Raw genomic sequence first — 72,089 nt, 5'->3', positions numbered from 1 at the left:
GAATCCCCTATTTCTCTCATATACTTTATGACATAGTAAAATTCTTTTTCTTGCATATCCCAGCTTGTTAGGAAGCTGGTGTCAGGGCTCAGGGTCAGCCCTGATACAGCACCCCTGGAGCAGAGAAGGTTAAGGGCCTTGCTCAAGGGCCATACTGTGGTAGTTTGGCAGTCCTGGGGCTTGAAGCATCAACCTTCTGATTAGTAACCCAGAGCCCATTTAGTCTTAAATCACACAAATCCATCCAAATCCACACAACATCATGATTGATTTGAATTTGCATGAATCTCTTATGACATCAGGATGATTTTAAAAGTAATCTCAAACAAAAGAGATTTCTTTTAACCAGACTAAAATGTCCCGCTCAGTTTTCATTTCAAACATGCTGAATGCATACAAACGCTGAACTCAGTCCCAGCCCTGATGACCTGGAATTGAACGTCATGCCCTAGAGCGATGTTTCTCTCTGTTTCTTTCTCACTTTTGCACTGACTCCTCCCTAGCTAACTTTATAAATGCATTAAAAACACACATACACACGCACACACACAGAAGACAGACAGAAAGTGGCTGAGAATGCTGCAGATTGAGGGTGTTAGACTAACTTGTACAGCTGTCACGAGAAAAGAGAGACAAGTTTGGCAGCATTAGGAAAAAGAAAATCTCTGGGACCTCCATCTTTTGCGTGGGAGAACTTGAGGCCTGTCTGATTACTACTACACTGCTCACCCTGTCTTCCACCTCTCATTTTCTCCCCCACGCCAATTGTTTTTTCTTTGTCACCACAGTCATGTGTGGTATGGAAGCTCATTGACATGAATATCTCGTGCTGAAAAATATCATTCTTCCTTTCAACAGGCAAGTTCGTAAGACGTGGAAAAGTTAGCTGTCAAAAAATCCCATCTTTTCCATGACTGGAAAATTGCTGTAAACCTACACGGATACTCCCCGTTGTCAGGAAAAAAAAGTACTTAATAGCAGTTTGGAGAATAGACACAACATATAGAAGTGATTTACAGAAGTGTGCTTGTCTGAAACTCACCATCAGAGCTTACTGTGTCTCCGTGTCCAGGGTACCCATCTTGCCCCGTGTCTCTGTAATCCACACAGTTAATTCCCTCCAGACTGTCATAGTTGGAGTGTGAGTTATTGTCCACTGGTACCACAGTAAAATGGGGCATGTTTTCATTCGCCCAGTAGCTTTATCAAGGCCTGTCTTGTCTTTTGGGAAAGATAACGCCGGGCTCTCAGCTGAAGCTGAAGCTCACAACTTCCAAGTGCATTCCTCTGCTCTTTGCTCACTTCCTCCCAGTGCACTGCATTACCATAATCCCCTCCCTCATCTCCCCAGGCCCTGCCCCTGTCTGTAAGGACGTTCAATAGAGCTGGCTCTACCCCCGCCACACTGCAGAGTCTCCATTCAGCCATAGCTGTTTTTCCCCTTTTTAAAGGGGCCTCCTAAAACATGATTCAGGCCCGGCAACAGCTTGGGAACAAATGACGTGGCCAGGGTGGCATAATAGGCCTACACACCCCTGCACAGATGCTATGCAAAAGAGAAGAGGACAGACATCTCTAACCTTTACATGTCATCCACTGGTTGCTTGAAAGTTACTTCAAGTAATGTTAAACAAATTGTTTAAGCAACTTCTGGGTTTAAATGCCATTAGAAAAGGCATCAGCCATCTATATCAGTGTTCAAATGCAAATAAAGCCTGCTGTGAAACTGCTGAAATTTACACTTAGTTGAAAATGGGGTTGAACAGGTTTAAGTTCTTTTATGATGCAAAACAAGGGGGAAAAGAATAATTGAAGGGGTAATGCAGGGAGTCTATGCTTAGATTACAGATAAGGAAGCATGCCTTGGCAGTTAAAACACACTGTCATGGAGTAGCAGCTAATTTCTGTGAAAACTGGAGATCTTGATACACTTTGTCTGACTACGTGACCAAAATAAAATAAAATAAAATTAAATTAAAATAAAGTAATAAAATCATTTTTTTTTAAATGTAGGCTGCTGAAATAAAACAATATAAATATATATTAGTGAAAAAAAATTGCTGACATCATAAATGTTAACTAAACACTATATAGGATTGCTGCACTCCATATTTTTCACTTACGTCCAGTATCCTGAATAATGTTGTGTTGTGACTATATAACTAATTAAACACCGCCTCAATTAACTACCAAGTGCTATCTCCATACTATAAAGAGTATGTAAGTTAGTCATTTACCAAATAAGGCAATTTATTCATTATATTAAAGTTTGTTATACATTGAACAGGCATAACATTATGACCACCTGCCTACTATTGTGCTGGTCCCTATTTGTGTTCTGACACCTTTCTATCAGAACCAGCATTAACTTCTTCAGCAATCTGAGCAACAGTAGCTCGTCTGTTGGATCGGATCACACGGGCCAGCCTTTGCTCCCCATGTGCATCAATAAGACTTGGCTGTCCATGACCCTGTCGCCGGTTCACCACTGTTCCTTCCCTGGACCACTTTTGATAGATACTGACCACTGCAGACTGGGAACACCTCACAAGAGCTGCAGTTTTGGAGATGCTCTGATCCAGTCGTCTAGCCATCACAATTTGGCCCTTAGTCAAACTCGCTCAAATCCTTACGCTTGCCCATTTTTCCTGCTTCTAACACATCAACTTTGAGGACAAAATGTTCACTTGCTGCCTAATATATCCCACCCACTAACAGGTGCCATAATGAGGAGATAATCAGTCTTATTCACTTCACCTATCACTACTCATAATGTTGTTATGCTAATAATCGATGTACATGAATATATCATTGCCTAATGCACTACTGAATAATCTATTAAACATGAAATATGTAATAAATCTATTAATATCTTGTGGCTTGTACAAGGTTGTACATTTTAGCAAATGCATTACCTAATGAAGTTAAAGTGTTACTGTTATGTGTTTTGTCTGGTTATGTTTAATGTTTAATGGATGCTTCTCTGAAATTGTCATCACATTTCCTAGACATGGAGCTTTAATTTTTTCACCACCATTCCTTTCTGGGGCAGATTTTCTTTGTTTAGGATATGACGGGATATTTTAAATGATGTGGACCTGGCAATGCTATTTTGAAATAGGAAACCTGTAATTTCGTCACCTAACACGTTATCTTTTTAACGGTATACCAGATGCATTGCGGAAACAAACAATAGATGTGGTTATATGCTATATTAGAATCCGAAATGTAAGCTTAATTAGTATTAGTAGTAGTTATAGTAGTTGCAGTATTAATGGTTGTAATGAAAGGGGGGCTGCAGTTGAGTTTTATATTGAAGTTTATTTATACTACTGAACTTTCTCCTCTTGAGTTAAGGATTAACTTTTTTCCGTAAAGTTAATCGTTTACAGTAAATCCACAAAGAGAAGCACGGGGTTCATTTGAACTGGGTACATTTTAGAAACTGAAAAATAAATGGCCAATGAAAATAGGCCTATATACAGACACCAAACGTTCAGAACTAAGAAGTACACAGCAAACTTGCTCTTGTCATTAGCATATTCTCTCTAAAAGTACAGAGGTATTAAAATAATCTTGAAAAATAAGACAAAAGTGGAAATTATCATTACAGGGACTGGAAAAAACAGGTCATTTGCAGTAACTGTGGATGCTAGATGTAGTCTGTAATTACTGCAGGCTGTTCTATTTTAACACACTTCACCCAGTTCTTGCAGAAAATTGTATTTTTTTCATTCCTACCTAAACCACTTTGGTACTTTTGAACTGGACATGCAGGCACAGAAAAGAATTCTACTATTAGACACTTTATTTTCTAACCTGACCAACACACACTCATTCCTTTTCACATCATCTCATCTTCTAATCATCGTTCTAAACACCACTCTGTCCTGTTTTTTTGTAAAAGCCATAAAACAACTGGATCCCAGAGTCATTCATGTGTAATGTTGTTATTGCCCGCTATTAAGTCTGCTTGCTCTGGCTTAGACTGCTCCTGTCTGATAAAAATTGGTTTCTTGCACAGGGACAGACTGGAAGGATTATGAGCAATGTCTAAGTGCGAATGCCACAGTAATTATCAGATTACCAGACAGTAAACAAGATGTCTACGAATATATAAATGGCTATATTTCCGGAACACTAACATCAAATGTGTGAAGGCCTGCGAAAATCATTTACAGTATGAAATGTTTATACTATAAAATATTATTGTCTTTTGTGTAAATGCAATGTTTTGGATTTTGATTAAAAGCAAATGACAAAGAAACAAACAAAATCAATCTAGAATTGAGGTACAGCAAAAATTTTACTCTTCAATCATTTAAAAGCGACTGCAATGTGTGTGTGTGTGTGTGTGTGTAATAATAAACAGATTAAGAGTCTGTTGCTATTTTACACAGAATTGTTCTGTAATGAGTATTTATGAGTATCAAACAGTTGGTAATTTTCCACTATGCAAAAGTTTTCAGGACTTTGCAGCAATTTGCGGTTTAATTGAGAGAGAGAGAGAGAGAGAGAGAGAGATAGTGTGTTTGTGTGTGTCTGTGTTAGAGAGAGAGAGAGAGAGAGAGAGAGAGAAGGTGAGAGAGATAGTGTGTTTGTGTGTGTCTATGTGTTAGAGAGAGAGAGAGAGAGAGAGAGGGAGAAGGTGAGAAGGTGAGAATGATAGTGTGTTTGTGTGTGTGTCTATGTGTCTATGTGTTAGAGAGAGAGTGTGGGTGTGTGTGTATGTGTGTGTGTGTGTGAGAGAGAGAGAGAGAGAGAGAGAGAGAGACAGAGATAGAGTTAAAGGGAAAATATAGAGCCTGTTACAGGAAACAGAGGAGTGGTCCTTTGAGGTCAGCTCATTTATTGTATCACAGGAAGTGGTGAGTATTTTCTTCTCCTTCTAATTGTAGGTCATGAATATTTAGATCTGCAGTGTGACATTTCCTATCAGGGCGAAGGACATTGACTGAAGCTTACATTATTAATTAGAGACAATTCATTTATTTTATCTATCTATCAATTCATTATTTTGAGTCAGTTCATTTATTTATACATTTTTTTATTAAACTGTAAACTTCCATCCATCTATTCATCCATTTTCTTTATTGCTTATTCTACACAGGGTCACAGGAAACTTTGAATCTGTCCCAGGGGACTTGGGGCACAACTGAACACACATTCACACACTATGGACAATTTAGAGATGCCAGTCGACCCAGAACCTTGATCTTTATACTGGAGGAAGAAACCAGAACACCCAAAGAAAACACCTGCTCACAAAAGGCGGAGGTGTTAAGCAAACAAGCCCCCCCCCAACATCCCCACTTTCAACTTCTACTGAATTATATAAATGTGTGAAATGTCATGTAGGATTGCGAGGGTGTGTACTGTGGGTGGATACAGAAGCAAAATGACACTTCATATTTACAAATGTCTCACATCAAAATCTAAATTTGTCATTTGTGATTAAAGACGTGACAGATAACACTGTGAATGTTAAATGAATATTTAATATAATTTAATAAGCCAACAAAATATATGAAGCCATCAATTAAAATAAATAACATAAAATAAAATTCAACATCAAAATCATATTATTATCATTGAGTGACTTTTTTTTTATTATTAAAAAATGGTTGTAAAACTTATAAAACTATACGGTATAGTACCAGCAAGTGCATGGTACAGCAGGGGTTCTCAAAAAATATTTCATGTTATAATATTATTATTATTACTTAAATGTGCACAATAATATTTGGGCTAAGCTTTGGAGCCGTGAAGAGTTTTTTTTCCATGAATTTTTCACACACAGAACCTGTTTCTAGTAATACTGATTTCATTTTAAACTGAGTTCATTATAAGACTCGGTCTACCTGTAGGCTAATGACTATGAAAACTCAAAAATCAAAGTTACTCATAGCAAAACTCCAAAATAAACAAACAAATACAAAGATCTATTAGAGTACACGGAAGCCACGGTGAGAACCGTGGCTGTATTGAATAGCTAGTGTTTAGAAATAAATAAATAAACAAAAATTATGTTGTACTAATGATCATATAATTATATCATAACTATAATTATATAAATGTTACAGACAAATGTTCTTCCAAATACCACAAGGAGGCAGTATCTGCTTAGGTCTTAGTGTTTGTAGCGTAACAGGATTATATGAAAATGACATGAATACAGGATTACAACAGAAAGCTAAGATTTATGGGATGTTCAGTGTAACTATATATCATAGAAAATGTATCTACATATTCCATTTGGTGCATTTTATATGAACACTAACATTTACGGGGTAATACTTATCCAGAGTGGCCTACAGAAGTGCTTTTCAGGCTACATTAACAAATCCTCATGCTAGTACAAATATCTTAGGGAAGCTTAGTGAAGTCTTCAGTCTTCCGTCATTCAGACAATTAAGGAAAGGTCCACTGGATGTTCCTGTAGGTGTTAGTGCAGAGAAAAGCTTGACTTTCTTGTTTCTTGAGGAATGGCAGGTCAAGCTGTGGTAACGCTTGATGGGAACAGAGTGGAGTTTGATCAAAGCGTTTGAGCAACACTGTGTTTTATCCTACAGTGTTTCTGCTTGGCATTGCTGTTTGCACAGTATGTAGTCATGCTTTCCATTTTCCTTGGGCAAGAACAGACTGTAAGGATTACGAACAAAGTCTAAGTGCAACATCACACTAAATATCAGATTGCCAGATAACAAATAAGCTGTTTGCGTGTATCCGCATGGCCATATTGCCTGAATGGCTAACATACAGATCATGTCTGGGAAAACATTTGACATTTTCCATTAATATGCAATTCTCAGGCGGCACGGTGGCTTAGTGGTTAGCACGTTTGCCTCACACCTCCAGTGTCCTGGGTTCATGTCTTGCTCCCGCTGGAGTTTGCATGTTCTCCCTGTGCTTGGTGGGTTTCCTCCCACAGTCCAAAGACATGCTTCTAGACTCATTGGAGTCTCTAAATTGCCCATAGTGTGTAATTGCGTGAATGAATGAGTGTGTGTGTGCCCTGCGATGAGTTGGCACTCTGTCCAGGGTGTATCCTGCCATGATGCCTGATAGATCAGATAAGTGGTACAGACAATGAAAAATACAATTCTGAAAACAGACCTGAAGTTTGTTTAAATTTATTGTCTTATCAACACAAAGTATTAAAAAAAAAACAAAAAAAAACAAAGCTGAGCTTCCTTTGGCCTATGTAAATTACAAAGGAGTGACCTATAGGCATTAGACTTTATAATCATTCCAAAGCCACTGCAGTCAGTCATTGTGTGTCAAAGTGTCTGAAAGGGGTTGGTGTGTGTTATTATATTGTAATATAAGCTACAAACGGATTGTTTTATTCTGTAAAATGGGCACATATATCACATTTGGCAAATAAGTTTAAGAAAAAAGAATTAAGAGAAATTCAGGTTGTTGGTAATACAATTAAATGTAACTTAGTTTGTACTAATTCAGAATTCTAACACAATTGAAACTGAAACTGAAAAGTTGGTCTTATTCAGTAGAATTTAAGGTGCTTCTTATATTCTGGGCTCAAATTAAAATGCATTAGTTCTTCTAACTTCTAATTCAAATCACTTAAAAAAGGACCAAAAGCCTCAACTGAACTGCTTGATCTCTCTTTGGCCAGTCATGTTTTTGACTCAGTCTTTAGGAATCCAGTGAAGCTCAGATCAATCCGATTACTGAAAGTCTTTCCTCTTGAGAAGTTAGAGCAGAAACAATGGCGGTCCTGTATGAAGATAGAACCATGAAGAACAGGCTTAGTGATACTGTAAAACGAATAAACATGTTGATGACAGTGTTAAGAGAGAAACCCTTAATTAAGGGACCTTGACTTTTCTTTTAATTAAGAATCATTTAAACAAACAAACAAACAAACAAATAATTAAATAAACTGGCAGATATGATTCATAAGATAATTAGGTAATTGTATGTTTGTTAGGCAAACGTAATGTGTGTGGGACTTTTCCAGTGGAACTTTTATTACAAAATAGTGCAATTTAATTTTGATGCCCTGCAATGGACACCTCAGAACAGGGGGTATTATTGATCTGTACTCAATATTCCAGAAGAGGCTCTGGAATTACAATCCGCCCTGACCAGGATAAAGCAATTAATGGTGAATGAAAAAATAAAGCTGGTTTGAAGACACTCTGATGTCTCTATCCTTCCTGATTAAATACACATGCAATTTTCATTCAGTTGAATAAAACAAATATGTCTAAAAATATGAATCAGAAGACAAAACCAGGAGTAAATAATGCACTGTACAATAACTATCACTTCTTTCCTACAAATTCACAAAGTTTGACCTTCAAAGAAATGATCCACACTGACGGCACCTTTCTCATTAGTCCAATGTAATAGTTTTATTACTTAATTACTTAAAATTAATTTAAAACACTAATGCTCCTTATATAACAGAGACTTTGTCAGCCAGTGTAATGGGGTTGGATAATTGACTTTTTGTAGTGTATGATTAGATTTTTTTATTAGTTATAGAGTGCAGTAGGATCACATACAGTTAATCTGATATCAGACAAAAAATTACACCGAGATAGCAATTTATAATCAACATAGCTCATAACTGGTTGCAGTAAAGGTCAACTAAACTTATATCTGTTGCATTAAAGCCTGAATGGTTTTTGGATTTTAAAAATGGAACATATTAAATATAAATCATATTAAAAATTATATTATTAACTAGAGATCTAATGTCTATAGCATAATCTGTATTTATTTTTTTATTTTTCTTATTGTTTGCCAGCTTGGACATCCCAGATTCTACTCTGCCTCTATGTGTTTCCAATTTAGGGTTGACCCTATTAAACACAAAGATAATGAACATTCACAAATGGAGCCACTTCCACATTCGCTTTACGTTTATGTAATGGGATACAGTCTGACTAGTGCAGCCGATGACATTTATTGCAATTACAGCTTTGAAAAATTACATTTACACATGATCTAGTTTTATCAGAATAACAGCACACATTTTATATAGTCACCTTTGGAGAGACACTGACAAAAATGTCTCAGACTAGTCAGAGTATATCCACTACGGACAAGACTAGACCACTGATATTTGAACCCCTTATCATCAAGTCTTAATATTTCCCAATGTAAAACTATAGCTCAGCATTTAAAAGCATTTATAACAGTGAGAACTCAAACTACATGTTTGACTCTTTTGTTCCCAGACTCTTCAGGGGTTTTGGCTTTGATTATACATCACCTGAAAGCTGTTGTGTTGGAATGTTGTGATTTTTATAAAGGTTAAAATACACCAGCACTATCATTCTTTCGTTCAACTACAATTTAGCAGTGCTCTCTTTGCAGGTGTTTCCACTACAGGCCATAGATCATTGAAGGAAGGTGATTATTAATCTTTGTCATACACAGGCTTATTCTCACAATAGGATTAGTTGCTGTTTTGAGGGTAGCACTTGGTGTTCTGCACCAAGTTAAAGCACGTTTAAGCTCATTTTATAATGTTGTAAAATAAATGCTTTAAATTTCTTCAACTGAATTTGTACCAGGTGCACTGAAGCCACTCACAAATGCAAATTCACGTGGACAAAAAGACTATGTTATGGATAGAAATGAGGATTGTTGGAGCTGTATTTCTGCTTGCTGTGGCCCAAACAGCACAGACACAAGAGCGATAAACATTCTAAATGCATTGTACATACAGTAGACAGACCTGCAATCATATGATACACCCACCACCTCCACCAGTACACAATGCAGTCAGACAAGTACCGTTCTCCGGGCAACCACCAAACCCAGACTCGTCCATCAGATTGCCAGATGGAGAAGCGCGATTCGTCACTCCAGAGAACGCGTCTCCACTGCTCTAGAGTCCAGTGGCGGCGTGCTTTACACCACTGCATCCGACGCTTTGCATTGCACTTGGTGATGTATGGCTTGGATGCAGCTGCTCGGCCATGGAAACCCATTCCATGAAGCTCTCTGCGCACTGTTCTTAAGCTAATCTGAAGGCCACATGAAGTTTGGAGGTCTGTAGCGATTGACTCTGCAGAAAGTTGGCGACCTCTTCGCACTATGCGCCTCAGCATCCGCTGACCCCGCTCCGTCAGTTTACGTGGCCTACCACTTCGTGGCTGAGTTGCTGTCGTTCCCAAACACTTCCACGTTCTTATAATACAGCTGACAGTTGACTGTGGAATATTTAGGAGCGAGGAAATTTCACGACTGGATTTGTTGCTCAGGTGGCATCCTATCACAGTTCCATGCTGGAATTCACTGAGCTCCTGAGAGCGACCCATTCTTTCACAAATGTTTGTAAAAACAGTCTGCATGCCTAGGTGCTTGATTTTATACACCTGTGGCCATGGAAGTGATTGGAACACCTGATTCTGATTATTTGGATGGGTGAGCGAATACTTTTGGCAATATAGTGTATATATATGTATATATATATATATATATATATATATATATATATATATATTTATATATGGGGTATTTGTAGCTACATCAACAACCTACACAATGCTCCATATGTGTGGTGGTCCTTTGAACCCAATATTCTTTATTTTCTTTGGCAGTTAAGTGTGTGTTTAAATGGTAGTGCCCAACCTTTCTGATTGAAATAACAAAAGTCTCAAAGTCTCCTGATCATTCAGTGCTTGGTGTATGGTATGATAAAAATAGATAAGGCATAAATGACCCTTTTGCTTTTCATTTGTTCAAATAGTGACCTTAGCCAGTGCTATTTTGTACTTCGTACCTTTTAAGAACATCAAAAAAATACCACAGGAAACTTGGTAACATGCTGCGACTTCATCAGTGATGGGATGGAATTTGTTGATGTTGGAGAGCACTTAGAGAAACACATAAAGAGCTATTTCAACACTCATGACCCAACAACCATCTGCTTATCTATAACCTCAACATGCTTTCTTTTATGAGATGGCACACATCAGCTCTGGAGGCAAAAGTTGATCATCATGGAAAAAAATGTATTGGTCATTCAAAGTTCAAGCTGTTTTTTTCCCCCTGACACTACTAAATAACCAGCTTTGATCCACCTCCTTTTAAATCTCAGACAGAGGTATCCTTGGGAGACGTTTTGATACTCTTAGATTGATATAAATGCCACAATCGCACTGGCTTCTCTGTGAACCCTGAGACACATCAACACACCCTCAGAGCAGACAAAACAAGACATAAAAGTGCAAACACAAAACATCTGCACAGGAAACAGGCACAGGACCGGAATAACCAAGACCCGGTAGAAAAATGAGTACATGCCGTTTTCCAGGACTTACTCAAGCCATGGGTGGGTGAGTGCACTTTTTTACACTGAACTTTCTATTAAAAAGCTATTTCTTCCTTCCAGGCTTCATTTGGCAAATCGAATCAGCATCATTTACATCATCAATTAATACTGTTTGCTCTGTTTTTTTTTGTTTGTTTCTGTTAGTTTAGATTAGTGTATTTTGTTTAAAGCTCACAGTATCATTCATCTTCATTAATTGCTTTATCCTTATCAGGGTTGTGGTAGATCCCTGGAACTCTGGATGTAAGGTGGGATAATTCGTCCTGGATGGGATGAGAACTGAATACACCATGATATTTCTCTGTGCAGATTCTCGTTATTTGATTATATTGATTCACCTTTGCATCTACAAGCTGTGGACTAAACCAAAGCAAAAATGTTGATGTGTGCAGTTTTTCAGTTGTTTAATGGGTGAAAAGACTGCACAGTGGTAAAGTAGCTAACTGTAAGGACAGCAACGAAAATCTAACAAGCATCATTGAGTGCTTATGTTCTGAATTTATTAACCTCATAAAATGCATAGCTCACATTTTGTAAATCTGCTCTTAACATCTCATAAAATTAATGGCTTATATTTATTCTTTGTATATAATACTCTAAGTTGTTACATTATTAACATCAACATTCATGTTCGCAAAAATGCAGAAGTTTTAAATAAATTATAAACTTGTCCTATGAAAATAAAGTTAAAAAAATAAAATCATAATTCTACCTTCAGGCTGTTTATTGCTTGTTTTAGAAAGATTTTTTATTGGCCACAAATTTTTTATATTTACATGTTTATTTTTTTAGTTATTGTTTTATTGTATAGTATGAGTTCATGTGTTTTCGGATGTGGTCTCCTAGTGTGGCTCTAACCATTGTACACTTACCATGGTGATCTTACTACAGCACTCAGATTACATGTCAGATTTTGTGCCAGAGACTGATTACTAAGGATTACCTAGATTTAATGGACTTCTCGAATAATTTCATATTAATGCCCCTGTTTTTGGAAGGATATGTTCAACAAGCACATATGGTTGTGATGCTCATGTGTTCACATACCTTTTTGCTATATAGCGTATTTTCTAAAAGAAGGTGACCTTTTCGTTTGAGAGAAGAGTGTGGTGTGGCTATGTAGAGGTTTGATGCTAAGCTAACGGCATCATGCCTCTTGTGCTGCACTAAAGTTAGCTTCATATGCGGACAATTCTCATATATTTGTATGATTTGAATGCGACATCGAAAAGAGAACCAACTACACCTGTTTCTTTAGGTCAGGAAACACCTGGGGGTTACTGTACTTCACAAACCAAGCTAAAGAAAGTGAGGTTTATTTGGAATAGCCTTGCTTGATTTGCATAACAGGTCAACCCAGGTTCAGTGCATATCACCAATGAAATATGACTAAATAGTATCCGAGGTCAGAATCAGGGTGTAATATGTTGAAATGAGGATCCCAAAAGTACTACAATGGTCTACTACTTCATGTAGAATTTTGAAGTGTGATTTAAAGTAAATTAAAGTATGTAGTATAAATTATATGAGAAATAATCTGTTTAGAAAAGCAGAAATGCAAAGACAAATGCACTGTGGCATCGTGCCAAACTAGCCAATAACGTTCTTTTCCATTACATGAGGTTTGAATGTTTCAGCATACTCTTTTGTTACCAACCAAGTATGCAGTTTTTCTTTGCAAAACTGTACAGATGTTTAGCGCATAGTATAATTAGGTCAGTTGGTTGAATTCAGTATGAGAATCTATGAATCCTTAGGGACCGATGCTAAAGTGCGGCACACAAGAAAAGTGTGAAATGTTTGACAATTGAAATCACATTACCGTCTGATTTCAGTAGGATCGATAATACATGATCTCTCTGTTTTTAAAGTAATTCAGGTACTGGGCTTTGGTTATTATCCAAAAAAGTTTGATCTTGCCTCCCTGACTATTTCTTTGTTTTTTTTCTGTGTGTTTTTGCTGCCATGCTTCTTCTGATTGGAACAGTTGTAATTTATGTTATCTGTACAGGGATTTAATAATGGGTTACCATCTTGTCAAGCCTAGGGTTTCCGTTTTTGTCCAAAAAGTCCACTGAATTTCAATCTCTGTTCTTGACTCACCTTGACACTTGCTTTTGTTTAGACTCAGACCTGCCTTGGTCATGACCCTCTTAAGACTCACAACTAGTCCTGGTCTTAGACTCCACTGGGTGCTATTGACTGTATGTGCGACTGATATTTTCAGTAAAAGAAGATTTGTCTCTACACCTTTTTAATATCTACAACAAAGCATTTCCAGTATGAATGAGGACAGTGTCTGGGCTTAGACCCATGAATGTGTGTTCTGAGATTTTAAAATGTTTTGAGGAGAAAATTCACTTATACAAAGCCAATCATTTGAAGAAGAGTGAGCTATGAATAAAATACCGGAAAGACACACACACACTGCTGTAACTATGAGACTCTAGTTAAAAAGTGTTTCTTGGAACCTTTGACAGATATTGTGCTGATGTTTCAAAGCTTCCAGTGTTTCTGTGTGAAATTATCAAGTATTCTATTTTAAGTAGACTTCCTGTGTATGCCCATTTTGGAGGAGGAAACAGGAAATTTTGACCCACACTGCTTACAGAAGGCAAAATCAAAAGCATAACAATATAATATAAAAGATAACTGAGGTTTTAGGTTCAGTAGTGTTTGGCAGGTATGAGCTAACATGCTGTCTAGTTTGCTAACATTTTAGTCTGAATGTGTTCTTAGTCTCTAAACTCGGTCAAGTCTGCTGGCCATGCTAGTCACTTTCAGCTTGTGTGTTTTGTTTTCTGCTCTGTGTTTCTTTCTTTGCTCTCTTTTTAGTTAACTAGCTAGCTACCACTAGACAGCTAGTGATCATTGGCAGTATAGTTTGCTATCAAACATTAGCACCCATGTGGATAGTTCCAAACTTGGTCACATGTGCCTAGTTTATCATGACAGGTTTTATGTTCTTCACTATGTGTTTTTAGCAACCTAGCGGAATTTTTAACTAGCTAGTTTTAACAGTATTTGTCTAGATGTCTGCAGAATATTTTTCTAGACTACAGAGTTTCATCATCTCTAGTTTCATTCTCAGATTTAACTGCTCCCAGAACGAGTTGATCACAGCGCCAGTTTCAGGCAGCTTTTGTTGTCTGTGTTTGTTCTTTGTTTGGGGGTTTGTATTATCCAATGAGAGAAATCATCAGAATGACATCTGGCAGCTGTTCACATTGAATGACTTAATCTCTTGACATGATGGTGAAAGTGACCTCTTCAGATCACAGGCTCATTTCTTGTGTTGGGATTCTTTGTTTTTTTTAAGCTCATTTCAGCTGGCTAGTCTGCTAGTTGATTTGTTGCTTGCTATGTAGTTACTACATACTTCATACTAATACGTTTTGTACTATCTCTAATACTGTTGTGTATATTGTCTGTATTGCATTTTATTTTACTGTAGTACTCCAGCCATGTATAATATCTGACTATAAAGAAGCATAACATTTCCCTGTATTATGTTTAATCCTGTGTTCACCAACTTGTTTTGCTTTTTATGTTGCCCTATGTAATGGGATAGGATGACCTAAACTCTTCTTGACTCTTGAGTAATAATGTTACACCATAAAAAATGGCCTCTTGAGAGCTATTCAAGATCCAGACTTTCTACAGCTTTTAATGAAATGGCCCACTACAGACAAAAAGAAAGTAAATCACCAGAGTATGCCAATGTTAACAAACCACCAACAGATTTTAATGTTTTTTTTATGACGTTTTTCAATTTGGATAGTCTGAATTTGAACTTACTGTCTAACAGAAATTGGGGTCTGTGCTTATAACGCAGCCAGCTTGAGAATAATTAGTTATAAACACAATCAAAAGGTTCCCCAAGACCCTGTTCTTTCTTCATAACCCATTTCCAGAATGTTTTCCAAAAAAAAGTGTTCTTATCTGAGAAATTGAGTATAAATGTGACCGTCGTGTTTGGCTCAGCTCAGTGGAAAACCCAATGGCACATTAATATACATCAAAAACATGAGTCATGGCAGCCATTATAATCAGTTATCTGCATCCAGCCTTTTAAATCACCATCAGACATGTTTTGGTTCACCTTTGCTTAAGTGTCGTCTGTTGAGAATGTCCATCCTTTATTATTATTATTATTATTATTATTATTATTATTATTATTATTATTATTATTATTATTGTACTCGTTTAAAATTGAAATATTTGTTTACATTTTATGAAGGAATACTTCAGATTATCTCAAACAAACAAGCAAGCAAACATTATTATTATTATTAATTATTATTACCGTTTTGCCATGTGGTGCAGTCCAACAAAAGCACAGAGAGTATTTACAGTACTGAATAAAAACTATTCATGCCTGACTTCCTCGGTCACACCCCAAATACTCTCTGTTTAGAGAGGAAGTGTCCCATGATGACCTCCGCTCTCTAATATTAGACCGATGGTGGAGATACACTCTGACTTCATACAGAGGAGCTTGAGGTACATTAGTCTTGTTGGAAAACAAGAAAGGAATAATAGCTAACACATCAGATTCATACAAACACACTGTTCTCTGTTCTTTGGCCTGTGGCTTCGGACAGGATTAATGGTCAACTTTAACAAGGAATGATCATGGTCATTTTTGAACACCACTGAATATAGAAGAAAAGAAACAAGAAACAAGAAGAATGTATATATATATATATATATATATATATATATATATATATATATATATGTATGTATATATATATATATTTATTGTACATGTTGCCTTATATTATATATATATATATATATATATATATATATATATATATATATATATATATATATACATACATATATATATATATATATATATATATATATATATATATATATATATATATATATATATATATATATATATATATATGTATGTATATATATATATATATATATTGTACATGTTGCCTTATATTATACATATTGTTTTTGCTTCTTGGAGATATATTCAGTATATATATTTAATGAAAGGACAATGTATACGTTTATAATTAGCCATTGCAAAACACTGATATTTTCATTCCTGTAGTCACTTCTATGTATATTTGAATATAGGTTTGGTGTTATTATCTTGAAAGATCCATCCATGGCCTATGGTCTAATTCTTAACTTCCTGTCAGAGGCAAATACATTTTGCGCAAAGATATCCTGGTATGCATGGGAGTGGGGTGATGTGGATGAGGCAGGTAATGAATGCCCTCATTACAGACCTGGCTGTGCCCAGTAGAATTTATTCGTTGATTTATTGATTTATTATGAGTGACCTCAGTTGTGCAGGTCAAAATGTAATCAATAATGTTAATGCCAATCCATTTGTCACCATCATTTATGAGTAATATAAGTCCTACAGTTACAGTGAAATACTTGAATCATTATTATCATTGTTTTCTGGCTACTTGTCACAATTCTCAAAACATCAGGTGGTCTTAATTGGCACATTGCCAATCCATCAATGGTAGGTTTTATTTCTTGGGAACGACTTTTTCTCCAGCCACCATTATAGCCTGGGATGTTATGTTACTTCAGTAATCACATCAGTAATGGTTTGTTTACAAGTGTATGAAAGTATGCCAGTGATGAAAATCTACTAAACCACTTAAAATTCTTTTGAAAAACACAACAGGATACAATTACTACTTTATTTTGATGCTGTTCCCTGCCACTCAGGCCTTTTAATTTGCAGTTTCATCACGGCACTTAAATTAGATCTCTCTTGGATGTATGTCCAATCTGTGGTATAATAGCTCTACATAATACAAATTAATGGCCGCCAGAGTAAACAGCTGCTATTTTCATGAATAATGTTAATTATTGTCAATAATGGACATTGTATTTCGCTCATTTCTAGCTGTTAAATTAATAGTCCCACTACCATCAGCACCCTCTTTCCTTGTGCAGCTTATTTTGTGTCCCAGTCCCATCTATTGACAGAACGAAGATTTTATCAATGTGGTCACATGGATTAATCTTCAGCAATTGGATTATGAGCTGAGGACAAGGCCTTCAGTATGCACCAACTGGTCTAAAAAGTCCTCGAGCTCCTCAATCACATTATGGTTGAACAGGGATTGCAATTAGACCTCTGTCTCTGGAGAGATTAGCTTTTATTTTATTTGTTAAACAAATTTGGTAACTTTGACCTTTTTTGGTGTGTTAGGTTGAGTAACTGCAAAAGGGAGCAAATAAGACAGGAAAGGAGATGTCGAGGAAAACCAGGGAGATGACAGCCTGAGAAATGGCCGGCAGGAGAGAGGTGTAGGAAAGCGGAAATGAGGAGAAGGAGGCAGAAAGAGAAATTCTGCCACTTATCTGTGCTGAAAATCTGCCGATTGGGAACACTGGAAAACAGGAGTCAGTAAGCTTGTCTTGTTTTCCCATCGGCATAGGAAACACATAAAAAAATTTAATAAATCACAAAACAAAAATAAAACGAATTAACAAGATCCTACCATAGACAAGATATGGTGCTCTCATGAAAAAGTGCCTCTTTGCTGCTGCACTCTTCAGTGTAGAGACCTATATAAAGACCTGAGTGCTTTAAAAACTCTGTGCTTGATAGTTTGTTGATATCCACACAGTAAGAAAACAGAATATCGAAGATCAGATCTTACATTTAGAAACTACATCAATAAAGACTGCAGACTTGATAGATAAATGCTTAATGACAATGCTTAAATGATGAAAGATGGTTATGGTTCAATAAAGATAAGTATAAATGTAATGTTGAGTTAATATTAAGAGTGAATAGAGCTACACTATATTGCCAAAGGTTTTGGGACATCCCTCCAAATCATTGAATTCGGGTGCTGTTTTTCAGGGGTTGGGCTTGGCCCCTTAGTTCCAGTGAAAGGAACTCTTAATGCTTCAGCATACCAAGAAATTTTGAACAATTTCATGCTCCCAACTTTGTGGGACCAGTTTGGGGATGACCCCTTCCTGTTCCAACATGACTATACACCAGTGCACAAAGCAAGGTCCATAAAGACATGGATGAGCGAGTTTGGTATGGAGGAACTTCACTGGCTTGCACAGAGTCCTGATAGAGCACCTTTGGGATGAATTTGAGCAGAGACTGTGAGCGGATGGATATGATATGATGATATGGAGTGGGCCCATCCTTTGCAGCTGTAACAACTTCAGCTCTTCTGGGAAGGTTTGCACAAGGTTTAAGAAAGTGCTTTTTGGGAATATTTGATCATTTCTCTAGAAGTACATTTGTGAGGTCAGGCACTGAGGTTGGACGAGAAGGCCTGGCTCGATTCATCCCAAAGTTGTTCTATCGGGTTGAGGCAAGCCAGTCAAGTTCCTCCACACCAAACTTGGTCATCCATGTCTTTATGGACCTTGCTTTGTGCACTGGTGCACAGTCATGTTGGAACAGGAAGGGGTCATCCCCAAACTGTTCCCACAAAGTTGGGAGCATGAAATTGTCCAAAATGTCTTGGTATTGCTGAAGCATTAAGAGTTCATTTCACTGGAACTAAGGGGCCAAGCCCAATCATTGAAAAACACCCGAATTCAATGATTTGGGTGTCCCAAAACTTTTGGGAATATTGTGTATGTCATAGTGGCAAAAATAATGTTTGCATATCTGTTGTGCAAATCACCATGAATGCCACCATATGTGATTCATAGTGTGTGAGTGTTAATGTGCAGAAAGAGGACCACTGTGTAATATCACCCTTACTCCTGTTATGGACTAAATCTTTATTAGACTAGGGATATGTTACCAATTTGAAGTGGCACAAATCTGATTTTTCATAGTACTGTGTATAACCAAAAATCCAATCTTTCCAAATCAGACCTGAGACACTTTTGTATGTGGTCCCAGAATAGATACACACCAGTGTTATCAGAATTCAACTGATTTTTCCCCACTGTGCATGCTCATATCACTTTCCTAATTATCCAGTGTTGGCAGTGTGTCAAATAAACAATGGCAGAGTTAGAAGGAACCTGAAACTGTACACTTAAACAATTGCACAAGAAATCAATGTGCACATTTGGGGAATTTTGGGGGACAAGTGGATTTAGATTATATTTGAGAGAGTTTGCCAGTTTCTGCCAGTTGGGATTATGAAGGTGCCAATAAACTGTAGGAAGAAGCTTGCAGTGTGAAAGTGGCCTATGTGCTGTTTGTGGAACCAGGGCTGCATGTAGTTTGGTAAATCTCAAAAACCTGCACTAAGGTTCCTTAGTTGGGTCTCCAATATTTAACGTCACTGAGACATGCAGGAGACAACCATATACACCCAGAAGTCATGTTGACACATTCAAATCTAGTTCTTCCTGGAAGAGCTGAAAAGCCCACTGGGACAGAATGTACTTGCCCTTGTCTGAACCCAAAATCAACTTACTTCCCATCATCTTTTACTAATTTGTGTCACTTTGTACAGAAATCAGTAACTAGGCCACAAAGTCCTTCTCATTGTCCTAAGATCAGGTCTGATCTTAGTATCCACTGCTGCCTTTGCTTAGGGTTGGAACACCTTGTTGGCTTCTACCCTGTTTAGAACTGCACAGTGGATGGAAAGATCAGGTCACAAGTAAGCTAATAACTTTGGTACAATGAACCTGGACAACCCAGTATTCACTGTCATTTGGAGCCTGCACTTACCCAGAGAGAAAATTCCAGGAATAAAATACTGTTAATACTAAAATGCAGTAATGTGTATTCCACTGGATATAATCTTTTATGGAAATTTGTGATCTCATATGAACTTTCCGTGCCATGTTTATGACATGGTTATGTCAAAGAAGTGTAACCAGATGGCAAATTTTCCAGGATTCTCTGCAAACTCAATGAAAACAAACGAACAAATAAGGTTAGTTTGTTTTCATTCAGTTTGCAGAAGATCCTGGAAAGACTTTTGAACTTCTAAATCTTGATCAGACGTTCAAGCTCACTTTTTTTTATTACAACAGAGACAATTCAGCCAACGTCAGTTGTGTGCCACTGTGGAAGTCTTTTCCACGAGAAAGTATTTTCCGAATTCTTCCACTATCAGTCATGAAGATCGATGTGACTGATGTTTCAAATACTTTCCAGGGTTTTTTTTTGTGCCCAGGTTTCCAGGTTTGTGTTCTGATTCTTTATGCATTTGCACACAATATAACCACATCCACCCATGTCCCCAATCTCACCACTACCTCATATTACCAACATGCCAGGCACACACATATACACAATATAATATAATACAGTATTCCAAGCAGAATATTGAATCAGGGCACCAGTCAACAGCTCCCGGGAGTTTGAAACAACTGTAAGTCTTTACTACACATGAGGTAGCGGTAATGTGGCTTGTATAGTTATAGATCTTTTGTGACTGGAAAGATATGATTTCAAATCCCATAGTTTGGCCACTTACACTGTCCTATGCTTGGATTATGCACATGTTTAAATAATGAATTGATTACACCAACATTTTTATGGAACACAAACAATGCAGATACAGTGATTATTTTCAATGTATTTTGACCTGTGAAATGTTAGAAATAATGTGAAAATATATGAATACATGAATGTTTCTAAACCTGAAATCTCTAACATTACAGGGGCTGAGACAGAGGTAGTTTTTATAACACAATGGCACATGGTCCAGATCAACATCAAAATAACAGACACAGGTGAACCGATCAAGAAATAGCATGAACTACGGCAAGCAAGAGCAAGTCGAGAAAACCAGAAATGAGATCAAAACAGCAGAAGGACAATTAATAAAGACTTTGTAATGTCTGGTAGAATTACACAAATCGTATACTACACAAATCATATACAGCTGCGCTCTGACCCCAACGTCCTCAGCTAGGATATGCGAAGAAAATGATTCCACTGTGCTGTAATATATGTCTGGCGATGATAATAAAGGCTTCTTCTTCTTGTTCTTCTATTTCACGATTTCACTTAGTGTTTGAGTCACTTTTATGGGGGAATACCAGTGAGAGTATGATTGGAAAGAGGTGAACGGAATTTGTTGTGTCCATGTTTGTAGGCAGCAGTGAATCTTGGGAGTTGGAGTTCAAAGCCTCTGATAACCTGGCATTTACATTCTTTTCCTTATGTGCTCCATCTTTTGCCATCAGTAGGGTCCAAAAATGTGTGTATAGGTTTAATTTATCAAGTTTCATTAATTCTTTCCATCATTTACTTATTTATATACAAATGTATGAAAATATGGAGTTTGTCTTACCACAATGAAGTAGGTAATTTATCCTATAACACCAGAGAAGTGTAGCTTATTTCATGGCTACAATATACGGGCAAAAGTTTCTGGACACCTTTTGTAGTCCTCTTTTGCCGTTATAATAAGTTCCGCTCTTTTGGGACGACTGTATACTAGATGTTGGAGCGTGGCTGTGTGAATTTGTGTTCAGTCAGCTACAAGAGCATTAGTAAGATCAGGCTCTAATGTCATGTGAGGAGGTCTGAGGTTCAGTCAGAGTTCTAGTTCATTCCAAAGGTGTTAGTTCTTCCACACTAAACTTGTCAAACTATATCTTCATAGACATTGCTTTGTGCACAGGCACATGGTCATGTTAGAACAGGTTTGGGTTTTTTAGCTGCAGTAAAGGGAAATTTTAATGTTACAGCATGCAGAGACATTCTATACAATTGTGCGCTTCCAAATTTGTTGCAACAGTTTGGGGAAGACAAATGGGTGTGCTAATAAGGTGTCTATAAATGTTGGTGATATAGTGTATTTTGCCATCAGATATGATTTTTCAATTTATTAATGAACCACACGTCACTTTTTTAACTGTATACAGTCACATTTAGTATTATATAACATTTATGCAATGAGTTCCTGTGTCACTTTATAGCAGCTATAGCTATATGTATTATTTTCTTTCTGGAAGTTAATAAGACAAAAAAAAGCTGCTTATGTGGTTAGTGAGAAATCCTGAAAACTTTCCTGTGTTGGAAAACCTGACTGTTACACAGCTCTGACACCTGAGACTCCATCCATAAACGTCCTTAGAGAAAGCTTAATCATATCAATGATAATATCTTTGTTTGGAAACTTGTTAATTAGCAGACTTTAGAAACTATAATGTATTTGAATGAGTGAATAAATATAAACTAATATAAATAATTTGAATTTTAGCCAAAGCTACTATTCGATCCTGCTGTTCTAGAAAATTAACCAACACCTTCTGACCAATCAGATTTGAGAACTCAACAGTGCAATTTCAAAAGACAGGGAAAAAAACTCCCCCACATGTTTATTGTTGTGTGGAAACCTCTTTATTGTAATAATGTGCGCATTTTAACTTCATCATAGATATCTATCAGCTATGAACAGGACATTTCAATTTGTACTCGATCTGTAAACATTGCTCAGAAACACCAGGCTGATCAGTTTACCTTCTCGTGGAAGAACCACCCCAGTTACATAGAACATATTCATATATATTTATATATATATATATATATATATATATATATATATATATATATATATATATATATATATATATATATTTTTACAGTATCACCTTTACTTACATTGAACACATAATATTACAGTAGACATTCTACATTTAAAATACTTTACATTCACGTTTCATTATAAAGAATCTGATAAATACAAGATTATATATAACAAAAGAATATATTTATATATAGGAATATATTTATTAATTAATATATCTAGACACCACAACCGTGGCTTGATCCCAACCAGTTACCATGTTTACAGTGTAATGTATATATCTGAATGCATTTCCACTCAAATATAGAAAATACAAGAATTTTGGCACTTCCAACACTTTTTGTTTCTTCCAAGTAAATTATAAGGAAATAGGTGTTTTTATTTATTTATTTATTTATTTTTTCTAAACTAGGGATGCAACACAAAGTTGACCTGAGAGAAATTCTCAAAAAATTAGTAACCCCAACACACACGAACACACACACACACACTCACACACACACACTATCATCAGGGAGAGCTTATGATATGGACATGACAGTTGTACGTGTGTAATATATGATACTCTGTATACATTTACTTACATTTATCTCATTTACACAACTAAGCAGTTGAGGGTTAAGGGTCTTGCTCCAGGGTGGTCGAGCATTTGCAACTAAGCAGTGCACGGATTGACAACCTTAAGTAGTCCAACGTCTTAACCACTAAACTACTTCTTCAATGTGTTCAGTCTTTTCAAGCGCAAAATAGAAATAAACAGCAAAACGTATCTGTGCCAAAAATAACAGTTTAAGTCTCTCTTTTTTTGCCTGTCTTAGAAATAATTGCTTATAATTGATAATTGCTTATATTTGATGGTCTCTACTCTTAAATCACCCAGTCATTAACAAGCTTTAACAACTCTGATAGATTCATTTAACAAAACATGCCAAGGTTTATTTTTTATTTAAAAAAAAAATCTAAGATGTATATAAAGGAAAACTTTAAGCTGTATAGAATCTAATTGGCTCCATTTGGTGTACATCTCACATTTGTAGATGATAAAATATTTACCAGGAACTTTATAGCAATATTAAACATGAGAAATATTGAATATGACAGAGTCTTTTGGCATAGTGCAAATTTAAAGATATATATCCAAGATTTTGTCCTAAAACGCAAAAATCTCTGGATTGATTTTATTAATTTTCTTATAATTATGGAAATCTTCTGGTGTTTTTTAGGGAATCTATGTTATCTAGTAAATCCCTAAAAATTTTTTAGTATCCTTGGCATCGGTGTCTGTAAAGGTTCCTACTAATTTTAAGATTGTGGTCATAGTAAAGACCCATTTTTGGTCTTATTTAAATGGATTAAAAAATCTCAGTAAGTGACCAGTAAATTCTTGATAAGGCACTGACACAGTGGTGTGTGTCTAGAAAGCAAAAATGGTGCCAGGATACACCATGGCAGAAAAGGGTTTTACTGCTGCTATGGGACGCAGAAGAATGCCTTGGATCCTTATGCTGTTAAAGCTGGGAAATGTGCCTGCCCAAAATGATTGGACAAATGGAAAAAAAATATTATAGCAGAAAGAACTATGTGTTAGTTACTGTTCATGCCCTCATACACACATGCCCATACACACACACCACCCACACAGACACTGAGATAAAATAAGCGACATGTGACTTGGTGTATTTTTATCTTTGGAAACTAAATGTTCTGCAGGTTGAGATGATTTAGATAAGAAAAATATATAATACAATTAATTAAAATGGTCATATTTTTTTAAAAAATGAGGTTTTCTAGGTGTAATGTTTAAAAAAACATACCATTATAATAAAAAAAGACAAAATACAGACATAAAAACATTTTTTTTCTCCACCAATGAATTAAAGAGACCCACATGACAGAAGCAGAATTGTGCAGACAATAGGGTACGTGGTTGAGACACACAGAAGTCATCGCTTCGCTTTGTCCACTTCCCTGGAGGTACATTTCTCTCAGGGTCCGGTCCACACATGGCACATCAGCCGCCTGGGATTTTCGTTGGCATTCCAGCAACAGTGGTCACATCAGATGGCAAGCCAATGTTTGAGCTGTGAAAGCAGGGGGAGAAGAATACTTCAGGGAGACACTGACCAGATCTATGGCTATTAAACAGCAGTGAAGCATCATGTGAGAGTCAACTGTAACTGTTTGCACATGAAGAGATGAATTCTTTCGTCCTAATTTTTAATTCAGTTATTAGTCAAAGTACAATATCCCTTAATTACTATGTAACTACAGTGAAACTAATAACAAAGGTACCGATTGAAGTTGAGTGAGTGGGGGAGCAGTCTATCTATCTATCTATCTATCTATCTATCTATCTATCTATCTATCTATCTATCTATCTATCTATCCATCCATCCATCCATCCATCCATCTATCCATCCATCCATCCATCCATCTATCTTTAGGATATAACTACAGAATATCATGGATTTTGTCAGAGCTGATGCAACCCCTTATCAGCCTCCTGTCAGGTTGACATATGCAGTGCAGCCTTACATTTTTAAATGTTAAATCATAACATTTTTAAATAACCAGCACCAAATTTTCGCAGATGATTCCTATATCTTCGGTCATGCTGGATGCGATAAATCTGACGAAAGATCACCAGAAGAAAGAACTCCAGAAGACTCATTTCAGATGCACACAGTTAAAAGATGAATATATGGCAAGGGAATGGCTACTGTATTCCCCTTTACCTTGGCTCTGTGTTATGCTTTGCTTGCCATTTCCTTGGTGATGAACACTGTTGGCAGTATTGACTGGATAGCTATATTGATGGGTCATACTGGTAGTTATAACAATCCATCTAGAGTAGTGTGTAGAGAGTGGGCTATATAAAGATGTGTTGAGACTAAGGCATAGTTTCTCTTTTGTGCTCTGGATACTTGATCAAAATTGTTGCAGTTGAAACCTGATTTTTTTATTTATTTTTTTGACTTGCTAATCAACAGTAGATTTTATTAGTCTTTCTAATACATACACTATTTCTGTTCTTTAGTCAGTGTGCACAAGTGTTGGTATTGATTCTCTCTGGTTCTCCATGTTTAGTGACGACTCTCTATTTTGTGTTATTGTAGTTTTGCTTTTTTTCAGGTCGGAAATGATAAAAAACTAAAAAGCTAAAAAGCAAACAAAAAATAAAAAAACACCAGAAAAAGTTCCTACCTTGAACTGCCTGACGTTTCCCTCTGCCACCAGGTGATGTTCATGCTCTGGTGTAATACAGTATGCTATCCTCTGTAATGGAAATGATTGAAAAGATAAATAATGAGCTATTAATGAGTGAAATAAAAGGAAGAAGAATAGAGCAGAGATTATTACATGAATTATCAAGCAAAATGACCCATTTTGAGAACGTATAGTGCAAGAATAGAGGCTGTATAGTGTTGAGTAACTGGGAAGCTGGTAATATTAAAGAAATAATGCTAACCTGCTTGAAGGTGCCTGGTAAACTGAGGAACTTGTAGATGGCATAGAGTGGTACAAAGATCATAGAGGAAAGGGCGATTCCCCAGCCCACCACAGTAGCCCAGGTAGGAAAGATGTAGCCTTCATATTCCATATTGTTGGCAGTGACAATGCTGGCAATCACCACAACCTAAAAGAAAAGGCCATGCCATGAGAGATCCAATTGTTCAGTAGGGTGTGAGTGAGCTGAGACATTAATAATATTGTTATTGCTCCTATCACGTTTTACTGCAGCTTTCTGTGCTTATTTCAAACAGAATACCGAAGGCATAAATATCCAGAAGATGCGTGGTTTGGTGTGTATATTAAATATAGTATATATTATAGTATATAATGTAGTATAATGTGTAATATTATACTACAGTCCTTCATGGTCTGTTAGGGCCTCACTGATTCTTTATTGCTTAACAGGTGTCATATAAGACCAATCTTGTCCCTTCATTCTTTCCTAAAGTTCACAGAGTTGTTAAGAACAAAGGAAAGAATCTTGCCTCGATCCAGGTGGAATAATGTTTTACTCAGACACGGCCATATGCTTCTTATAATCCTGTTTATGGGTGCCTTTTAACACAAACATCTGCGTTTGATAAATAATTATTAGCCCCAGAAAGAGACCCTGAACTTAGACGTATCTTGTCAGGATTGGATGTGATATATTATACTTTTTTTTTTCTTACTCTGTATAAAACAAGAAAAAAATGTAGTGCAATCTAATCCCTGTCACTAAACCCATTACCAGGCACCAAGATCATTAATGTTGATAATGTGACTAGACTGTGATAATTGCACTAATTCAATTTAGGTTTGCTTCACAAAAGGTCAGAGCCACTTTATACAGTTCCAGGATCATACTGCAATTTGAGAGGGGAAAAAATCTGCAGCTGAAATATGATAAAGGAAGGGAACAAAAGCTCAGAAGGGGAGCATCTTTCTCTGGCAAGCACTAGGTATTTCCTCAACATGATTTAGTGTGATTAAGCAAGCCAGAAGTCATAGTAGATAATGAATGTGTAATTTTAATCCACATACTTGTTTTACTTTCAGCATGGTTTAATATGGTATGTAATAGTATTCTACAAACGACAACACAGTACAAATCAAGTGGAGATTTTCTTTCCCTAAACATAATTATATAAAATGATTTAGTTGAAAATGTAGCTAAAAGAATAGTTAGGCAGTTCCATAGACCAAAGGTTCAAATAGATTTGTCTGGTTTGAACAAAAAATCTGGCTAACAGGAAGCGTTCTGTTTACCATGCTTTCTATTTAGAAGGCATGATTGCAGACTTGAAGCATTTGACTCAAAAAAAGCTTTTACAAATGGTTTTAGCTTCATCTTTCACTGGGTGTGTTATGTTAGTGCAAAAAAAAAAAAAAAGCCTATTATATATCATCACTTCTCACCAGCAGAAACACAGGACTGACAAACTTCCAGCAAAGTCTCCAGTAGATTCCTGGCTTGAAGCCCATCATTCGTTCAATGTCTTCACTGAATCTGTCCACCCCTGAGACATACGCACATGCACACACATGCACACACACACACACAGACCACACACAGTGAGGGAATACACTGATACACCTTATCAGCCAGCATCTGCACTCTCAGCTTGACCAGAAATCTGACCTTATAAATTATGCAGTGAAATTATAATAATAGATATGGAAGTGAGACAGTCAAGGCTGAGGAAGCAAAAATGAAAGATGACAAGTGATATGTGATATTGTCAATGAGTAATGCTGTTAAATGTCACACAAATCTAAATTAAATTATTATTCTATGAGTAACCCTGTTACTTTTTAATTTTTAACAATAACGTGTAAGAAATTTAGCATACAGTACGTCCTGGCTATGGCTTGGATTCGTAAATGTCTTGTTTTCACACAGACATTCAAGCTTTAAACCTCCTCAGTTAAGCCAGTGGAGGATTTATTATGAAGTGAGGCCTTCCGATTTCAGTAATCGTTCTTCGGCTCTTCACGGTTTCCATTACGGACATCTAATGTATGTATACATATGACATAATCCTATTTGATATGCAGTATATTTCAGAGAAGTCTATTTATTACATTACTTAGGAAGCATATGGTTTGCATTTGTGCTGTAAAAAATAATATTACCAAGCCATGTTGTGCCTGAAATTCCAATAGGAAAAAGAGAGGGAATGATATGACATAACCTAGTCTGAAAAATATCAGTGCGTCACAGTATTAATCAACCATATAAAAATTAAAATAATATTAGTTTTTTGTACTAAAGTCTCTTGTCTTTTCACATGCTTTTATATATAACAAAAAACCATCTAATTTTACTTCCTTAGAAGCTTTTTTGAGAATGATTTTTCCATATAATGGGCCTCATTGGGCCTCATTTATAAATCTGGTAAAAACCTGCTTTTCTTTAAATCATATAACTTGCATGAATTATGATGGATTATAAATTGCAATTATATTTTATAAACCAATTATACTGGATTATGGATTATTGGATTATGAATAAGGTTAAGTTGGTGCACTGAGGTGCTGCTTAGCCACAAACCTGACCTGACTGTCCTGAATCACCTACCATAGAACCAGGACACTCCTATGGCCTCCACAAGAACCCCAAACAGAATGGACGTCCCTGCAGCATAGTGATCCAATAAAGTGAAGACATAGATCCCTCCCTATGGACAATGATATCAGAGAAAAAGAAAAAAAAAAACTATTATGTATATTTTTTAAACTTCAGCGATGAACTATCATAAATTCAAGTGTCAATTCATGTAGTAACTTAGTTTAGCATTAATTCATCTGATAAATGTATAATCATTAAAGTCAATAATTATCTGAAATCTCATAATGACCATTGACCACATGCACAAAAAGCCATGTGAGCTCAGATACAAAAGCTCGCTGTATCTGACAGCCTACAGTTAAATTCTATGTAATGTTCATTTGTTCAATTGTTTTATATAAGCATGCAGAAAGCTGATATATCTTCAATATTTATTATCCTGCTTTTTCATAAGGCATGACATAGCTAAGTAAGTAATGCATGTCAAGCTCAGAACATATTTTGGAAATGTAACATTTTTTCATATGAGACATATGTAATCTCATATGAACTGTTCACTGCCTCAAAACATTCCCACTATCTTACTTCCACTGTTATATAATGACATGATTCATACTTTCGTTATGCACAGTAAAGCAACCAGGAAGGTCCCAAATGCAGTGATAAAGGTGAACAATTTCCTGTTTCTCCTTAGGATCTTGAAGTCATCTGTGAGTCCAGTGATGACTGCTTCCATGCCACCCATCTGAACACAGAGGACACAGTGTAGACGTCAGCGGAGGTTTAAATGTGAGTTTTTTGTACGATGTGTTTACTTTGCTTATCTGTTGACTGTTTTTGTTTCCGTTTTATCAGGATTTCCATTATGTGTTCCTGTCAACAAGATATTTTCCTCACAAGTTTGTTGGTGAGATCTTAGTGACAAAACAAGTGCTACAACATCATGTTTTGGGCATTTGTCTAAAATATATTCTTAAAAAGAGCAAATTGTGTGAAAAGATCTGTGGACAAAATGGTAAGTTTTTCTGTCATACTGTCAAGCAACAACAAATAAATGTTGTAGGTTTTGTTATTTGGACTGAAGTTTCCCGAATAGTCTGGGCACATGCACGTATCGATTTGAAGACTAATTTTATAACATTATTTTATCTTTATATATGCTGTTAAGTCTTCTTATGTTAGCATACTAATTAGCTTTAACAGTAAACATTTGCTGTGCAACTTAAAAATCCTCTCTGAATTTCTGTTAGATTAGCAGCTTGAAGTGAAGATATAAACATTTATCAATTTGGCCCTAAAGTTCTCTCAGAATTCCTGTCAGCTTAGCTAAAAACTCAGCTGCATGAATATCATTTAATAATCCTCTCAGCAACCCTGTTACATTAGCACGTTAGCTTGATGCCTAGCGTCAACAATAACGATATGGAACATTTATAAATCATACATCAAGCTAGCATAAAAATATCAAGATTTTATAGTTTTGACTTATCTTCACAGAAATCATGTCATTATCCTGCTCATAAAAGCTAATTGGCTAATAAAAAATCTGAAAAATAAAATGCTTGGACAAACAGTACTTGACATTAATGACATCCTTCTGTTTACTTTCATATTTGGACACAACTACATGCTACCATGCCCATCTTAAAAGCATGCCCACCCAGAAAATCCCATGTGTGGACTGTTTGGCACACATTAATTTCCATATATATCATCAAAAGGAGCCAGCATCTTGAAAAATTGATGTTTGCTGATTTGAGATTAAGATTTTATTTATTCCTCAGAAGGCTACTCACAGAGCTGTCAATGCCTAGGGTTAGAAGCATGATGAAGAAGAATATGGCAAAGAAAGTGGAACCAGGGAGAGTGGAAATGGCCTCCGGGTAAATAATGAATACAAGTCCAGGTCCTGCATTCAAACACACATCAGAAATAGATGGAGTAATACAGGGTGATATACCCAGGAATAACAAAACAACATACAGAGAACAGCAAGAACTTTATAAGAAATAGCACAATATTAATAATAAACAAAATATTACAGCTCAAACAAACACTACTGAAATACTCCACTCAGTGGACCGGTATTCATTACATTCATAGATTTTTGGATGTCAGTGATTCTATTAAATCATGTGGCGTGAGTTTCGTGTTAAAACTAATTTACTAAGCTGATTAAGAGCTGATAAAGAGATGTGACATACACACCATCTGTGGCCACTTCCTTAATGTTGACGCCATGCTTATCAGCCATGTAACCCAGCACTGAGAAGATGGCAAACCCTGAGAAGAAACTGGTGACGCAGTTTATGGTGCTGGTCAGGATGGCATCCCTGCAAGAGCACAATGCATCACATGTTTACATCAGTTAGGATTATAATATTGCTGTCTTGGATTGTTTCTTTGTCTTGGATTGCACCTTAACCCTCAATTGCTCAGCTGTATAAAATGAAATAAATTGTAAGTTGCTCTGGATTAGGGTGTCTGCCAAATGCTGGAAATGTAAATGATTTGGCATAATCCAAAAATTATTTTCATCAGCGTTTATCCTTTAAACTCTCCATTGCCCCAAACAGGGCAAGGTTGGATATACTGTATTGGCCTTAACTTTGGAGTTGTTTGTCACAGAATTATCACTCCAATTTTCTATCCAATCTTCTATCCCATTTAGTGTGTATTCCTGCATTGCATCCAGTGTTCCACTCCAGATCTGTGACCCTGACGAGGGTACTAAAGTTGAATGAATGTAATGTTTTAGGTCAATCCAAGTCATAAGGTTATGACTACAGCTAAAGGTTTTTTAAATCCATTACACATATCACAGATTCATCCAAATGGAAATTTTTATGCGATCCAACCTATGCAATGGCCAGTGGCAAATGCTGAAGCTATTTGCTAACTTGAAAAATATGTATATTTAAAATAATGTAAAGCTTGCAACTACTATCTATGATCTCTTCAATGAGTCAGTATGTGTTGTCACATCAACATGGACTCTTTCACAGGGTTTCTGCTATCTCCTAAACAAAATAAATCTCAGTTGACATTTTACTGGAACCATGTCTTGGCTCTGAGCAACTATTTTGTCATTTAATCCAAAGATAAGAGAGCCTTGGTTCCCCACTAGCATGAAACCAAGCTATTGTCCGTTGAAAGAGGGAAAAATAAGGTTAATGATAAATGGGACCTGTGTGAGATCTCATGTTTAATTACCTCATCGAGCTATCATCGGCCTGGTTAGCATGAGCACAGGCTTTAAACACAGCTCAACAAATGACTGCAGAGTAGTTGTTGGAGTGTGGTCCAGTGATTTTTGGTCTTTGTGTCAGAAATGTGGACAAATGTGGCCAATTTTGTAGTCTCCATTCATAGAAGTACAATTACAGTGTATGTGGAAAGCTTAGTACAGTGTCTCCTCAGAATGTAATACTTATTATGATATACAATTCTTGGCCTGGAATCCAAAACAGTAAAATTGGCAATGGTGTCTAAAGTGGGAAGGATGGCTTTCCTCTCTACTAAGTTAATCACAGTAACCATTCGTAGGTATCTGTGTGCCCCTGTATGTGGAAGAGAACAGTTAGTGCTTTACTCTGAAAAGCCATACTGTGACATTACATGAGCAACATATTGCAAAGATGCAGTGGTTTCACATGTCTCAAAAGAAACCACGTGCTAGTCCTAACCCTCTTTGCTCAGTTGCTGTCGTGTGATAGGGCAGAGCTAGGCAGCAAGTGGGAAATGGCTAATGAGAGGAAAATAGGGTAAAATCCCCCCTCCCAAGAAGGCATTGGCTTCTGCATCAAATTTAAATGAGCTCTTCTAATACTGTATGTGAAGCCAGTGGATTTAGGCAATAAATATGTTTTTGGTTGATTTCAGTGAGTTGTGTATCAGTTTATTTGGAAAAAGTAAAATAATATAATTTTATATAAATGAACTCACAAGAAAGGGGTAAATGTTAATCCTCATTACTAAAACTACAGTAACATTAACATTGGTCATGTGATTTGTTACAAACAATTTTCTATTGATGTGTCTCCCTCTGCTATCAGTTTCCTTGAATCTAAGCAGATTTAGATTTTTTGATCATTCATTATATTTCTCTATATTTAAAAAGGGCTTTACTGAGATATACACATGCACACCTAGCAACAACACAAAAACTCTTATCAGTAAGGCTTAACCTCTTCTATCTTCTATACTGTCCTTTGGACAGTGACACAAACCAGATATGACATGCTAAGAGCACAAATCTGACACTGGACACAGCTCTTATTTAATTAACCAACGGCTCCAAGGAGAAAGATGGAGATAACCATCATTTACCTGGACCACTGTCTATTTAATGACACTGAAAGATGGAAACGAAATGCACAGAGCTGCAGCGTACATGCTATAGTGCTGATGATGGGGGCCGTGATATCCAATCCCAACAGATCACATCAATCACTGTGTCTTACCTATAGCAGTTGTTGTCAAATTTATTGTAGCTGGCAAAGGCGATAAGCACACCAAAACCAGCCCCCAGAGAGTAGAAAATCTGAGTGGCAGCTTCAATCCAAACCTGCAACATACAAAAGACACCAATACATTCAGAGGCTGAGGCATGACATGTATAGATAACACTGTAAATGACAATATTGTACATTGATCAGAAGATTGTAGCTAGTCCCAAGAATAGTACATAATGTTAGAAGAATATGCTTTAGTGCTAATAGTTGTAAATAATATTTCAAATAACAACATAGTAATATAGTATTGATACGTTTTTCGGTAGTTCCAAATTCTAACTGAAGATGAGGCTTACTTGAGGATTGTTGAGCTTATTGAGGTCAATGTGGAGGTACGCACGAATTCCGTTCATAGCACCAGGTAGTGTGATGCCTCGGAAGAGCAGCACCAGAAGTACAATGTAGGGCATGGTGGCAGTGATATACACCACCTAGACATGATTAATCAAAATGTTTAATAAAAGTGTTCAATAAAGATATAAAGATTAGATTAAAAATACAATTACACATTTGTTTCCCACAAAATGTGAGAAAGTGAGAAATGCCTCCAAACACTTTCATATTTACTGACCACACTCATATATGACATATAACACTCTATAACTATAACTAGGCTCTCATGATCATCCCATGTAGTTACACTACATATTATTCATAGCATTGCCACCATGTCTGTGATGTATGAACCAACTTGCAGACAAACTTTAAATAAAATATTATGCAAAGCAATAGTGTGTATTATACTTCGCATAGTGTATTATACTGTCATTTCATTTTAAAAAATACGCCCAGGCTATTTAGTACCTTTCCAGATGACTTTACACCCTTCCAGAGACTGAAGTAGAGAATAAAGATGACCACCACGAGGCAAAGTATCAGCTCCCAGCGAGGTTCTCCCAGGTCACTGATGCCTTCACTCTCATGGATGCGCAGTACCTCTCGTCTAAGCAAAGAACAGAATTCCTGTATTTTATAATAATAATAATAATAATATTATAATAAGTCTGACAAATTTAAGATGTATTTCATATTATTATTATTTAATAAGTAATGTTTTAAAACTATGTTAATGTTTTTTTTCTGGGTTAGCAAGAAGTCTGTGATTTACACAGAATTTGTTGTTACTGAAATTAAAATGGTGTTCATGCTGTAGCTCATCTTTATCAAAGGAGGCAGAAGTCACAAAGCGTAAAGGAATGTCTCATTCGCTATTCAAAGAGCTGACCATCGGAACTACACACATATTCAGAACACACCACTCACATAAGCATCAGTGGGTTAATCAGAGGACGGACGACCGGAGAACGTTTTGTCCTGGCGGAGTCTATTTTATCAAATTAAGTTCAAACAAGCATGCATTTCAATGCTTTCAGGAACTCTTCAAAGCTGAAATCTTCTGACAGGCTTTGGGTTCTTATCAAACAAGACCGTGGCGTGAGTTAGTCATAGGGCTTGTGAAGTTATTGTATGAAACCAAACCTTATAGTAAAAAAAAAATGTAATAAAATTGGTGATGGAATACACACAAGTGAAAATGCTATGCATACTAGTTTCCAATTTTTGTGTCATGTGCCTGAATTTTGTTATTGCTCTTACGTTACCATATTTGTTGTTGTGTTTCCAAATGCGTTGTCATGTATTTGCTATTATGTTTCCAAATTTGCTGTCATGGTTCTGAATTTTCCCTCACGTTTCTGAATTTGCTTTCTGTTCCTGAATTTGCTATAATCTTTCTGAATTTGATATATTATGTTGCCAAATTTGATGTTGTGTCGCCGAATTTGTTGTGTTTCTAAATTTGCCTTTGGGTTTCCTTATTCGCTTGTGTTTCTAAATTTGCTATAAAGTTTCTGAATTTGATGTTGTGTTCCTGAATGTGCTGTCATGTTCCTGAATGTGCTGTCATGTTTCCAAATTTGTCTCTGGGTTTCCAAATTTTCTGATATTTCTCTAAATTTGATGTAATGTTTCCAAAAATTTGCCATTGTTTTTCGCTAAATGTTCCGTGTTTCTGAATTTGTTCTCGCGTTTTTAGTTTCGTAGTTGTGTTTGTTTTTTTTTATGTGCAGTTGTGATATTGGTTTGTTAATGCTTTGCGTTGACAGGCTACCACAGATGTATCCACCACTGTAGTGGAGTTCTGTGTCATATGGGTTGCATAGGATCATCAATGCATTAAATTATTTTCATGGAGTTGCCATGACACATCTGTGTTGCATTCCATATGGTCTGCAGGTTTTGTTGCTTATTACATTATCACCAGAATCTGAAGTCTTTACAATCTGATCTCAAACATAGCCAGGTCTTGCTCCTACCATAAATATAGTCAGTTATGTGGTCAGTTCTTTTAGCTAAACACATACACACCCCTGTGGGACTTTTCTCCTCCATCGGATCCAATTCCTGCTCAGTGGGTTTCCAAAGGTTTCATAATTTTATGGCTGCATAACTATGAAAAGATGAAAAGTACCACCCGTACACGGGGCCTCACCTCAGAAGAGATAAATATTATTCATGCTGTATTTCTCTTTCTACGTGTCAGGGCAAAATATTAGCTCCGCACATTCTGAGAAAAAAGCAATTATGATCCAGATGCCCAGAAGTTCAGAAAGGAAAAGAATTTAAGACCATTGTTCTTAAATGCTAAACAAACCCATATAGGAACCTACTGTTTTGTGCTTTTCCTTCCGAAATAAAAACTCTCATGAAGAACTTATTGTTTCCTGTTCATTTCATTCTTGTTCATTTCACACTACTTTTAGGTTGAAAACAAAAAATGGTGAACAAGCTTTAAGTTTGCCCTTCAGAACCCTTTGTGAGAATTTCTGTATATTCTCGTTGCCGTTTAAAAGTGATGCTGGAATAGTTGTCTCTGTGAAACATGGGAAAATATTTCTTTTATAATCTGAAGCAGATCTCATCTGTCTCTACTAAACCTTCCACAGACAAGGTTGAAAATTCTAACATCCTGCTTCCAATCTGAATTGACAGCTTTCTTTTATGGCAAAGTCCAGTGGTCTGAGTCCACCATGAAAATACAATCATCAAATAATACTTCTTAAATGATTCTTGCTGGTCAGAAAGTACTAAGCAATCAGCCTCCAATCAGCCTAGTAGCATGTCTTTGGACTGTGGGAGGAAACCGGAGCACCCGGAGGAAACCCACCAAACAGGGAGAACATGCAAACTCCACACACACAGTTTTTATAGCCTACTATAAAACATAAATAATAATAATAATAATAATAATAATAATAATAATAATAATAATAATGTATTATTTTCCTAATCACTACCTACTGACCTTCTTACTGGAAAGTTAACACACAATGCTGAGTCAATATCATATTATAGCTTTTAAGAGATTACTACACTTGGGAATGGTTAGGAGGAAACAGCTAACATGAATGAAATAAACATTTACCATTTAACAGATATATTTAGGATGTTTAAATATATGAATATCACATCATGAATTGCCTGAGAAAATTTTATACCTGTCTGTTTTTTATCATTATGTAAGAAATAGCACACAACAGACAGTCTTATACCCAGGTGATCTGGCAGCATGTTGCTCGTTTTGAATGTTTATGGTTACCATATCTAATGAAACACTAATGGAGACAAATTAGACTCTATTATTGCTTACATTAGAAAACTGTGTTTGCCATACAGGCCTCTTTAGGTGAGCAGCTACTATAGAAACAATCCCTATCATTAAACAAAAACAAAAAAAAAGCAGAAGTGCTAATGTGAGAAATTTTTGTGATACAAAAGAATCAGCAATGGCTATATGCAGTTTTGAAGGAGAATGCAGCTTCTTCTTTTACTTCCTTTTCTTTGCTGCTTCATCAACATGGAAGAAGCACCCTTATGCCTGAGATACAAAACAGACATGATCTTTGACCCTCCATAACATCCGCAAAGTCAAAAACAAACAATCTGTAATATACAGAATCTCCCCAATATCCAGACAGGATACTGAGTCTGATATTCTTTCTCCTTTACAGTCATTATTAGAAACTCCATGTAACATCTATTCTAAAATCAGAAAATGCCTTTTTCTCATGGTCAACTAAATTTAGATTTTCAATGGAGAATCCTTACTGACAAAATAATTATTTCAAAACTAGGTTTAATCTGTGTCTGGAAGAATTTTTTGACAACTACTATTACTTCCCACCCACCAGAGACAGAGATTGACTGGTAAAACAATGCACTGAAATGAAATGTGGGTGGTAAACTGGCTGATGAAACTTCCTCTTCTTGACATTGTCACACTTTCTATTCTGTAGAAGTCATAATTGATTGTCTACTGTAGAAAGACAGAGTGTTGACAGGTGACATAAATAAATCAGTGAACAACTTCCTTAATGCTGGGGTTGCCAGAGCTATCTATTGTTTTCTGTTACTTTAAATTGACTATATGGTGAAATGTCTTGAAAAGTGCAAAGCGAATCAGTGAAGACTTGCCAAACATAATCCAACAACAGAGCTGAAGAATCAATTCAGATTATGTTCATCTGGGAATGTTGCTTTCTTTCTGTGTAACTGCTGACCACAAGTTCTCCTAAGTGGGTCCATCCAATTGATATCCAATGTGTAAGATCATGGTTCTCACCCAGGGTTCTGTGAAGCATAGCTAGATGATCTGCATTTTAATGATACAGTTATCTAAAATATCTATTATTAAAGCTATATTATCGGTATTGCCTGGTGATCCAGCAGCAGTACTTCGTGCTCTTACAGGGTACTAACCCAGCCACTGAGGTATTAACTCTCAATGCTGGTCCCAACCCAAAAAAAACATGGGAAGGTTGCATCATGAAGGGCATATGGTATAAAACCTGTGCCAGTATCAAAATATATACAAATCAGATAATTTGCTGGATCTGCTGGAAGAACAACAACATGCCCTAATTGACTGGTTGGTCACTTGAACGGGTGCAATCCAAATCTTACTCATTCACTTTCATTAACTGCACTATGGGATTCCAGTTCAGCACCATGCATAGGTTCACATTCACAATACACCTAAGATCAATTTTTTCACAAAGCCACCTATTGGCATGTTTTTAGGAGATAGGAGGAAACTGGAGAACCCAGGGAAAACCCACATGGACACAGGAAGTACATAAACAGAAACTCCACAAACAGTAACACCATCTTGTAAGGCAGCGAGGCAGTGAGGAAGACACTACCTGCTGTGCTACTACACCACTGTAATCCAAACCTCATTAACTCAACAACAAGAAGTCTTGAAATTGCTTTGACATTGAAAATAATGATGGTATGAGGATGGTGGAAGGTTTGAAAATGACTAGAGTTACAATATATAGGTAAATATTTAGCCGCATGAGCATTAAATATTCAAAATCATTGGAGTATGATGATTAAATAAAATCTGTAGAAGTTTTAGTTTGTTCTTCCCTTAAGGGTGTCTGGTGTAAGAAAAGCACTGGTGTAAGACTCCAGCTGGATACACTAATGAGACTAATGATAGAGTCCTGCGCTTGTTTATTAGACTCAATGTCAGGCTTAGTGCAGGCCAATGACAGCTGAGGAAACCATGCATCATTAAGTAAGAGACCACAAGGAGAAAGGTGGCCATGTAAGAAACACAAGAGAAAGGCAAACTGTAATATAAAGATGAAAAGTACACAGACAGGGAGAAATTAAAGACCATATGATATGAAGATTATGTTAACTGCATTAAACTTCAAAGAGGATGTGTTTTATTGCCTGCAAGTTCAGGGTAGAATAATCAGCTTAAAAGCCTTGAGTTTATCTCTTGTAGCTTTCACTACCTTTCGCATATAGTATTAAACAGTTTTATGGCGAGTCTTTTGAATTTCACTTTAACAAAGACATCAAACACCAGCTTTCCGTGTTTAGATAAAACTATATTTATAAGGGGGAAGACCTCTGCCCAGTGCTTTGAGGTTTTCCAATTACAGTACTTCTCGCACTCAGGAATGCTAAACTACACATGTTTCCAAGAAGTCAACTCCTCTGCACTTTCTGCATTTATTTCCCTCTGTGTCTCAATGGAATTCCTCTGGTTTGTCTGGTAGCCTTCCACCGTACAAAGACATGGCAGTAGGTGGTAGCTATTATAAATTGCCCCAGGTTTAAATGAGTGTGCCATGTGATGGACTGGAATCCCAAACATGGCGTATGCTATGTTGCAGGATAGGCTGGATTCCCAGTGACCCTGACCAACAGTTGCATGAATGAATGAATGAATGAATGAATGAATGAAATCATTCTCATTAATAGTTATGCTGTTGATCCCAGTTTTTTGGAGATACAAAAGAAAGTTTATGCATTTTGACCAACTTTTAACATTCAGATATCATGATATATCATACAAGCAGCTGAATCAAAATGCTGCTAATCCATTGTGATTGGTCAGAAGGTGTTGATTAAGTTTCTTTTTAAAAGAGACTGGATCAGTAGTACAGACTGCAAGTTGTACTAAAATAGTTCTAAAAATCAAAAAGTTTATATTAATGCATTGGTTTAAATTCATTACACTTGGATATGTATTGCAGGTGCTCCTCATGAACTGATTAAAAAACATTACTAGTGATCTACTAGGGATCGTTTTTGGAAAGAGTCTCCAATGTCTTCTTTAATATTAAAACCACTTATAGCTTTTCATTGTTAGCTGACTGAAAATTCTCAAAGTCAGAACCCTTTAAAAGAATACTAGACCCTTAATGTGTGTTGCTGTGCATACATTAAATACCTTTCCTGCAAAGCACATGAAAACCCACTCAGTCAGACATCACTATAAATAAAGAGCACTAATATTCGTCTAGCCTGGTTGAACTGAAATAAAGCTCTTGCTAACGTATTCATTTTCCATAGAAAACCACAATTTCTAAAAGTAAGCAAAACATAGCTCAGATGCCTCAGCGTCCTGAGTACGAGGAATTCAAATTGTCTGGATTATGAGTGAACATCTGTAATATTGTTTTCACTTTAGTCGATCCTCACTTTATAATCATGGAGTCATGAATCACTGTTCGGAAATAAAAAACCTCTTTGTTTAAACCCTTGGGCTTTAGCAGCAGATTTCCAGGAACTTTCTTCTAGGGTTTGTCTTATTACAAGTGCACATGACTCACAAGGATGCAAATATGTATTGGCTAATAAATGTAATATAAAGGTGCAAATTATAATGAGACACGTACAAATACGTACAAATACGTACGACAAATACGTACAAAAATGAAAAATAAACTATTCTATTTATCTGACAACTGATATGAGCAGGTGCTCAATGTCAATGCAAAAACTTGCTAAATCAAACTAATCATTAAAAATGAACTGATTCAAAAAAACAGAATCTTTTGACTGGAAATGCATTCATTCAAAATCAGATCCAGCAATCTGGTCCCATAATGATACACCATAGTATTTATAATTAGGAGGTTTATTTTTAAGAGAGCTCCAAAAACATTCTGAATGCCTCGCACATTATTCTTCCTGCTGGACAGAAAATTTTCCATTCTAAGTTTCACTCCATATACAACACAGAAGATTGTTGGAATGCAAACTGCTCTACTTTAAAACAGCCACCCAATGCCCATATGCCCCACTGCTTTCAGCTAGACCAAATCAATTATGGCACCTTCCACGCTCTACTACTGTTAACGATTAATGCCGGAAACCATTCAACACATGCCATCAGCAGGGGGATCCAATTTAAAGCAAGGTTTTTCCAGCTATTCCTACTTAATCTAAAGAAACACATCTTAAGCTGCCAACCGATGGTTTATGGAAACGCTGCTAACACAGAAAAACTGTGGTGGCAAAGAGATGGAAAATAGAAAAAAAAAAAAAAAAGTTTATCATAGCCGCCATGAAAACACTATTAATACACTATTGGTAGTTCAGTGGATAAGGAATTGGGCTACTGATTGGATGGTAGTGAGTTCAATCTTAGGACTAATATTAAAATGAAAATTTCTAGTCATTACACACTGTACTTTGGGTTTAGATTGATTTTTAGAACAAATCTGAAAAACTGCATGGCAGTGTTAATGGAGACTTAATGGAGGCTAAGAGTGAATGCACTTAATCTATCCAGAGTGGAAAAATGAAAAGTGAAAGACGATACTGTTGTCCTCAAAAAAAAAAAAAATACATTTGGCTCAGCAACTCACTGATGCAATGCTAGGAAACATTTGCTAAGCACAAATAAAATATAAGATGTGACATTAGGAACGGTTAAACTCACTCATAGAACTCAGCAGCAGGCGTTCGCTTGTACTTGGCGTAGGAGCCATTGCCCAAGAGAAACGAGCCATTGATGAGCTTGGGGTCTTTGCACAAGTGGCTGTTCCAGGTGTTGTTACAGTGCTGCCAAGGCAGCTCACTCGTGAATGAGGAGAACAGGTAGTACAGAGACCATGCTATAATAACATTGTAGTAGAAGCCCACATACAAAGCTATGATGATCACGGTATAACCAACACCTGTGGACAGATGGGATAAATGATTTAGTGCATTTTTAAAAAAAAAATTAAAATGGACATGCTTTTAGCTTTTTTAGATCAAGTTCCTATAGTGTGTTTAGATCATGTCGGAATTGCAGGGAATTACAACATGGTTTACGATGGAAAATAAAAAAGTGACATTTATACAAAAATTCAAAGTATGTTTGAGAGGGACTTTGAGAGGGTCATTTTTAAAATCTAAAAGCTCATAATTACCATCATTCTACCACAACATCAACATTTCTACATTTCTATAGAGGTTTTTATTTGAAAACATTTCTGGATGAGAAATTGCCTGTTCTAGGATTCTACATAAAATCTCTAAGGGTTCCCCCTGAAAGAAAAAAATAAATAAACAAAGGCTCATTTTTACAGCAGTGAAGGGTTTCAATCTCCCAAGTTGATAGCAAATCTAACAGTTCTACTAGATCCAGATGTGTGCTGCAATTAAAGGAAAACTGTGATAGTAAGGTTTTGGGCCATGTTGACACACAAGAACAGTGTCAGTGCTGAAGGAATATCAATTTTTCCAAAAGAAATTCCCTCACTTGGTGTTTTGGTGTAGAGAGCTGTCTAACATGTGACTAATAAATCTCCCATAGGTGTCTAATTGAGCTGAAAGCCAATGACTGTGAAGGCTAGTGCATGTAACATCAGCACTTTCATCCTGATCAAACTATTCAGTGAGCTCTTGTGCCCTGTGGAGCCATCCTGGAAGAGACCACGCCCATCAGAATAGAACATTTTTAAAGACTTGTAATAAAAGAAAGAGATTTTAAAAACGCACCTTTGAAAACAGGACAGATCTTCCATACAGTGGCTGCCCCTTCTCTGTTATACTGACCCAAAGCCAGCTCCATGTAAAACAGCGGCATTCCCGCAATGAACAGGAACGTGATGTACGGGATCAGAAAGGCCCCTGAAGAAAGGATTTGCATGAAGGAAACATAACGAAAAAAAGATCGAAAGAAACTGAGAGGATTATCTAAATACTGTAGTTTATCCTCTAAATACGAGAGGATATACTAAAACTTGGTGGTGCAATACATAAACAATTATCTATATTCTATCTAAAGCTAGGTGATGATCAGTGATCACACTGTATACTGACAGCAAAACAACAAAACCCTGTGTTTTATATTTGTATTTGATATCTTCTTTTTATATTGTACAACTCTAATTTCATTGCAGAGGCTTACAAAGTAGGCACTAGAGCACTAGTTGATACGGGGTATAGGATAATCTTTGATTTCAGACCCAGATCTCATGCTCATATGTCTTTTTATAGAAAGCAGATGCCACATACAGATGAGCCACAGTGTTTGATCAGAAAATATCAAGGCTTCATATCGTCCTTGTTTTATGGAGGCATGCAGGAAAACTTTTGATACTCTAACCTAAATGAACTGATCTGAAAATGTCAACACAGAAAAGATACTATATTTACACTGATAGTACCTTTTAAACATCAACACTTGTACTCCTTCTCTAAGGAAACAGCACAGCGCTGGACTGTCAGTATCCTAGCTAACATTTGTCACTTTCCCATCGGTTAAAATCTGAAAGTGGGAGGAGATTCTTTCGAGGTTACTGGATGATGAATTTGGGAAGCATAATTAGTAAAATTTATCATTTGAACCAGGACACCAGGCTTACCTCAGTCGATGTTACGCTCTCTTATAGAGTGAGTTAAATGAAGTGAGCTTGTATTGATGACAGCACATAAAGACAATAATTTAATGCAAATGTTTCACAGCTGCATACTCTCTGAAACACAGCCAAGGGTGCCAATACTTTTGAAATACATTGCAAACTGTACCAGATAAAACAAATTGGCTCAAAAAAAAGAGTGAATATGAAGCTATGTTGTATTTATCCCAACTGGAAGACTGCAGATTTCGTTTGGATCACAGAATAGAAAAGTGGTTAAGTAAATAAAAACCAAATCTGAATCAATGGATTCCTGTTAAATGTCTGGCTTCTTAAATCTGCCACAAAAAAATTTCGAGGAGAGTGAGTGAGTAACTTTGGCAGACACTGCACTAACCTAAATTTTGATTTTATGTTGTTAGTGAAGCAATTCCAGCCAGAGACATTAATCAGGGCATCTGTGCTAGATGATCAACTGATAATCGAAAAATTAATGACTTTTTTTAAGCTCTGCTCATACATCTACGTTTGCATGGTACCTGTACAATAAGGGTAACCAAATGCTGCAACGGTACTTAACTTCTTCAAGGATTGGCAGTGGAAATAACTACAATGTGGAGGATTATGTGTATTTTTCTGATTCAAGCAGCACTACTCCATTCAGTGGAAAAGCTTTTAAGTGTGTTAAAGTTAGCACCAAAAAATAAAATACTCAGAAAAGCACCTGTCAGAAAAGTACCTGCTCCAAATAGACTGTGTTTTAGTTCATTTAATAGATGGAACAATTACATACTGCATACTAACAAAATATTAAAAAATACTCAAACACACTAAATAGTAAAACATGAAGTTTGTATCTAAACTCGTTTTCTTTTGGAGTTTGTTGTTTTTACTTAGCTTGCAATTTTTCAGTAAATTTGCATTTACAGACTGAACACATGCCACATCTGTATTATGTGCAAGTTAAAAGTGCTAGAAAGTAAACCTCTAATAGCATAACAAAAACTAACGGTATGCTAAAATCTTGTCTATTATTACTTCATTTGGTCACGTGATCTAATCAACGCAACCTCCTGTCTTCCAGCACCACTGAAGCTAAAATTTGTCATCCACAATACAAAGTCTGCTCAGATCACTTCAATACGCTGTCTATCTTTTTTCAGCCTGTGTTCTTTTTAAGGACTGATTTCTGTGCTCTTCCATCCCTACATCCATGTTCATTCTCCCATGTCCTGGCCTCATCATTGTCCCTTATAATGCATGTTCTTTAGTTTCTTAACACCTAAACATTGTGCCACACTACTTCAAGAATCTCTAGGACCTCTCTTCTATCTCCTCTTTTAACGGCGACCTGAAAAAGTTTCTCAGCACTTTCGTCTGCCTTCCTCCACTAGCTTGTTCTAACAAATCCAAGGTTTTGAGATGTACTTTCTGTTGTGAAGCAACCACGGGTTTGAGAAAGGTGCTAGATAAATGAGACTTACTGTTTTTACTATAGTTATAAGTCGTAATAGTAGTATCCACTCTACTATGACATATCATGCAGACAACACTAATAAACTCTTCTATGTGCGGTGAATAATGTAGGAGGAAATGCCTCTCATCTTCTATTCTTCGATTGAACTGTTGATAAGTGTGTAACTGCTTGAGGGCGATCTAAAATGGTCTGCAATCTTCTGCTATTTTTGTTTCTCTGAGGATGACATGGAAGATTTCAGCACATGTTGGACCCCATCTAGTCTAGAATCTCCACTGGATCATATGTTTTAAAGGGTTTGCTTACAGTTGTATGACTTTCTTGTATTATTGTTGTATGAACTCCCCATTTCTACTGTACACATAAATACTCCTGTCAGTTTGGTTTGGAACTCGTCAGGTTTGTAGAACAGCATGCAAACACTTCTTAAACCGGTCTGATAAATGGTAGAGGTCATCTGTGCAATAATTTTGAAAAATTACATTCTGCACACTTGACCTAGCACTTCAATTACATGAGCATTTCGGTGCACGCGCTGCGCTGTTGTTAGTTAGTTAGTAACACAGGCATCACGTTTCTTTTCGAGTACTCACCTCCGCCGTTTTTGTAGCACAGATAAGGGAACCTCCACACGTTGGCCAGGTCCACAGCGAAGCCGATGACGGAGAGCAGGAAGTCCAGTTTCTTGCCCCATGTCTCGCGCTCTGGCGTCTCAGTGCACGTGTGCGTGCGGGACCTCGTGTACTGCAAGCCGTTGCGCTCTTTGACCAGGATGAGCTCCACATCCTTCTTCTCCACGGCGTACGGTTTGAGCGGGGCCACCGACGCCAGCTTGTGCTCGGGCATCACCTGCACGTTCATGATGGCCGCTGATGTGCATGCGCTGCCTGGAGAAAGGCGGGATGGGTGGCCGGCGCTCGATTCGATACTGGCGAGGATGATGATGTTGATGATGCTGGGAAGGAGGACTTTGAGTAAGAGCAGGGTGATAAGGACGAGTTTTAGTATTGGCTAGCCTGCTCCTCTGCTTCATCAGCTGTAAAAGAGAGACAGAGGAAGGGATGAGGAGAAAAAAGTTACTGAACTGATAAACCGAAACGCACGAGAGTGCTTTGTTTTTTTTTTTAATGGATTCTCAAGATATTAAGTTATACAGTTACAAAGTTGTAAGCTTATTAGTTAAAAAAGGCAAACATTCAATAATCAATACCTAAAGATGTTAAGGAATGTACAGCTGTTAATTATTCGCTGGCGCGTTAACAGCAAGTTCTCGCGCGTACCTCTGTACAGGAGTCATTAAAACTAATCCATGCATTATAGATTAACTGTTGTGGTATGAATCGAGGCGCTGTTAAATTAAAGTTAACTTCCGTCTGTCGAGTAACGCATTTAAAGTCGAGTTTAAAGTCCGTACTTGTGAGTCGGAGGTTGTTGGTCCATGTCCGGCTGCTCGTGCGCTCCGGACACGAATGAGAAGCTGCTGCCCATTCTCACAGGAGCTAGAAGTGTCCCCTCCCTTAGAGTACAGGACTATTTAAATTGGCATCCTCCTATTTTTCCACGTGGTATTTTATATCTCAGCGTGCTTCTTATACGTTTATTTATTTCATTTCCATTAGTTATGTTGCTTTTTTTTTGGAGTGCAAAAAAAGAATAAATGAATAAGTCAAATAAAATATAAGTAATACTAAATAAATAAATAAATTGTAACCAGTTCGAGTAAATTGTTATAGCAGCCCAAAATTTGTTAACTCGTCGTCATTAGTAAGCGCACACAGTGTAACACTGGCCATCAAGCCAAAAAGATATTGCCTACATAATGTCTAGAAAATTTGATTTGATAAATCTTACACCCTTTTCCGGTTGCCGCTCTGTCTTAACAGGCATTGTGGAAAATTCGACAAAATGAATCTCGACTCCATGTGATTGTACCTAAGTGACTCCGTGTGATTGTACACTTCACAACAAATTCTACCTCAAACAAATCAGAATAGTCTTGCGATGCTTTCCAACACATGCCAGGTAAGCAAACCAGCTTATTTATATCCCATTCAGATATTTACTGAAATGAGCCAACTTTGCATCTCAGGTGTTTTATAATGGTGGAAAGTTTAGGGAACATGGACGTGAATAAGAAAAAATATTTGGGTGAACCCACACGGTTAACCTTGGTTCCCAGTTCCTACATTCTCACCAAAAGTTTTGCAAAAAAAAGAAGATAAAAACCAAGACCTTCTTAAAAAGTTATAATCTTCAGTTTAATTGTATGTTTCTCTTCTCTTCTTCTTCATAGATTCAATTACCTGTTTTCTAAGAAGCAGTAAAAGCATCATGTTCCATGTGTAATCGAATCCTGCACGGCTTTAGCCAAAGGCTACGATTTCTATTAGATATGGGTGATCAGTTCATCCCATTAAAGTCAATGAATGTCCATTTAAAGCTTTCCAGTGCTTCTTTTATGAAACCTTTACGGGCCTGTTTTGGGGTGTTTTTTGTTGATACTCTGGCAAAGATTAAATAACATAAGGAATCTGGTTACGTAGACTGATTTATGCACTCATTAAGCTCATTTTCTCTCTATGGGAACAGGAATTTGTTCATACCACTTCAGTGCCATACAGATGGGAGATGGCGACCCCAGCAAAGAACAAACAAACAAGATGTTCTCGCACTGTGGCATACCCCAAACATGGATCCTCCATCATCATCGATCCTGTGAGAACTATCCGTTTCCACGAAATCTGTTCTAATGGAGTGATGAAAACTCATGACTGTTTTTATAAGACAACAACAACAACATTTCTGTATGTTTGCTCCTTTGTAAATTTCAGAAACATGACATGTAGTGGATATGGTATGGTAGTCGTTTAACCTTTTGACCTTTGAATGAGAAATACCCAAAGAATAAGGTGTTTATAGCAAGGGTTGCCACTGAACTTTCCAGTGTGATCTCATGCTTGTAAAAGAGTAACATCTAATTGTAAGATAGTTATGTTACCTATGGAGGTTTGGATTTGGGTTAGTTAATGATTTGCATTTGTTCTTATAACTGATCAAAACATCATCCTACTTCGTCATGACAGAGATGGTGAACATCAAAATTGAGCGAACATACATTTTATGACTTTTCAAATACAAAGTTTATAGAGATTACATATTGCCTTTTGCCTATGTTTGATAGGTGGGATGTATCTAATATATATATGCCTTAAGGAGCCTGTAGTGTACATGCAACTAAACATTTTGGTAAATGTTAGCTTGTTAAGAACATTGTCAAGTTTATCTCATGTTTCTTCTATGTATCGTCCAACCACAGAATTATAGAAAAGGCAGGTTTAATGATAAAAGCTAAGCATGGCCAAAATAAAGACAAGAGGAGGTTTGTGAGAAGTTTCTGTTTTTCAGGAGATAAAATGCTATAAAATCCTTGACACTGGTTCAGTGAGAGGATACATGGCAGGTGTTGGAGAGCCTTGGGGCACTGTGTGAAAGGTTGATCATTAGGCTAAACAAAGAGCAGACCTGTGTTTGTTTTTCTTTCTTTAAATTACATTACTTTCAGAGGCCTTTCAGATCAAAATCGCAGGTTTGCCGAATCAGCCAAAGAAACAGGAAACAGTAAACAGTGTATATTATTACTGTACCATGCCAGAACAAACTCAAGTTGAATGAAAAGATACATAGCTTGAGGTTAAGCGAAGTTAAGCAAGGGATTCCCTTCCGTACATTTTCCTAGAGCTTCACTGATATGGAATTAAATTGAAATCTTGTAAATCTGATTGTTTAAGACATACAGTATATGCAGATTTCTAATGGGATAAAATTGACGACACAATCCAACAGTATTTCTTCTAGGCTAAAGTCTTCACATATTTTCTGAAACAATATTAAGTTCGAAATATCTTTGTTGCTCCGATTAAGTACCTCTTTATTTTTCTTTTTTTTTACATTTTAATAGCTTTTCCAGTTTAGTGAATGGTCTAAACACCTCTCTAAAAGGTAAATCTGTGCTACACTTTGCTTTAGTTCATCAGACACATCACACCATCATTCAGCCATGTCATACTGCCAATCAAATCATCTGCAGGTTTTGTTTAAACTGATCAGTGTTACCCTGATACAACACACGTGTGGTCCGAAGCATAAACAGTGCATATTTGAATGGATATGTGAAAACCACACGATCAAATCCCGACGTTCAAGTAAAATCATCAGTAATTAAAAGCAATAAACATTACAGTTAATGACATGTATTTCTGAAAAACAAAAAATCCAGGAAAAATAAAGATGCCTTTCGTTTGCCTTGAGAACATACTGAACTCTTCACCTTACATACAAACAGCGTCTCATTGTCCAAACCAAGTTTATTTGGATGTTTCAGATTATATAAATGGCCTACAAAATTAGATTATTATCATTAGTTACTTCATTATGGTTAAATACACATTTTTAAAAAAATCTAATTAAATGACAATGTCATAATGATAACACGTATTACACTGTATGACAGAATGACATCAGTGTGCTTATAGTATAGTGTATATGTTGGCAATTATCTCATTTCAATCCTACACATGATACAGGGTAGGGAATTGATGTGATTATGTGAATTAAAGAGAAAAGAGAGCTCAGAAGGCTATTCAGAAGGGAATTAGTATTGTAGGTTACACAAATACCGTTCTTTTCCTTGACTACCAACATACAAAGCTGCAAAAACACTGCTCGATATGTACGTCATTGTTAATTCATCCACGTGTCTCTGCTTGCACAAACATGATCTGCAAAAGACAAGAGAAAGACAGACCCAACAAAAGGTCCCCTGTAGGTTTATTAGCAGGAAACTAGGTGTGATTTGATATATATATATATTTTTCCATCAGTATATTTTTAATCTAGTGATTCTACATCGAAGGTTAAAGTCATTTAATACTATTCATATATTTCTTCAAATTAGAGTTATTCTGTTTCTTATTACAGTTTCCCGTATCAAAAGATTTTATTTCATTGCATTATTGTCCTTTATAATCATATAATCCCAAAGTTGTCATATTGATAAGTACATTTAAGTAATGAGTAAAAGATGATGGCACATGCTGATAACGTCAAAGGAGAAAAAACAGCAACAACAAAAGGCTTGACACAGACTTTTTTAACAGCAGCCTCTTCCAAATGATTATATTCCTCTTAAACAAATTTATCATTCTTCTTATACAAAGATATTTACGAAGAATTACATCGGCATTGCGTATTTTACACAATATCTTTTTAGATATAACTAGTGACTGAAACAAATTAGTTCCTATTTTCACTTATGTTATAAACATCTATAAGCTAGCTCTATATAGCTGTTACTATAGAAACAACCATGCACCAGAACTGTGGTAATATTAACCTGAGATTGGTTTGGCCATAGTGCTGGCTGCAAGACAAGTCTGATTCGAGAATTTAATGTGCATTAACTGAAAAAATGACTAAACAATGAGTATGCACAGCTAGTGTTAAGTTTAACCCTGTGCCTGGCTTTATGAGTCTTGGTATCACGTTAAGTTCCCGATTTGAGAAGTGAATCATCATCAGATGACAGAGCTAAAGGAGAAGGAAAGCTGACCTCTCTACTGACCTTATATTTGTACTTTAAAAGATATAGCTATTTTACCTTTGCTTTGAATATTGTCATAGAGAATAACTTATGTACCTGCATATGTATGACCCTGCATCACTGAGAGACTTTTGAAGGTTAAGGTTGGGCTGAACACATGAATACATGTGTACAGAATCCTCATGAGGTCAGGATTGGAGAAAGAAAAGTACAGAGCTTTCGCTAAAACATTTTATTACCACTTTACTCCTTATTGCTGGTTATTCTCTCCTACTCTGGAATATCTTAAAATTCATCCAAGTAATGTCTCTGTATAGTGCATTTTTGTACAACAAATTGGAAATGTAATTAAATTAAGAAATCACAGAAAATACTTCTCTGGATCTCTCTGAAAATATTGGAGACAAAGACGCAAGTAGAAAACCGCAAACATGAACAATGACCTTTTCAACTCTTTTGCAGGCTAGCTTGCTCTTCTGTGTCTGGGAGTTGCTTCGATTTCAGCCACGATTGCATAAATATTTCCTTGCTCTTTCCTTAGAAGAAAAGGTCTGTAAGAATCAGCACGGTGTCGTCCAGAGTTTTCGAGGAAGGGCTGTCCTGTGTTTGTGTTTCACCCTCCGGGAGGTACCGTTATTGTCCCTTTTGCCCAAGGCCAAGACTTTTTCCTCAGATCAAAGAGTGCTACAAGTTGTGCTTACTCAAGAGGGCTGGGGTTGGGGAAGCTGTGGGTGGCTGGGGTATGGCAGCCATACAGTACAGTATAGAAAATACACACCCACTGAAACACACAGAAATGTGACACATTGCTGCGAGAATTCATAGTGTTGCAAACAGTGATGCTCAAAGTACTGAACTAATATGTGGTGTGTTACACATTTACTTACCACCACCTTATATTGCATTTATGCTTTTAGTTAACACAACACTGTCGAGCATATGCATTATATAAAATAGGGATTATAAATAAACACAAATACATCATTCAGATTGAGCAGGAAATGTTTTCTAAAAAAAAAAAATCCAAATCTGAATAGGAGGTGACAGTATTAGGTGACTTACAGCATATATTTACATACATTTAAATACAGCGTGTATTTAGATCAATTGAACACAATATTAAATAATTCCAATTCCACAATTGCAATGGACCAAAATTTAAAACCTTTCAGAATACATAATGGATGCTTCACATAAAAATACAATCACTGACATAGATAGATAGATAGATAGATAGATAGATAGATAGATAGATAGATAGATAGATAGATAGATAGATAGATAGATAGATAGATAGATAGATAGATAGATAGATAGATAGATACTTTATTGATCCTGAAGGAAATTCCAGATATCCAGCAGCAATAGAGACAGTAACACAAAGACAGGTTGTAGACTGCACACTGTATATCTTACATATAGTCAGTATACACAGGGTAATGATAACTGACCAGAAGTTGCTAGTGCAATGCTAAGAACAAAAACTACAAGATATATAAGAAGAATATATCTGAATCACGTTTTAAAACGGAAGGGTGGAAAACACAAATAAGAGAAATGAGGTTAATTGCAGTGCAGCCCTTGATGTGCAATTTCATATGTAACAAAGTGACAGTGCAAATAGTATTAATTGTTCAAATACGGCATGAGCAGCATGAAAGTGTCAATGAAATTGAGTCTGATTGTAATGGCAAGATATGCAATAATGAGAGTAACTGAGCAGACCCTGTATCTAACAGATGAGAGAGTTATACATATAACACTGTGATGTATATAGCAGACAAGGCTTAGCCTAGATCTCCAAGACCAAGTTACCATGTCCCTGCAGAGAGGTGTTGAAGAACCAAATGGCTCTTGGAACAAAGGATTTCCTAAGTCTGTCTGTTGAGCAGCTTTGCGACAGAAGTCTTCCACTGAACACACTCCTCTGTTTGCAGAAAACTATGTGCAGTGGGTGGTCGGGGTTGGCCATGATGGACAGCATTTTGTTTAGTGTCCTCCTCTCCACTACTTCCTCGAGAGAGTCCAGCTCCACACCAACCACCGAACCAGGTCTCAACTGACCAACTGGTGATGGTGATTTTGTGATGTTGTAATGATGTGATGTGTTTGTGTAATATTTTTAAAGGAGTGTCCAACTTTCCAAAACAGAAAATCACATTTTTATCACATTAATTTCAAGAGAGAAATAAAATGACAATGGATGCTGTGGCTAGTTTAAGTGACAGGAAATAATTAGTTTGGACATTCCACAACATTAAATTTATAATAATTGGATAAAAATAATAATTCATTCTTGGATTCCCAACTGAACACAAATAAATGAGAAAGCAATGGAAGCATGCAACATCTCCTGTACTTGCAGGGTGAATATGATTAACTGGCTACTATTTGGCAACTTGTCAATTAACTGCCTTCTTGATGGCGTTGACCTTTCTTTAGAAGAGCATCGGATCAGTCTCCACTACATCTGTATACACAGACACCAGCTTGTCCAGACCCCTTTATCCAATCCTCATTTGGTTGGTGCAAATCAAACCTAATTAGTGACATTGATTGTTTACGATTTGACTAGACAGCTTTAACCTGAGGCTGCTCCAAAATGGGTCCAGCAATATAAAGGGAAAGCGCTGAGAAATAGAGGGGAAGGTGGGAGAAAGAGGCAACAATGTTATTTAATTGATTATATGCCATCTCATCAATTGTGGTTACAATGAAATGGGGTTTTTTTTGTCTGAAAAGGTTACAACAAATTGACGGTGGAAATCACAGCTGGTGATCACAGTGTACCGAACAGCAGGGATTTAATGAAGTGAGCTGCGTGCCATCATTCATCCAGCAGGGCCTTACAAGGGAGAGCATCAGTCTTCTGTAGGACACCGCCATCATCATTATTGACCCAGGAAATTAATATTGTACATGAGATAATTTTGAGAAAATCATTTATTATACATATACTACATGCTCAATCACTATCTTTCTTTCAATCATTATCTTTCGTGTTATTCTGATGGACAGTACGGCATGGTAACAAATTGACTGTCCAGCCTTTTGTCGTTATCTCCAAATACCTCTATTTATTTTGGCTACCCAAATCAGTGTAATATAAAAATTTTATCACACAATTTAATGATTCAGATTTGATTTAACCTGTGATAGACTTGTAATAGGTGACACGGTGGCTTAGTGGTTAGCACTTTTCCCTTACACCACATTTAGGATTTCCAAATCTGCCGAATGTGTTTGTGTGGAGTTTGCAAGTTCTTCTCATGCTTCTGGGGCTTCCTCTGGCTGATTTGCATCTCTAAATTGTCTGTAATATTTGAATATGTGTGTGAGTGTGCCTTGTGATAGGTTGGCACCCTGCTAGCACTCCCTGAGTCCTTTGGGATAGGCTCCAAGTTCCTCAAAACCCTGTGTGGGATAAGTGGTACAGAAAATGGATAGACCGATGGATTCCTTGTAGAATTTGTGCTATGCTCAATCGCCGTGGTCAGTTTTGTGTTTGCGTCTCTGTCACTGAACATTTTATGGCTTAAGCAGAAAGGAATTTATGTTAAAATTTCAATGAATTCAGAAATCATGCTGATACTAATGCATATATTTTGCCCCTGGTAATAAAGCTCCAATTCCACTTGATTAAATACAGTTGCAGAAAGTGACACACTCTCCAGTGTCACCTAGATGAGGAGGAGTTCCCTGTTGAGTCTGGTTCCTCTCAAGGTTTCTTCCTTATATCGTCTTAGAGAGTTTTTCCTTTCCATAAATGCCTCTGACTTGCTCGTTAGGAGCTTCTGACTCATGAAAAATATTCACATATTCAATTAACTTCATTGAACATTTATTTCCAACAGATGTCAGAACTTTTTATATTGCAGAATTTTTCATTCTAAGAGCAATATTTGTAAATAACACAGAAACATATCATTTCCCAATCTCAGGATATGTACCTCTTAGTTTTCTCCTAGTGAAGTGAATGCACTGTATATGTTACAATAAAAACAAGCCACAGAAAACAGAAGATAACATCATTTAACTATCATCAAGTTTGTCCTCAAAAAGTTAAGTATTTGTATACGTTTTCATTATTACGACTTTTCCGGATTTTCCTCATGTTTGTTTAAGTATTACATGCTTAATCTAAACTCTAAACCAGTCTACAGAAGGAAACAGAGGATGATTTACACATTTTCTGATTCACAACACGTTTTTATCTTCCAAAACATCTCATTATCCACCATAAAACATTCTCTATACTTTTGACCTACCATTCAACCAGAGAGAAGTTTCAACATGTACATAAAGATAAATACTTTTGGTTTTTATAGGCTCTGGATAAATTACAGCCACGTGACATGCTCGCTTTGCTTTGTAACCTTTTTCAACATATTGCCTTTGTAAATGACTTTGAAAGATTGATGATGACACACACACACACACGTGCACAAATACACAGACGACCCAAAGACAAAAGGTGTGTGTACATACACATGTAAAATGGGTTTCTGGTGTCACCTGGTGGAGGACTGCAGAATAAACACATTAAATATTTTTAGCCTCCACCAGATTTCCACAAAATCTTCTATTTATGTTTCAATCTGTTTGTCTGGTACATCTGAAGACAAATGAAATCATTATAACTGGTGTTATTGTCTATAATCTAGTTTTATTGTAACATAAGCGGTGTGATTAAAAAAAAAGTAACTGTAACTAGTAACCTCTTACAAGCTTATAAACTGGCCTATTTTAACCACGGGGAGTGAGACTTTAAGAGAATGGAGAATGCTAACTCTTTTTAATATGAATGCAAGTACAAATTTTCCACACCAAGGCCCCTAAGCAGTAAGAGAGGCAGAGGGTAAAAAGGAGGGAGGGAAAAAAGACATTAGGTAGAACACATGGTCATTTAGATACTGTGATGAAGTCAGAAGGTGTAGAATCCATTTGCACAGTTTAATAAGCAGAGAAAACAATCCAAAACAAAATGAAAAAATCACAAAAAAAGTACCAAAACACAATCCAAAAGATGAGCAATCCAACAAACAAAGAACAGGGTCGAAAAACAGATAAGCAATGGCAGAGAAACAAAGAACAGCTCTGTAGAGTAGAGTAAACTAACAAAACTTTGTGTAGAACGAATGAAGATGCTAGTTTAAATGTCCCTAATGACCGGAAGTGATCCGAAAATTGTTCAATACCCACCAGAGGGCTCCCTCTGGTGGGTTGCAGGGGGACTTGGTGATGGAGTTCTTACGGAACCCCTCCTATAAACACCTTCCGATGGTGTTCTCCTTCTGGGGTGACCTTGGGGTTGTAGGGTGGGTTGTTCAGGATGGTGTCTATGGAAGTAAGGGAGGTGTAGGTGACTAAGGCTGAAATGGAGGGGTCTAGCATATCATTAGCATTGACCCAGGACCTCTCTCCTGCACCATACCCCTCCCAACCTACCAGATATTGGAGGTGCCCTCTTCTCCGGGAGTCCAGAATTTCATGTACTCGATCTCCTGTGTTGGTGGAGGCATGGTGTCAGGGTTCTTTGAGCGAGTGGAGGCGTGGGCAGGTTTGAGGAGGGAGGTGTGGAAGGAGGGAGAGATGCCATAGTCTGGGGGAAGTTGCAGGCGATATGTAACAGGGTTGATTTGTCACACAATTTTAAAAGGTCCAATGTATCTCCTGAGTTGTATGCATGGTAATTTTAACTTAAGGTTTTTGGTGGATGATCAAAAACTAGTATGCTGGATGTGGACGTCTATGGAAATTGGCTTGTAACCTTTGTATACAAATAGACTGTTGGAGGCGAACATGCATCTCTGCTCTTTTGGAACCAGTCATCAACAGCCAGGACGTCAGAGGGCTCACCGGACCAGGGGAACAAAGAGGGTTAAAAGAACAACACAATGAAAGCTGTGAGGCCTGTGGACGAGTGAGTGAGGGAGTTCTGAATGTATACGGCCCATGGGAGGAACTCACTCCACCTGAGTTGTTCCTGATTGCACTAAACTCTGAGATAACGGCCTAATTCTTGATTTAGCCTCTCCACCTGACCATTGGATTCGGGATGATAGCCAAGGCTCACATTTATTCCAAGACATTCGTAGAAGGCCTTTCATATCCTTGACACAGTCTGACACAATGTGTTCTGGAAGGCCGTAATTTCTAAAAACATGAATAAGAAGTCCCTGGCCGTGGGAAGATTCTTTTGGATGTAAGGTTATCCCAACAGAGGTAAAAATGCCTCACACTGAAACAAACATTGTCCTGACTAATTTTATGGAAGAGCAGTGTACAGGTAAGAAGGGTTAACTCTCAGAATTGGAGCTCACTTCTCACTGTGTGTGTGTGACACACTGCACTAATACCACTATTAAGACTTTTTTCTAGACTCACAAGATTTATTATCTACTGCCAGTTTGCCTATGTGTACTGTAATGTAAGTGTTGATGTAAATATGGTTAAATCCACAACTGTGTTTCATATCTGCACGGCTATCTATCTACTAATTCACCTTAATGCATATTTATCAGGTATTTATTAATGATTAATTATTTAGTAACTACAGTAAAACTCAGTGTACAAGAGTAAGGAATGAAGGACTAAAGTTTCATTAATCTTCTCAACTGAGTGCAAAACATACAAGAAGAAATAAACATAGAACATATCAAAATTCATTGCATGAAATTGCCCAAATCTATTTCATATAAAAGTGATATTAAAATTTTATCAGTCAGTGTTAATATATTCAACAAGATCAAAAGATGATATATTTTTCACCTGTGAAACATAAAGTAAATATATTGTTGCTGTGAATAAAATGTCTTTATCAGGTAAGTCATTATCAGACATTAGCAGTGTTCAAAGAACAAGTTGTAAACTTTGTACCATTAAAGTTTTCTTTATGTAATGAGAAATAACTGTGCAGCTCTGGATCACAAAAAGTCTAAGTTTTGTAATCAAGCAGCAAGATGCATAAACTCACCGTTTTTTGTGTGTTTTTAATAACAGTTAAGCAGAAAGTAACATAAAAATGATGAAAGCAAATATGTATATATATTAATTCAAACCAAATCCATTGTAATTTCTTTGGATGCTGCGGAGGCACATAAGAGGGAGTTAACACACAGGAGTTAAACCTGAACAGTGGCTGTTTTTCAAATTCCCTCCCCCAAAAAAGGCCAGCAGAAATCTGATTTGCCTGTGAAAGATAGTACTTAGTCATCTTTCTTGTCTGGGTTACATTCATCCTGTTGCTCACTGGAAGGAAGTGTAGAGGAGGAAGTGAGGCTAGAGATGGGTCCTTCTCCCATTTCCACTCCGCACTGGTAACGCTGGAGCTCAATGTATGTTGTGAAGAGTTTAGCATACTCGGGGTGGGTGTAAGCGAAGGCGAGGAACTCATCTAATGAAAAGATGACGAAAGAAAAATCTTTGTTATAGCATGTTAAATATACAATATACATTATATACACTACCACTGATTTTCTTAAGGTTTATGACACTTTGATCACTGGTATTGCAGCAAAACATACAAAATGATGCAAAGCAGAAGTTAAATGAAGGAAGCTAAGTGTCTGTGGGTTTTGGTCATTCTCAGATCCTCAAGAGACTTGGTATTTTTCAAACAGTATTTTTTAATATTTTTTATGTTTTCTAATTAGATAAGATTATATCTAGATTGTTAAAATAAATCTTTTCAAATATTTATTAATTCACTAGATATTAATTTAATGTAAATAAATTAACATACATTTTTTCTGCAATGCACTTGTATGCATTAAAATAAAGGCTCTCTTTCTTTTTGTAAGATTTAGACTGTATGTTGTAAAAGATTATCAGTTTTTGACAAATTGTAAATGTAAAGAGTTAGTCCCCCATTTTGAACAGAGGGAAATTACAGAGTTTAGAAATACAGACCTAAAAATAAAAAAGCCAATGAGGGTGCAAACTTTTGCACTATATAAACCATATACTCACCGTATGTGATGTGATCTGATCCATCGATATCAATCTCATTAAAGAGGTTGGTGACGTCAAGGTCGCAGACCCCGAGAGTGGAGCGCAGCAGACTGGCAAACTCATCTCGAGTGATGCTGTTGTCATCATCTACATCAAAAAGCTGAGGCCAAACACCACACAGAGTTACTGTACTGAGAAAACATCAGATATCCATCTTCTTTAACTTTACACTAATCTAATTGGTATTTCAAACGTACAAAGTCTGATGGTTACCCAGTGACAACAAACCTGGGAAGTTTTGTCTAACCAAATTTTTGATCAAATACATGTAAGGAGTGGGCATGTACCTTAAATGCTGTCTGGATGACTTCTTCTGTGTTCGCTGGTCGACACAACACTGTCATACCAATGACATATTCTCTAAAATCAACGGTGCCGTCTCCATCCTGTGGTGTAACATGATAAGTCTTAGTAAAGTATTTCTGTCTCAGTGAACAGATTCAGTATTGTCAATACTTTCGAGATATATATGATATATACAATTTTGCAATTTAAGATGTAACTGGATGATAGTACTTATATTTATAAAGTAAACACACACACACACACACACAGAAACATACTCTGTCAAAAAGTGCAAAGAGCTCCTGAAGCACAGGGCTGATGGGCATCTTGAGAAAACCAGCAAACTCCTCTATGCTGATTCGACCTCCTTTGCACGATTTAGCGATGGTAGCAAAATTCTCCAGTTCCTTATGCATGTTGTCCCATTTCAGACTGAGGGAAGTTAAAAGAATTAAAACAAAATGTATTTACTTTTGGACTCATGGAAATAATCTCAATGTATAATAAACAGTACAGTACTCATTCCCCTCAAATGTCCTGTCAGATTAGCTCCCATTAGCAAGTTGGCTAGTGTCAGCAGTATATTATATGAACAGTGATGTACATGGCCCTTCAGTCCCCTTAGGAATCCTGTCAAATTACCCCGATTTAGCTTGCTGGCTAGAGTTAGCAATGAAAATATTCAGTGTACTGTATAAACAGGGGTGTACGAGGGTTTACAGTCCCTTCAGAAATCCTGTCAGATTAGCTCCCATTAGCTAGTTTGTTAGCATTAGGAGTAGAGTGTATATACATATTAGCTAATGCTAACTAGCAAGCTGATTAAATCTGTAAAATATATAGTGTATGTATATACTGTGTTCACTTTACAATGGACAATTAATTCTTTCTTTAAATGTTAAAGATTAAAGATGTCCTCTGTGGGTTCTGGTTTTCTTTGTATTTGTCTCATTTAAGAGATAATCAGGAAATTAAAAAAACAAATAAAAGAAGGTTGTACTAGTAGCTGTGTAGCTATTTATTGTTTATTTATTTCTCTGTTTATTAGGAAATGAATAAGTGCTTATGGTATTTTACCTACAGAATGCTGGTTTCTGTTTAGTGATGATCATAACTTGTGCATGGTTATAGAGGTCCTGACTTAACATTAATGCTTTGTTTGGGGTAATACCCATGTATAAATTCAGTATATTCACTTAAATGTGTCCCAATTTTATATTAACCCAAGGCATTATAATGCCAAATTATATCCAATTTTAAGTGGTACAGAGAAAGCAGTAAATACTGTGCTATACTTAAGCTTCCTGCTAATCTTGGTGAACTCCACTAGCCCCGCCTCCATGGGTAGAGTCAACTGCCCCGCTGTGATCATTAGTCGACAGTCCTCAAACGTGTGATCTGTTTCAGGTACACCCAGAGCCCTGTCAAACCAAAGAAATTCATCAGTACTGTCTTAATCCTGTGGAGATACCAATAGTACAGTACAGATCCATGGATCCAGTGCAAACTTGTACTTTATATTGTTGCTTACTTTGCCATTTGACTCCTCACAGACTGTGCAAATTTTATGGGGTTATTTTTCTCTTCCTCATTGGGAATATATGGAGCAAGGAACTAAAAGACAAAAACATAAGCATACTTATAAGTGATCATACATGCTGTACACAGAACATTCACATGTTTACATGAAACTTACTCAACTTTCATTAAACAGTCAACATTCAACAATATATTCAATATAAATTTTAGATAAATTAAAATGTACAATGACCCTATATGTGTACTGATTAGTCTTTTTCTAGCTAGCTATCTTTGAAGAAATCTTCAATTAGTATAAATTTTAGTTGAATATATGTGTTCTGATAAGGTTTGCACAAAGCTTTAATAGAAAGCAGATCTGCAACAGAAGCTAAAACAGAAAGTAGACTCAAAGATGTATAACCTCAATTTCCACCGTTGTATACAACTGACACAGGGTGAGGAGAACCAGGGTCCGGCTGAAACAGGAAGCAGTGATGATGTTACTACTCTTCCTTAAGAAGGAATTAAAACCAAACTATATATTCAACATTAAACACAAATATTGACTCAATAGTTTTCAGTTTGAGTTTTCCCAGGAAGTCTGTAGTGATGTATGGATTTCAAGCAGGTATGGGCATAACCTGGACAAAAAATAACTTTTGAGGAAATTATCTCAAAATAAAAGCTTTGAAATTATTGTTTTAAGGAAAAACCGAAAAACAGTGGTTCACATACGCGTACTGAACCGTGGAGGTTGTACCGAACGGTTCAATATTATATTGAGTATTGTGGCATCCCTACTTTGAATACGTCATTTTTCCAGGTCTGTATTTATACATACCAGAAACACACAAAATAGGAAAATGCTTGTGTTGCCTGTCCAGTGAGAATTATTCCCTGGACATTAGGACCGGAAAGTTATGCTCAGAGCTCATTAGAGGGCCGAAATACATCCCAGTTATGGCAACACTTTGAGAGGATATTTTTTTATGCCTAGAGCTGAGCAGTAGGGCATATTATGTTAAGACAGGTCTTGAAGTTACACTTACAATGCAGGACCTTGCCATGTCCATGTTACTGTGTCCTAAAGAGCAGAAGAACAGACTGGTATTAAACATGACATTTATTCTGTGTAATTTCCCCCTAATTTTTAATTATTAGCAATGTTAGTGTTCACATTCTATTTGGGCCTAGATCATATTTGCAATGGCATTGTAACTGTTCAAAGTGAAATTTAGGAAACATCACAGGAAAAATATTCCATATCCAGATCTCCTAGCTGAAATTGCTCGGCTTATAGATTTTTTAGATCAAGCTTGCAAACATGATGTGCTACATTGGAAACTCGTTCATTTCTCTTCGTCTGTATTAACGTTCTTAACTAGCTGACTAAATCACCATACACTGCTCATACACATTATGCTCATTGTAACGTATATAATATGTGATAACTTAGTGGTTAAGGTGTTGGGCTACTGATAGGAAGGTTGTCAGCTTGAATCCCAGGTCCACCAAGCTGCCACTGATGGGTCCCTGAGCCCTCAATTGCTCAGTTGTATAAAATGAAATAAATTGACTTTCGCTCTAGATAAGAGCGTCTGCCAATTGCCAGAAATGTAAATGATACTTCAGGAACTGGGCAGTATGGAACAGCGAAGCACATGTGTGACAGTTAATTAATTTATGATTTATCAATAAACAGACTTCTTTACGTCATAACAAGAACACTGCTTTTTTTTCTCAAAGCATGGGCTTTTGAATGTGGTATGTAGTCTGAACATCTTGAGTGGAATCATCAGGACAGTAAACGCATGAACCTTACCAGTTTATTGGGGTATCTGATAAGCACTGGTTGAACAGGGACTCCTGGTAAGAAAGCACCTGAAAACAAAAAGAAAACTAAGTCTCTCTCTCTTTTGCTCTCTCTCTCTCTCTGCACACATCCACACTCGATCCACAACCCCCTGTTTATATAAAAGTGTACAAAAACACACCATAGCTAACCCTGTCATTACTGCTGTGTCATCATTGGATAAAATGATAAAATTCTATGTTGCTCTGGTAAATGTGTGCCAGCAGTATGTATTGATCAGACTGTGCTCTACATTACGGTGTCCTATTTATCCTGCAGTGTAGCATGATCTCATTTAATCAATCACAATTCTGTAGTTGATATGGCCCCAGACTAAATTCAATCATTCAAAGCATTTTGAACTGACTATCTGCAATGCTGAAGAAATCTAAAAGAGGATTAACTTCAACTATAGTTGTGTAAGCTGGCCCTTTTTTTAAAAGTAAATTTAATTAATTAAACATAAATTGATTACATTAAAATGTATGCGAGTATGTATTTATTATTTTATTTATTTTGTATATTTATTAATTTTATTTAATTTAATTTAATCAGAGTATATTAAAATTGAATTTTATTTATTTGTTTACACATACTTGTACTTATAGACATACTTAAGAATGACTTGCAAAAATTTATAAATAAGAAAATAGTGTGTTTTCTTACCTTGTTTGAAAGTAATGAGACAAGATCTGTTTGTGCAAGTTCCTTCCGGGAAAATCAGCAACTGAAAAACATTGTAGATAAAGTTTGTGTGGAATTAGAAATATGATTTATGTACTAAAACTTTGCTTACTTTTTTTATCAGAATCATTCCATTTTAATTTGCTAAATCCACACACAATGCATATTTTCATACTAACAATTCATTTAGTTATTTAATTACAACCGTCACTTATGCTGTTTTATAACATGGAAAAGCCAAGCATTCTTTATTCTTATAGAGGAAGTAAAACTCTCCAAGGTATTTCTCAGCAACTTCCTGCTTACATAACACACAGACTCAACTTTGAAATGCCCATTTAAAAACAGGCTATGAAATCAGTTACCTCATATTCCTCACATATATAAAAAAATACTTATAGTATTTAGTATTTATTCTGACCTGTGGCCAGCGGCCTTCTGATCTGGCCCGCTCGGTGATGTGTATGATTGTGTTTTTGCGTGAGTCTGGATCTTCCCGTGAGACGACAACAGGCTGCAGGCAGCGCAGAAATCCTAAATGCATGCACATACATAAACACATGTACAAACTCCTAACTGCATGAACATGCAAAAATCTTGTGCATAAATTCTGTATAAAATCAAACCCTAACACAGCTCAAACGATCAAACCCTAACACAACCTTCCACCACTTCAACTTCAAAACAGTTATTCTCACTCTCACTCTTTTTCTGGCTTTAAGTCAGGTATATAAGGAATAAAACTTTGCTGCTTATTACTCGGAGTGATGCTATCAGACGTGAAGTGGCACCACTCAGAGCTGCAGAAGTGTTTTCCACTGGCATTTAATTAATTAATTAAAATATTGGTGGTTCTATAGTGCTGATACTGCAGACTTCTCCCAAAAATGCTGCTAAATAAATGTCTTGTTAGAGAAAACTTTAATGATCAATGAATCACTGATTATGCATGAGTTTTTGTTATTATAGAAATGATGACCTATTAGAACAAGCTCATTAATATAAACCTGTAATCTGTTGCTGTTAAAGAAAATGATTACCATGCAACTAGTCAGATTGAGCATTCAACAGCACTGTGGTAAAAAAAATACACATAAATAATATGTACCCCATTTGACGGGTAACGTTACGATGTTTAAGCAAATTATTTAATATATTTTCTGTAGTGAAAGATCAGTTACTCGGAAAACAGTTCTGGTCCCTGAAGCATTGTTTAACCAGGCTAGACATGTACATTTCCTGAAGAAAATGTGAATGGTGCTTGCCGTGGCAAAACTCGTCCGTGACGCATTTCCCCACATTGTGCTGAGTGTTTTGATATGTGTATGTCGCAGACATTTTTCGATTACCCATAATTTTGCTATTTCCCATAATTCCCAGGGGGGTGTCACGTGATTTTTGGGGCGTTCGATCGGGAATATTGGGAATAATGTAATTCCGATCGCTTATAAAATTCATAGCACATCTTTCCCGAACAATTTGAACGATTTGATACCTCATTCATTGGTCTACGACAAACGGTGCGGGACTAGTTAGCGGACAAAATTTTGTACGGAAGTATGAGGAATAGTAATAGTGATGCTTTGCATAGCAATCACCACTAATTACATTTCAATTAGATCCCAAATGTGACGGGTAAAGAAATCAGATTTATAATCCCATTCATGATGTAGGCTTTGTGTGCTAACAGATTTAGGTTTATAAATAGCTTTATTCCATATTCAAAGTACGGACATGAGAAACAAATACTTACGTCCGAACATGGGAGGAAGTAGATTCTCAGTGCGGGATACCACAGAAGGCATGCCTGATACGATGCAGGTAATAGAGTCAAAGAATGAAGAATGAGGAGCCACAGCCAGAATCGGAGCATCTTTGCTAGTTGCTTGTTTCCCCTTGACTATGACACGAAAGCCCATGGCAAAGAAACACAGCTGGCCCAGAACCGCCATCACTCTGTGACACATAAATCTACACAAACACACACAAGGTCATGCACATTTACAGCATTTGGCAGACACCTTTATTCAGAGCAACATTTATCTCATTAACACAACTAAGCAATTGAGGGTTAAGGGCCATGCTCAAGGGCCCAATAGTGGCAATAGCTTAGTTACTTTGGGACTGGAACTCACAACCTTCCAATCACCTTAAGCACTTTCACTCACCTTAAGCACTATACATGCAATCATACACACAAGTGGACTGAATTATATCAAATATTAAAAAGAATAAACATATTTAAAGAATAAATATCTGAGAGTAGAAACCTTCATAACGTGTAAAATGTGAGCTTCTAAACTAACTGCACTGTCAGACACTACTAGCACTAACCATTCTGTCTTGCAAAATCTTTCACATTCCTGTGTCTGTATTTCTGAGTATAAAATGTTGATCTTGGTTTTAATTGGATGGATCTGGTTTTGTTTAGTTGCTTGTGATTTCTGTCATTTCACTGAATTCTATATTTATGTCTGATTCTCACCTACTCACTTTCAATCTGCCTGCAACTCACTGGCCAAATTTGTTTGCTAGACAAAAAGTCAAAGACAGAGCTTCACCCCACCGGGCATCATTTGATTAATCATATCATATCAAAAGGAAACGCATTACTTCCTCTGCTTGTACAATGCACTGCATTCACATAAGCAGCAGTCGGTTCAACTGTAGATCAGTAGGTTGATATTGCTATTAGAGAAAATGCCCCTTAAACTTATACATTTTTATTTTTTTTTATTGTGTGCTTAGAGTTTGGGAACTTCACAAACACAGATCCTTATTTTGATATACGTCATAATATAGAGATGCTAATCAGAGGATTAGGCTGTTCACAAGGATAGTCATTGTATTAGCTGCATAATCAAAAACTTTTTTGGAATAAATTATAAGCAGCAAAACTCTCTGACTGCCAAAACTCACACCACCTCATGGACTACTTTGGAAATAATATGCCAAGAATGTGGGAGCAGTACTTACACATTTCGATGAAATGACACCCTTCCACGAATAACCCCTTTCGACACACATCATGGTTTTCAGAATGTATGTTTGTTAGTTGAACTTTGTTTCCCTTCCCTTTCTTCATGTATTATGCATTAGTGCATTAGGCACTATGTCTCATTTCTAGTCAGTCACACTGTGTATACAGTATATTTACAGTTTGTGTTCCTAGTTCTTGCTTATTCTTTTTTGTTTTATGTTTCTCTGCATACAGTTGCATCCTCTGTACTTTCCTGGGTACTTTCATGATTTGAGTCAATACGTATACAGGCTGTTCACGGACATTGTAAAAGTTGCATTTAAAGCTCTATTCATTAATTTCAATATCAGATATGGAAAAAACACTGTTCAGATCTGACAATTAATATTCACAAGAATGATTGAAGTACACTTGGAATTACATCCTCTGTCTTTTTGGGCAATTCCATTCTGGATACACATACTGTATATGTGGGAATACTTTTCACACAGCAAAACAATGCTTTTTTTCCTGTCTATCTCTTACTATCTTTATGCAGTGCTTTCTTTCCTGTCCAACAATATCCCCTTGACTGGACGACTATCTTATGGAAATAGCATTTACATATTTTAAACAAAAAAGGCTTTTATTTATTATATACAGTACAAACACTTCCATAATAACCTTAATAACCTTTACTGCTGTCACATGATCAGTGCTTGTACAATGACACTTACCTCCTCCATCCTGTAAAAGGTTCCAATTCTCCTTTGAGAGGACGCTTGAACGTGATTAGGGAGGAAACGAGCCATGCTACCATAAGAACCAGGAAGAGGAAGACACAGCGCAGCGGCACGAGGATGATTCCCAGAAGAAAACACTGAACACATGAATACACAAAATACGAAACAAATAAGGCAGTCTGTTGTTTATTATAACAGTAGATAATGGCTGGAATATACAGATTTTGGACTGACTTGAAGTGAAGCATATGGTTCATAAGAGGACTAAAGCAGTACTGTAGACGCAGTATTATTGGATTTTTTTAAGCAAAAGAATGAAACAAATCTCAAGTGTGTACTTGAGCATCACTTCAAGATGCTTTTCTGCTCACCACGGGTGTAAATAGTGGTTATTTGACATACTGTAGTATCTCTGTCAATGAGAACCAGTCTGGTCATTCTCATCTAAGCTTCCTCCTAAACAAGAACTGTCTTTTTTTTCCCACATCATTTATTCGTGTAAACCCTTTTGACTATTATGTATGAAAATTCCAGAAGTTTCTAAAATACTCTAACCAGCCTGTCTGGTACCAACAGAACATTAACTAAAGATTTTGATCTGTATCTTCATTCTGCCATGAGACAATTGGATAAATAAGCAGGTGCACATGCGATCATATTAAAGTCAGTTGTAAGTGTATGCAGTATACAAACAATATGTGAAGGAATTGTTCATTTGAACCCTAGTGCTGTAAATAAATATCTAAAAATTGCATCTGCGTGTAAAAATTACACGTGAAAATGAATGAATCATGCAATCTAAGAAATAAATACTGAACTGTTTTTCCTTTTGTACCTTTAACACGTATCCTCTTACATGTTTAAAAATGTAAGTAACTTCATGTGATTTTTCTGTGGCATAATGATAACTTTTCTGCTGGGTTAAAAACCCAAGTCACATTCAAGCACACAGCTGATCGAGTGCACTGACCAAGGATACGCCTTTCCTACAGCTGGAGTGGGAGAAGGCTCGTGCGCACCAACATTTATAATATTTGCGCACTGTTCCTCCTGTATAAAACTCATACATCTAAACAGCCAGCCGTTTTGCTGGATTAACACGTGCACGGTGCATGTGTATGCATAAGCAGCGATGTATAGATAGTATTAGATAGCGATAACACCCCTCTGTGCGTTTCCGTTACCTCGTCAGCCGGCAGATGTTGCGTAAGTAAGAGTAAAGACAAGAAACAAAAGCTGCACTCACTTTGATTTTGTCGCTTTTGGTCAGTTTAAAGTCCAGGCAGAATGGGTTGACGACGGCGGGGAGCAGGAGCGATTCCTGCCTAGGAAACACTCTTTTAGGAGGCATCTTCAGGTTTTGAGCATGCTCCAGCGCGACGCGTCTGTGTACTGTATAATAGTAACACAGGCGCAGTTACTGCACTGCACTTCCTCGTTGATGCCAGGAGCTTCGCACAAAAAAACCACTGTATGCAACCTTTCTATCCGTGTGCTTCCTCCTTTTTAATGTGTTATTGCTGCGTGTCAACCTCTCATCGACCCGCCTAGTTTTAAGCCTCTAATCCTCCTCTGAGCTGCACAGACATGTCTTTATTAATTTGCTTAAAGGAGAAGGGGCACAATTAGCAACTTGCATGATGGTACATCAGATACACAAAAATGTGTATCTATTTCAGACTGTTGCTATTTATGTTCATATATAATGTGTCATATGGGGGAAAATCAGTTTTAAAATGAGTTTATCTGTACTGATCTTGAATGTTTTGTACTCCCCACTTAAATTGAAGAAAATTTGTCCTATTGCTCATAAAGCCATACTCAGAGGACAGGAAGTTAATCAGGTTTTTCCACACAATGATGTCTATGCAGTAACTGAACAGACATGTTTCGATTACAGCCGGCCAGAATCGTGTATTTGGGACATCACAAACCAAATACGATTACATTTAAAAAAGCAACAGTATAATACAGCTGACAGGCAACATTTTTTATTCTGTTATCTATTTTGGTATATGTCTGTTCTTTAATTTAGAAGAGTAGTCGTTGGAGGGATTTTTGGGGAGGTCACGGTCATTGGGGTAGTCATTGAGGAAATTTTGGGACAGTAAAACTTAAACTATGATGTAAGAGTCAGTTTTGTTAGCACCAAAACATAAAAGAGGATCAATCTCTTTTCTCTTGCAAACGTCAATGGTATATTATTGACGCTAATGATGTAGACGCAATGAGGACAGGAAACACTGGACTGAAAGTTCCAAAATGAAATGGACCCATGCTATACAACACGATTATCCTGAGTTTCAGCAGAGAGTGGGCTCGGCTAGTTAGTGATCAACACGATGACAAGCACTATAGTGTTTGCTGTGGATTGTCTACAGATGAAGCAAGAGCTAAATTCCAATGGTGCAGCTATCAGGAGGTTGTTAAACAGAACTGTGTGAAAGTCAAATATGTAAATAAAGTGCTTTTGGCTTTGAGAGAGGTGATCTCTATTTCTTTTACAGAGTCACAAGATCACCAATCTACAAGTTCGCCTACTGAAAGTTGTGGTGAATTTGATTCGCTGTACCTGCCAAATAAATTTTTTTCACAAGAAAAACAATTATACTAAAAAGTATAAAAAACTTTTTTGTTTATTTTAAATTACTTCCAACCATTTCTTTGCATGACAACTTTATTCCAATTAAAAGGCATGAACAGGTGTTCACTTGTTCAATCAACAGAACCACATGGCTGAATTTAAACCACATGCAAAAAACGTGTCTGTTCCACTGATCATCTTAATGGGAATAGGCCCAAAAGTTACTATTCTTCTTCTTCTTTCGGCTTTTCTCTTCAGGGGTGGCCACAGCGAATCATCTCTCTCCACCTATCCCATCTTCTGCATCCTCAACACTTGCACCCACTAGCTTCATATCCTCATTGATTACATCCATATACCTCCTCTTTGGCCTTCCCCTTTGCCTCCTGCCTGGCAGCTCCATGTCCAACATTCTCCTACCAATATACTCACTCTCCCTCCTCTGGACATGTCCAAACCATCTTAATCTGGCCTCCCTAACTTTGTCCCCCAAACGTCCAACATGAGCCGTCCCTCTGATGTACTCGTTCCTAATCCTGTCCAACCGTGTCGCTCCCAAAGAGAACCTCAACATCTTCAGCTCTGCTACCTCCAGTTCTGACTCCTGTCTCTTCCTCAGTGACACTGCCTCTAAACTGTACAGCATGGCTGGTCTCACCACTGTCCTGTACACCTTCCCCTTGATTCTCGCTGATGTTTTTCTATCACAGAACTCCCGACACCTTTCTCCACCCATTCCAACCTGCCTGCACTCGCTTCTTTACCTCTTTCCCACACTCTCCATTACTCTGGACTGTTGACCCCAAGTACTTAAACTCCTTTACCTTCTTCACCTCTTCACCCTGTAATCTTACTGTTCCACTTCCCTCCCTTTCATTTACACACATATACTCAGTCTAACTACGACTGACTTTCATTCCTCTTCTCTCCAGCGCAAACCTCCACCTCTCCAGGTTTTCCTCCACCTGCTCCCTGCTCTCACTACAGATCACAATGTCATCTGCAAACATCATTGTCCAAGGAGACTCCTGTCTGACCTCCTCTGACAACTGGTCCATCACCATAGCAAACAGGAAGGGGCTCAGATCCCTGATGCAGTCCCACCTCCACTTTGAACTCCTCTGTCCACCTCACCACTGTCCTGCTCCTCTCATATATGTCCTGCACCACTCTGGCATACTTCTCTGCTACCCCTTGACTTCCTCATACAGTACCACAGCTCTTCTCTTGGCACCCTGTCATATGCTTTCTCCAAGTCTACAAACACACAGTGCAACTCGCTCTGACCCTCCCTATACTTCTCTATCAACATTCTCAGAGCAAAAATTGCATCTGTTGTGCTCTTTCTGGGCATGAAGCCATACTGCTGCTCACAAATTTCCACTACCTTCCTTAACCTAGCTTCCACTACTCTTTCCCATAGCTTCATTGTATGGCTCATCAACTTTATCCCCCTATAGTTGCTGCAACTCTGCACATCACCCTTATTCTTAAAGATCGGCACTAATACACTTCTTCTCCATTCCTCAGGCATCTTCTCACTCTCTAAAACCCTGTTAAACAAACTATTTAAAAATTCCACTGCCGCCTCTCCTAGACACTTCCAGACCTCCACCGGGAAGTCATCAGGACCAACCGCCTTTCCACTTTTCATTCTCTTCAAAGCCTTCCTGACTTCATCCTTTCTAATCTTATCTACTTTCTGTTTTTTTTTCTGTTTTTTCCCCTTCAACACTTCTTTCCCTCTCATTTTCCTCATTCATCAGCTCTTCAAAGTACTCCTTCCATCTCCTCTGTACACTCTCCTCACTTGTGAGCACCTTTCCATCTCTATCCTTAATAACTCTAACTTGCTGCACATCCTTCCCATCTCGATCCCTCTGCCTAGCTAACCTGTACAAGTCCTTCTCTCCATCTCTACTGTCTAACCTAGTGTACAACTCATCATATGCCTTCTGCCTGGCCTTAGACACCTCCCTCTTCACTCTGCGCTGTAACTCCTTGTATTCCTGTCTATTCTCTTCAGTCCTGTCCATGTCCCACTTCTTCTTGGCTAACCTCTTCCTCTGAATACTACCCTGAACTTCCTCATTCCACCACCAAGTCTCCTTATCTTCTTTCCTCCTTCCAGATGACACACCCAGCACCTTCCTTCTTGTCTCCCTGATCTACTTGACCACCCAGAGCCTGTCTCAACTTCTGTCTAAATTCCTCACAAAATTCCTCCTTTTTCAGCTTCCACCGCTTGGTTTTCAACCACTTGTACCAGATTGGTAAAGCTAGTAAAAGAATAGTTTAAATTGGTAGATCACTTTGGTGAAGCTGGTGAAAATATGGTTAAATTAGAGGGGCTGATTAGTGAAGCGATCCCACAGGACAATCTAGGTTCTAATATTAAACCTGATGAAAACCCTGAACTGAAGCAGATATACTACCCTGGTTAACCTGGTCCAAACTGCTTGAACTTATGTTTATTCTTATATACAAATATTTAGACGTATCCAGCCTGGTGAGTTGGTATACCAGCTTGTTGAAGATGGTGAAAACATGTTCAAAATGGATGGCCAAGTTATTGAAACTAAACTGCTAGCTAAGTTGGTAAAGCTATGGTCAAACTGGTGGATCAGCTTGGTAAACTTGATATAGAAAGTTTGTGTATAACTTAAGATATGGACAGCATAAGACTAAAGCATTATACACATCTTCATGTCAAGATCTATAGCTTCCAGAAAAGAGTTAAAAGTTATTCTATAGCGACCGGTGAGCTTAATTCTCAAGAAACACAACTAACAAGCTACTTTGCCTCCTGTATAGCTGTCAGAGCCTGGGTCTGT

The 72,089-nt window shown here is 37.0% G+C and overlaps 3 protein-coding genes and 1 long non-coding RNA gene across 6 annotated transcripts in view; 1 reads left to right on the top strand and 3 right to left on the bottom strand.

Annotated features, from left to right (window-relative positions):
- Positions 1–1,309, bottom strand: part of slc12a4 (solute carrier family 12 member 4) — a 23,081-nt gene extending 21,772 nt beyond the window's left edge. The window contains exon 1 of the mRNA XM_058381593.1: positions 1,043–1,309. Within this exon, the coding sequence (XP_058237576.1) occupies positions 1,043–1,181 (139 nt within the window). The 5' untranslated portion in view covers positions 1,182–1,309. The remainder of the gene's footprint in view (positions 1–1,042) is intronic.
- Positions 1–5,531, top strand: part of LOC131347503 (uncharacterized) — a 9,736-nt gene extending 4,205 nt beyond the window's left edge. Inside the window, exon 3 of the long non-coding RNA XR_009203782.1 lies at positions 5,111–5,531. This is a non-coding gene — a long non-coding RNA (uncharacterized LOC131347503). The remainder of the gene's footprint in view (positions 1–5,110) is intronic.
- A 17,847-nt stretch (positions 5,532–23,378) lies between these two features.
- Positions 23,379–46,563, bottom strand: slc6a2 (solute carrier family 6 member 2). Of its 3 annotated transcripts, none has more exons than XM_058382237.1 (15): positions 46,430–46,563; positions 45,609–46,051; positions 42,676–42,807; positions 41,630–41,867; positions 34,186–34,324; positions 33,678–33,812; positions 33,331–33,434; positions 31,076–31,200; positions 30,664–30,776; positions 29,484–29,612; positions 28,877–28,976; positions 27,715–27,815; positions 26,273–26,440; positions 26,008–26,079; positions 23,379–24,884 (listed from the first exon to the last, which is right to left on the bottom strand). In XM_058382237.1, the coding sequence occupies exons 2-15, from the start codon at positions 45,874–45,876 to the stop codon at positions 24,861–24,863; spliced, it is 1,848 nt and encodes a 615-aa protein (XP_058238220.1). In that variant the 5' UTR covers positions 45,877–46,051; positions 46,430–46,563; the 3' UTR covers positions 23,379–24,860. The 3 variants fall into 3 exon arrangements, with proteins under 3 accessions (XP_058238220.1, XP_058238222.1, XP_058238221.1); XM_058382239.1 differs by lacking the exon at positions 46,430–46,563 and adding an exon at positions 46,296–46,428; XM_058382238.1 differs by lacking the exon at positions 46,430–46,563 and adding an exon at positions 46,226–46,365.
- Positions 46,564–57,124: 10,561 nt separating this feature from the next.
- lpcat2 (lysophosphatidylcholine acyltransferase 2) lies at positions 57,125–68,192 on the bottom strand. Its single transcript, XM_058382117.1, has 14 exons — positions 67,918–68,192; positions 66,666–66,808; positions 64,723–64,940; positions 63,391–63,503; positions 62,952–63,012; positions 62,256–62,314; positions 61,483–61,517; positions 60,855–60,909; positions 60,444–60,526; positions 60,208–60,333; positions 59,191–59,344; positions 58,915–59,013; positions 58,586–58,727; positions 57,125–58,010 (listed from the first exon to the last, which is right to left on the bottom strand). The coding sequence occupies exons 1-14, from the start codon at positions 68,020–68,022 to the stop codon at positions 57,823–57,825; spliced, it is 1,581 nt and encodes a 526-aa protein (XP_058238100.1). The 5' UTR covers positions 68,023–68,192; the 3' UTR covers positions 57,125–57,822.
- Positions 68,193–72,089: the final 3,897 nt, after the last annotated feature.

The sequence above is a fragment of the Hemibagrus wyckioides genome, linkage group LG27, assembly GCF_019097595.1.
Source record: "Hemibagrus wyckioides isolate EC202008001 linkage group LG27, SWU_Hwy_1.0, whole genome shotgun sequence".
NCBI classification, from domain to species: Eukaryota; Metazoa; Chordata; class Actinopteri; order Siluriformes; family Bagridae; genus Hemibagrus; species Hemibagrus wyckioides.
The sequence above is the reverse complement of the archived record's forward strand: the minus strand, read 5'-3'. Positions and strand labels throughout refer to the sequence as shown.

Excerpts from the sequence above, each read along its gene's own strand:
- slc6a2 (XM_058382237.1), bottom strand. The coding sequence starts at position 45,876 with ATGAACGTGCAGGTGATGCCCGAGCACAAGCTGGCGTCGGTGGCCCCG. Across the intron at positions 27,816-28,876 it reads AGGAGTGTCCTGGTTCTATG|GGGTGGACAGATTCAGTGAA; the intron begins GTAGGTGATTCA and ends CGTATGTCTCAG. Across the intron at positions 24,885-26,007 it reads GAAACGTCAGGCAGTTCAAG|CTCAAACATTGGCTTGCCAT; the intron begins GTAGGAACTTTT and ends CTGCTTTCACAG.
- lpcat2 (XM_058382117.1), bottom strand. The coding sequence starts at position 68,022 with ATGCCTCCTAAAAGAGTGTTTCCTAGGCAGGAATCGCTCCTGCTCCCC. Across the intron at positions 66,809-67,917 it reads CCAAAAGCGACAAAATCAAA|TGTTTTCTTCTGGGAATCAT; the intron begins GTGAGTGCAGCT and ends TCATGTGTTCAG. Across the intron at positions 58,728-58,914 it reads TCATCCAGACAGCATTTAAG|CTTTTTGATGTAGATGATGA; the intron begins GTACATGCCCAC and ends GTTTGGCCTCAG.